At 48.6% G+C, this 72,089-nt stretch overlaps 1 protein-coding gene, 1 long non-coding RNA gene and 1 pseudogene across 2 annotated transcripts; 1 reads left to right on the top strand and 2 right to left on the bottom strand.

Annotated features, from left to right (window-relative positions):
- Window positions 1-16,774: 16,774 nt before the first annotated feature.
- On the bottom strand, window positions 16,775-20,143 carry LOC144109857 (uncharacterized; annotated as a pseudogene).
- A 305-nt stretch (window positions 20,144-20,448) lies between these two features.
- On the bottom strand, window positions 20,449-25,809 carry LOC144109856 (uncharacterized). The gene is made up of 4 exons (XM_077642633.1): window positions 24,952-25,809; window positions 24,523-24,613; window positions 22,616-22,699; window positions 20,449-20,510 (listed from the first exon to the last, which is right to left on the bottom strand). Exons 1-4 carry the CDS (start codon window positions 25,807-25,809, stop codon window positions 20,449-20,451), a joined length of 1,095 nt encoding a protein of 364 aa, XP_077498759.1.
- Window positions 25,810-60,819: 35,010 nt separating this feature from the next.
- LOC144110882 (uncharacterized) lies at window positions 60,820-61,429 on the top strand. The gene is made up of 3 exons (XR_013309942.1): window positions 60,820-60,899; window positions 60,981-61,043; window positions 61,214-61,429. It is a non-coding gene; the product is annotated as an uncharacterized LOC144110882 (long non-coding RNA).
- The last annotated feature ends 10,660 nt before the right edge of the window (window positions 61,430-72,089 follow it).

Here is a 72,089-nt window from a genome sequence, read left to right as displayed (position 1 = left end):
AGTATTCTATTCCCATGTAAAACAAAAGTGCACAACAAGACTCCTTATTTTTCTTATGTTGAGCGCCCGCGGCAAGTGAGAAGCGAGCAGCCCTTCCCCTACGATAACGAAACCTGCATGCCGCGGGAACGAGAATGGCGGCCGCCGTAGCAGACGACGCAGATGTCCTCACCCTGAACGGGGGCGCGCACATCGAGGCACCCTATGCGCGGGAGACTGCCAAAGCCCGCGCGCGGGAGAGGGGGCATGGGGGGCTTGGGCTGGGATCGTCGGCGCGGGCGGACGTGTCGCTCGCGGTTCCGCTCTTCCCCGGCGGGGCGAGTAAGCGACGGGGAGACAGGCTCCCGTACTCGTCCCGTCCGGCCTTCGGAGCATCCCTTGCCCTAGCGTGGGCGAACATTCGCTCGGAACCTTGCTGGTGAGTCGGACGACCTCGATTCATTAGCGTACCTTGTTGCTAGCTGGCGTTATTGTTTCTGTAGCAATAAATGCCTGTTTGTGTCCACCAATGTGTCGTTCTTTTGTTCCCTAAGAGCAAGGCCCGCCGTGGTTGCCGTGCGCTCGGTAGCGTACGCGATCACGGGGTGGGGTCCGGGCGGCTTTGAACCGTGTCAGCCGCGATTGAGTGGGGAGAACGTACTTATCTCCCCAAATAAAACCCCACAACTCTCACAAGCTGTTTACGGCACTCGCAGGGAACTGTCCATTTGAATTCAACTATGTTTCCTGCGATTTTCTTTATTAAAGTTTGTTTGGATTGTGTATGTTTGGATTGTAAAATTATGTTCGAATTCCACAAGCAGACATAAAATTTTGGCTTGTGGCTTTGTCTCCAGTGTCTTTTTATTTTTTGAGTATTGGAACATTGTAACAGATGGTGCGTAACTGTTCTGAAACAGAGAATGACTAGCCCCTTCTCATTTCTTCTTTGTGTTTTAGGTGCCACCTGTGTGCCATGCCGCTATCTAAGAAAAAGCCTACAGTCAAGAAAGTGCGGGCTCAAGGCTAGAAAGCCTCTGAAGAGGAATATTTCAAAGCACTTGAAGATTGCCCGGGAAAGGACAAAGCGTCTAGGCTCACATGTGAGCACCCTTCAACAGATGGTTTCCAAGATGAAAACTGAAAACTCAAAATCAGTGAAGAAGCCCTCGAGAACAAACTTTAAACGCTGTCATCAAAACTGAAAGAGGCTGCTATTCACATGTTTTCAGCAGCTAAACGTAAAGGCATGCAGGGAATGAGCTATACGAAGAGCTGGGTCTTAGAATGCATTATTATGAAAATGAAAGGCCCCAAACTTTATGAGCATATGCGGAAGCAAAATATTCTTGCTCTCCCAACAAGAACAACATTGTCCAATTACCTAAAATCTTATAGGACTGGATTTGGTTTTAATACCAAAATTTTCAGAATACTCAAGGAAAAAACAAGCACGATGGATCCTTTTAAAACGAATGGTGGATTGCTTGTTGATGAGATGAAACTTTCAGAAAACCTTGCAGTTACATCCGATGCTCTGATTGAAGGATTTGTTGATCTAGGCCATTTTACACCAAGAACTGACAAGCACGTTGTATGTGACCATGGGATGGCCATTCGTTTTGTGCCATTTGTTGGGAAGTGGACACAGATCCTGGCTGTATTTGCCACTCTTGGTAATGTAAAAGGCAGCTTGCTTGCAAAAATTATTACAGAAGCAGTTATCCTGGCAGAAAATGCAGGATTATTTGTCGACTTCATCACAAGTGATGCGGCGACCTGGAATAGAAAGATGTGGTCATTGATGGGCATTCGAGCATCTACTTCATCCACAAAGCGCAAAGTGCAGCATCCAGTTGACGCAAGCCACTCACTTCATTTTGTGTCTGACTTTCCACACCTCATCAAGTGTCTGAGGAATGGCCTCATGAAGAGTAGTTTCAACACACCAGCAGGCGAGGTAACATAGCTCAACTTCTTCATTGCTTTTCACCTTTTGCTAGCAGCTCATCTTTACATGCATAGGGTTGTATTAGTGTAAGGTAAAACCATTGACTATTTTGTCTGTATGTTTCTGCTACAGGTGTCCCTATGTACACTGTGTAAGGCACTAGAACTTGACAGCTCCAATGTCACTCTCCAAGCCATGCGGGAATAACAAGTCGCCATACCAACCCGAATAATTTCGAGAAAATGAGAGTAGCCTACGCATTCCAACTGTTCAGTGACAAGGTTCTGAGTGGCCTTCGACTCTATGAGACGGAGCTTGAAAGCTACTGTGGAAGCATTCATCCAGTGCTCGTCTTCATTGGGTAAGTTTAAGCTCGCAACTTTTTCTAAGTGCAACCATCTCATCGCTGTTTATTTGCCTATAAAGTGGATATAAGAAAGTAAATGCTTTCTTTGTGCTGTATTGTCGCCGGATGATCCGAGACGTCATCGAAATAATGACATCCAGATACCCCAGCCAAGCCCTGCGGCCAGATTCGTCTTCAGAAGAGAAGCTGCTCTCGTTTTTGACCTACATCACCGAATGGGAGCTCCATGTAGGGGGTCGAAGCAGCTTCCTATCTGCTTTTACTGCAGTTGGCCTCAGAGTAACGGTCGCAAGCACTCTCTCTTTGCTGACTTATCTGACAACGAATGTAAAGTTCAAGTACCTGATGACTTCAAAGCTGAGTCAGGACCCAATCGAAAATCTGTTTGGTATAGTGAGGCAGGCTGCAATACCCACCCAACATCGCAACAGTTCGTAATTACTGTATCCTGTCTAAGTTCTTACGGACTTGCCAGATCAGTTAGTAATGGAAATGCTGAGCCTGGTGTTCTCACAGCCCTTCATGAACCAGACATGACTGATAGCTTGAAGGGAGGCAAGACTGGTATGATCGAGAGCATTCTCAATGATCATGACATTCCCAGCACACATCAAGAGCAGGTACTACCTGTACTAGACCATACTTCATGTGTGTCTGCAAGAAGCGACGAGCGGCTCATTTTTCATATTTGTGGTTATGTGGCCAGAAAGTTTCTGCCGAAGTTAGAGTGTGATGAATGTCAAAGATTGCTTCTTACTCAGGAAGATGTAGGTCGTCTTGATGCAGCTCAATACACAGACTGCGTGATAATGGTGGTTTGCTGTACCCAACCGGATGGCTTTTCAGGTTTATTCGAAGGTTGGAAAACCTTTTCACCACCACATTCAGCACACAAGAGCTGCATCATGAGAGCGTGGTGGATATTCTTGCTCTCATTAAGAGAAATCAGCATGACAGAAAAGGGTGTGGCAGCCATGCACAATCATTTACAGACCAGGTTGTAGCATTTTATATTACCAGAAGGCTGCACTTCTTTGTTAGGTCCCTAAACCGGTCCAAAATTAATATTCGAGAAACTTCAAGATATTTGAAGTTGAGCCGCTGCACATAAGTGTGTATATGGTATTTTGTCGGAGGCGCGCCGGAGGCGCGGCGCCAAGGCTGATCACGTGGTTCGTTACGTGGTTGATCACGTGACCAAGTTCCACTCGGCCAGCTGTAGCTATCGCGTCACTCCAGCTTTAACCAGGGCTAAACCATCCATATGGGAGTGGTCGGTGCCTCCACTGATGCCGGGATTTCGGACAACGCGTACTGTCCCGCGAATTCGCTAAGTTCCTCTAAATACGCAACAGATGTTTTGCCAGGCAAACACTCAGGTTGGCAACCAAAACTGGACACCAAAAGTTCGGTTCACCGACTGTTCAATTCAGTAATTCCGCGAGCTACACAGACTTGCCGCCCAGGAGCAGCGACATGTTTGTTTCAGCGATGCCACGAGTCCTGTGGCTGTTATTGCACTCTACGGTAACAAACATGCTGGCTCTTGACGGGATCAAAACGTGGTCGTTACAGACGCATAACTTAGCCCTGCGTGGCTCGGTATCGTTGTCGACAGGGCCTTGGGTGGAGAACGATACGATTAGCTCCTGAGGTTTGATAGCGGCACGGTACTTCTGAAGGAAGTCCAAACCAAGTATGAGGTCCTTGAAGCACTCGGGTAACACAGCAAAGCAACCATGGAAAGTAACACCGCGTATCTGGATTTGCGAAGTGCAGACAGCGATCGGTGTTGCCATATGACCACCAACTGTCCGGATCTGCTGTCCAGACCAAGGTGTCAGAACCTTCCTCGGGGTCGTGGCTAACCGACTGCTCAATACAAAAAAACCGGCGTCGGTATCCTCGAGTGCGGTAACGCCGTGGTTGTCGTCAGTTACCGGAATTTCGGCGGAAACTAGTCGGTCGCAGCGCGTCGTCGAGGTCGTCGGGTCAGGTCGTCGTCGGTCGGAGCGTCGTGGCGAATCTTCGAGTGGAGGCTCTTGACTCGGTCCAGTAGCGGCAGCCCTACCCCCGCAGGACACCGTCTTCAGTTTTCCCGACGTGGGGAGGTACCTCTGAACTGACCAGAGGACGACGGGCGGCCGGGCGAAGAGAACCGCTTTGGGGATGGCGGTCGGGACTGACGTCGCTGCGAGGTCGAGGACTGCACGTTATAAGCCAGGTACTGCTCAATATGCCGTGGTCGTTCACCCCTTAAACCCTTTCTGCGGTAGGGGCAGTGGCGGAGGATGCGGCCGGGCTCCCCGCAGTGGTAACAGAGCGGCCGACTGTCTGGCGTGCGCCACACGTGCGCTTTGCTCATGGTAGGCCTGGATTCTTTTGGCACGGAGGGTACTGCTGCGATTGTGTACTGCAGAGATAGCATAGGAGCGACGGGGGAAAGGGCTCGAATCGTTGGTCCAGGACTTCGTAGTGAGTCGCTGTACGTCATAACGTAGGGCGCCGGGCGTGGACCTGGGGGTGGCTGCACAACTCGTCGGATTTCATCACGGACCTCGTCACGACGCTGGCCTGTGGAGCTTCAAAGCGAAGTTTCGCCAGTTCCTCGCGCACAAGGCTTCTTAAAAGCTCCCGAAGGTACTGGGAAGGCCTTCCTTGGGTTCTCTATAGATGTGAACGACCTTTATTATTCGATTCCTCACGATGATCTCATACGGTGTGTAAGTGATTGTATTGACCATCACGGTGATGTTGCTTTTCAAAATGCTTGCGGTTTTTCTGTCCGTGGATTTTTAGAACTCTTTTCTAAAGAGCTCAAATCCACCTACACCGATTGGAATGGGTCTTTGTTTATCCAAAGCCAAGGTATTTGCATAGGGTCCTGTATCGCCCCCATTCTGAGTGATGTGTACCTGCCTATGCAAGACAGTGTGTTAAATGAAAAACTCAAAAATTTGCCAGTTCTAAAAATGTTTAGTTATGCTGACGATTACCTCATATTCCTAGACTGTCAAAATGATGCCTTTCTGCCTGAAGTTCGCAAGATGTAGGCCTTTTTGTGAAACTGCGTCTTGCTTGGTTTTCACGCACAAGGTACCAGAAAATGGCTCCGTCCGCTTTCTCGAGTTACAGCTTCTTTTCTCGCCGCAACATGTCTGCTGAATTTTCCAGCCAGGAGCAATATGACTGTTCCGCCATACGACTCCTTCCATTCGAAATTCGTCAAGCGAAACATGGTCCAGTCTGCATTTGACAACGCGCTCACCAAATCCTGTGAGCACTGTCAGGAAACCAGGTTTTAAAACCAGGTGCAGAGATTGCGTAATCCAGATACCCGCCGTTGCCTCTTGTCTCGGTGGCTGAAAAAATGTTAAACAAAATGCAGTGTACAATCCCCCCCCCCTGTCCCATGCAAGGGAACGCAATAAGAAACTCGCCGTCATTCCTTACGTACAACAGGTTTATCACAAGCTTGAAAGGATGGGCAGAAAAGAAGGAGTAGAAGCTTTTTCAGCTCCCCACCGCCTCTCTAGACTCTGCAGGGGAGTGAACGGTAGAGGCGAAAAAGTGCACGAATGCACAGTTCGACATCGTGATCCTTTCCTAAGGTGCAACACAGGATCTTGGTTCTTGTAAACCAGCGCAACGGCTCGAAGCCAAACAGAAAGGGACAAAACACAGCGCTGAACTAACAACGGAATAGTCTTATTCAGAGCACCATGCAGTGGTTAAATACACGCTGGTATCGCAGAATAACGGAAAAACAGAGCAAAACAAGAAAAAATATCTTTCCACAGCTTAATCATTGTGATTGTGCGAAAGCTTTGCCGAAGCACGTAATCTATGACATTAGGTATCCGTGTTCTTTTTCCGAGATAGCAACGGAAGGGGTGCTTAAGCATTGCGTACCTATCCTCATGATTTTTGATGATTCCATTATCTCCCTGGTGAGCTGGTCTTTGCTTTTTGCTCCAATTTTACTGCTCTTGAACATTGGGCGGCATGAGAAATCACGACAGTGAATCCCGATATTGCGGACGGCATTCTTCACATTATTTTTGTGCTCCTTAACTCTTTCATTTAAACACCGACCAGTTTGGCCAACGTACGACCGACCACAAGACAGTGGAATTGAATATGCCAAGTTGGCTTGGCACTGAACATATTTCTTCTCATGCTTCTTCGTGCACACAGGAACATCCCGACGTCTTTTGTTTGGCCGATTTACACGCGCACATAAGGTCCTCAATTTTACAGGGGCTGAAAACACAACATCTACTCCAGCTCGTTTTCCTATTCTTTTCAAATTGTGCGATAAAACATGAATGTCAGGAATTACGGATACGTTTTTTCCTCGGCTGACTTGGTTGGCAGTAGCGCCAAGTTTCAACTTCTTCAGCATTCCCTCCGCCACCGAAGTTAACTTGTGAAGCGGGTATCCTGTAGCAACACGCCTTTCAACCTGGCATGAAAAACTGTGCGTGGTCTTATGCCTACAAGATTTTTTCATACTTTACTTAGTTTATTGGGGCCTGAGAAAAAAACATTAACTCCGTACTTAGCACCCACTTTTGAACCAGACCACGTGTGTTGGCAATATTCCCACCGAAGCGAGAAGCCCCTTCTGAACTATAAGTCGTTCCGTTCAAAACTGGTAAAAGCTGGAATTGTTACTAGTTGTTTAAGCATGGCAGTAAACAAATCAAATGAGCAGCAGTTTCCTACCCCAAGTGCGCAAGCGCAGGGAAGCAGGATACCCGGACTCGGTTACTGTGTCAAGTGCTGATAAAGTATTAAAAGCGGTGAAGTCCTCAGAGTGCACCTCTGATCTGCAGTCTTGTCAAAATGAAAGGAAGAGGGTGACCGTCATGCCATATGTTCACAAACTCTCGCACTGGATTAAAAGAGTGGGGGCTAAGTACGGAGTTAATGTTCTTTCTTCAGCCCCTAATAAACTAAGTAAAGAGGGGCCGCAGTACAAAGAAAAATCGAAGGACATAGAAAGAGGAAAGCGTGTATCATCAACCATGTCAATCAATATGTCCAGTGCAGGACTGGCATTGTCTACCAGATCCCATTGTCATGTGGTTCTACGTACATAGGTCAGTCCGGCCGATGTATTAATGTACGCCTCATGGAGCACGCCAATTCCTTGGGAAAAAAAGAGACTAACATAGCCAAGCATTGCTTCACGTGTAAATGCATACCGTATTTTGTCGACACGGAAGTGCTGTTTGTGCACAATGATCGGTGCACAAGAGAGATAGCAGAGGCCTTCCATATCATAAGAAAGACAAGCTGTTGAGACAGCACACCTTCAGTATCCCTAACCTCCAAGGAAATGAGCCTGTTGCACAGGGGATAGCATATCGGCGATAACTGCACGAGCCTTTGATGCGGTGTGTTTTTATTTGCATTTTTAAATGAGTACATCTGTGTTTGACCATGCGCATGTGCGTAGTTCTTGTGTACGTATAAATTGACCTGCTTACTTCAAATAAAGTTTAGTTGCAAGATCAGCGCCTGTGTGTGTGTTACCTTCTTTCTTCGTCCTTGTTGCTTAGCGCTGCTTTAATATTATGGAGCATTTCCAACTCGACCAATCTGCCGTTCTTCCATCGAACTGCCACCTAGTGGCCAAGTTTGGTTTATTTAGCTTATGAGGGTTTAATGTCCCAATGCGACTCAGGCTATGAGGGACGCGGGTTCGGCCGGGACCGAACTCGCGTATTTCGGGTCAGCAGCCGAGCACCATAACTACTGAGCCACTGCAGCGACTGCGCTATGCAGTGGTCTTGCATAAGGCGGGTGGTGTGGGTGACCCCATTTCGATCTTCAGTGGTTTGTTGACAAAAGGGTGCTTGTAAAGCACTGAATGCAGCAATATTTTTACAAAGCAAGCGTTAGGACCAACCGGGCACAAATACTCCTAAAATGTAATGGGTTCTTATGCAATGGGTTCTTATGCAACATGCGGACACCATACTTTAGGCACACGTTTATTCTGGAGTCGAAAGGGTGTCGTTATCCTACGACTAACTGCAAACACTGCAGAACGAAGGCCTGTTCTATATCCTTCCAATCAGCTCACCCGGTGTAAACTGCGGCCAGGTAACTTATCCCCCACACAAACTTTTTAATCTCATCCGCCGACATGACTTGTAATCCTATCATAGAATCTATACCGTTATCCTTAGCGATCATCCGCTATTTTGCTTTCTTATTAGATGCCCTGCCCATTCCCATTTCTTCTAGATTTCGACTGAAAATCTAACTATAAATTACGCCGGCACTACGCACTGGTGCCAAAGCAGTTCCATTTACTTTTTGTTTTCATTGTATGCTTATATTTTCTTACGAAGGTTTGTATACATGTTTCACCCCATGCTTTGCACATTTTTAAGTATATTTTTTTTTGCCCTAGAGGAACGCTTTTTGTAGCATAGCATTGTAAGAGGTGTAGGGCCTCAGTCATAGTACAGCCAAGACGTGCTGACTAGCGCGCTAGTTAACTAATATCGAATAGTTAAATTTGAACTATCACTGTTAGGCTCCATAATTATTGATAAGCGTTTAGCCAACCGTAGGTAATATCCGTAATCAGTTTTTACAATTTCTAAAACGCGGTTACCCTCGGTGGTAGGGTCCAATAAGTTCGGCTATTTCGACGAGTTACATGCACTGGAGAGGATGCTTTGCCTGCAAACTTCTCGAAAGGGTGTTCATTTTGGCACAATGTAGCCAAAATCTGTTGGGCCACAGCGTCGAAGGTTGCCGCGTTTTCGAAATTCTAAAAACTGATATGTATATTGGGCCCACCTCTCAATAATTAAGGAGGTTAAGAGTAACGTTATAAAGTTAACTATTCAATATTAGCCTGAAAGTTAGCACGTCTTTGCCGTATTTTGATTTAATACACCGCCGCTGGCAATGCTATGCAGAAAAAAGACTCTTCTAACTCAAAACGCCGATTTTTAAATATTATTGAGTCATAGGTGGAACACCCTGTATATAAATTACTTGACCGTCGGATTTAGTTTTACTTGTATAGGTAAAGCGTACACGTAATTTGTACATGTAAACTGTATAACTGCCATATTGAACAGATAATATATTTCTACTCAAGTTAGTTTGTACCTATACCCACTCCTTACGTAATACCCTGAAACTAGGGGTCTTTAAGGCAATAAAGTGTGACGTGTGACATAGTTGCCCTAGTTCCACTCATAGTCGATATATTCAATCTCTGTCTATCGTCTGGTATTTTACCTTCCTAGATGCAAATAGCGAAAGTAATTCAGGTATTTAAAAATGATGACAGGACACATATATAGCAATTTACAGACCGATTTCTCTGTTGCCTTTATTTTCCAAGGGCCTTAAAAATTTGATTCGTACGCGCCTGTCTGCCTTTTCAGAGAGAGACAGTATTATTGCAGGTTCACTGACAGCTTTAGGAGGAACGTCTCAACAGAAACTGCCCTTCTACCCAAAAAGGAATTTATTCTGCATAATTTCGAAGACCGCGCTTTAGTAGTGGCTGTTTTTGTTGACTTCACCCCAGCATTTGATTCTATAAATCACAACGTTCTTCTAGCTGAAATCTCGCAGTATGTAGTTCAAGAAACTGCTCTAGCACTCATACGTTCTTATTTGTCACATCGTCCCAGTATGCAAAAGTTAATGAATTTTCTTCAACCATTCTTTCTACCACATGCAGAGTACCGCAAAAGATTGTCTGAGGACCCTGCTTATTCAATTTGTATATTAATGACATTGTTGACACAGCAAAGAGTCCTTATTTTATTATAGCGCTCCTGACAGTGCAGCGCTAAGTTTGTGGAGATGACCCTGGCAAAATGATCATTAAGGTGAATAATACACCATTACTGCTTGCCTGCTGGAGTCATTGTAATGCACTAAATGTAAATGTGAACAACACAAAAGCTATGCTTTTTCACCAGAAGGTGTTTAACAAATATGATTCGTACAATTTGCTTCAGTTCTGACCGTGTTGGAGTTGTGAGTAGGTTTGGTTTGATTTGTGCGGGTTCAACGTCCGAAAGCGACTCAGGCAATGAGGGACGCCGCAGTGAAGATCTCAGGAAATTTCGACCGCCTGGGTTCTTTAACGTGCACTGACATCGCACATTACATGGGCCTCTTGAATATCGCCTTCATCGAAATTCGACCTCTGCGGTCGTAGTCGAAACCGCGTCTTTCGGGTCAGCAGCCGAGCGCCATAACCACTGCGCCACCGCGGCGGCGGAGCTTATTTGGGACCCATATCAGGTATGTTTGATTGAAGTAGTAGAAAAACTCCAAAATCATGCTGCACGCTTCGTATTCAATAATTATAACCCCTTCCAAAGTATCACTGAGATAAATTTTTTGCTGGGCTGGGAACCGTTAAACATCAGGAGAAGAAATTTGCGACTTAATTTATTCCACCACATATTCTATAATCAAACAGGAATTGACAGCCGTAACTACCTTTTGGAGCCAACTTACGTCTCGACTCGGCACGACCACTCCAAAAAGGTGCGCGAACACAAATCTAATACAAACAGTTTTTCTAAATCATTCTTTCCACAAACTGTGAAAGACTTGAACGTATTGCCGGAAGAGTGTGTTTCAGTGTTTGTTAATCGCGTTTTTTATTGTCGTCTGTAATCCTGAGAATCTACTCCTGTCTTACTATTGTTCAAGCTTTCTGTTTTTAATAACGTTCACTGATTGTTTTTTTTATTTCGATGTTAACTTCGCTTAATGTTCTTGTTGCTTTTGCTTTTTTCTGTGAAAAGAACACGTTGTTTTCAAACTGTCTCCCCTGCGATAATCCCTTCGAGGTGACGCAGGTATTCTGTAAATAAATAAATATGTGTCTGCTTGAAGCCACTTTTGTGGATGGCTGCTCACCTGCCCTCCCGGTGGTGGGTAACCTGCCCACCGTGTCAGGTGGCAGCCCATTTAATGGTCAGAGGCTGCTCGAGAAGGGCAACCTGGGTCGCAACTCAACCCAAGCAACCCAAGTACCGCCGATGACAGCACCTGCCAAAGCACCTGCCTTGTGCCACTGCTCACCTGTCTGCTTACCATCCAAGGTGTAGCTGGTGGTAAGCAGGCGAGAAGCTGGGTTTGCCCATTATATATTTTGCTGCAGGACAATGGGATGAAGTAAACCACCCCCACTATATTGGGAAAAGTGAAGCTGCCTAAATGAACGTTTAAGGCAGCTCACAACAACTCTGGGCTTGAGCACGGGAAACAATTTATCCTTGCATGTCAGGGACTGCCACTGTTCCCCTCGGTTTCACCTGGTCAGCGTTATCGGTCGGGGGAAATCAAGACGTTAGCGCTTGCTGCTGGAAGCGTTTTTAATCAGGAAAAATAAACAGATATGCGTAAGCTACATTTTAATAGTAATCACTGAAAAGGAGTTTCAATTCTTATCGTAAAGTTTACCTCACCCTTGTGCGCTTGCGCAGAAAGTAGATATAAATGGGGCTCAATTCCTCGCAATAACTCAGTTGTAAATGCAGCGGTGTTGTGTGTGTGCCTCCTTGTTCTTGTCCTGCGTCCATTTCGCTGGTTCCACCATTGCGCATTATGAACCAACCAGCCCCAGCAATTTGCTGTATTGAACTATGCCAGCATGCTTCTTCTGTCTTTAAGTGATGGTTCGTTAGTTTTAATATAAAGACTGTGTATGGGCGACGTCCTGTACGCACAAGTTGAAAGACGTATACCTAAATTTTGGACTGGATCGAGTGGCTTCAAGTGCGATGGCGTTGCTGAAACGTACACTATGCAACCATGGTCTACTACACAGCGATACATCTGCGGAAAGCATACTCGATCGGAACCCCAGTGTTTGCGTGAAAGGACCTTCAGCATGGTCAAAGACTGCGGTGCTTTCTTTGTAAAGCGTATTTATGTGAGGCAGGAAAGTAAGTTTTTGCCGAAAGTTATGCCTAGGAATAAGTGTTCAATTTTCAAAGGCAGCGCAGTTTCGTTTAGGTACAATGTAAGATATGTTTGTAAGCCCCGTTTCAGTGAAAAAAGTAAGGCCAGTGATTTCTGCGGGGAAAAACGGAAAAAATTTCTGTCTGCCCATGTTGCCAATGTTGTAGAATGTGCCAATGTTGTATGATGTGCATGATGTGTATGATGTGCATGATGTGCCAATGTTGTAGAATGTGCAAGCTATATGAATATCGTCGACATAGACCGGATATATTATTATGGAATTATTTTGCCCGTAGAATTCATTTTTACAACAAACCGTGTTCTGCTTTAAATACTACCTTGAGGTACTCCAGTCTCCTGAATAAAATTCCTCGAAAGGGTTGAGCCTATAGGTGGACATGGAACGAACGGTTAAACAAGAAGTGTTTTAGGCAATTCAACATTATGCCGCAGGTGCCAAGCTCAGCTAAGTCCTGAATAATCCCGAACTTCAAGGTTATGCCGTACGCCTTCTCTAAATAGAAAAATACAGCAAGACAGTGTTGTTTTTGTGCAAAAGCTTCTCTGACTGTATTTTCGAAGCGGACTAGGTGATATGTAGTGGGGTATCCCTTTTAAAAACTGCAATGATGGCTGTCAAGAAGTTCGTCGGATTGAAGAACGAAAGTTAATATTATATTCAGGACACTTTCAAAGGATCTGCCAAGAAGTTCACCCGATTGAAGAACAGATTCAGTATACTTTCAAGGGATTTGGCAAGGCAACTGGTAAGGGCTATGGGTCTATAATTGCTAGGAGAGGTTGGTGGCTTTTCGGGTTTAAGAAACGTACAATAATAGCTTTTTTTCAGGATTCCGGAATTTTCTCTGATACCCAAACTTTGTTAAAGGATCTTAATAGTGCCTCTACGGCAGGTTCGGAGGGATGGATTTGATAATGTATTTAATCTGTGCCAGGTGGTGAGTTAACGAGCGGAAAGCACAGTATGGATTTCTTGAAGTGTAATTAAGTTATAATAAAGTTCATTAGTGCTGCCACTTGTCGGAGCGGAAGTCTTTGCTTCTATGCTGTGTTTTACAAATGAGTCTGTATAGTGTGATGAACTGGAAACTGCAGAAAAATATTCACCCAAATTGTCTGCCTGTTCTTCTATATTTGTCTTTGTGCAGGGAGCTGTCAAAAGTAGAACTGTGAGTGGAGAGTAGCAGCCATTTAACTTTCTAACTTTTCCTACATTTGTTTTGATGTGTTTCAGCTGTTTATCGACAAGTAATTTTTGCACGAAGATTTTTCGGCACTACGGCGAATATATCTAGCTTCCGCTCTGGCCTTTTTAAAATTTACAAAATACTCTGCCATTAGATATCTAGAAAACATTCTCCAGTATCTGTATTGTTTTTTTTTGCTTCTTGACATTTTTGTGTACCAATGCATGTGATATCTTTGTACCACTACAGAGGACTGAGGAATAGCTTGGCGCGCAGCGGTAATAGTACAGTTTGTGACAAGTTCGTTACGTTCGTCTACACTGAGGTTGTCCAAAATTATTATATTTAGGCTGGCCTTTTCTCAGAACAGTGCCCAGTCGGCTATGCTCAGCTTCCGACGCCGTAGTTTAGTTGGGATTACTTCGGGTGAAGATGTTAGGCTGATTATTACGGGCAGATGATCACTTCCATGTGGGTTGTTTATGACATCCCATTTGAAATCTGTAAATATATACGGTGAACTAAAAGATGAATCTATGCAGCACACTTTTCTCGAGCTAGGCGAACAATGTTGGTTTCCCGGTGTTTAAAAGACAAAGATTATTACACATTGTAGTATCCTCAATAACATGACCTAACATGATTCCTAACAGCGCAGGAAACACGGACCAAAAACTAATAAAACCTAAGTCAGCGAATACGTGCTCGTTACAAAAGCTTAATATTATGGTTATTCAGACAGTTAAATTCAATTACTTCTAAAACGGCCAAAGGCGCACTGAGACATTAGTCATCTGGCGCAATCTTCAGGGCAAAAGCTTGGACTATTTCTCATTCTTTTCTGCTCCAGACCAGAAAGCTATCTCTTTGCCTCTGAAGTTTTATCGTTTTTTCTCACAATCAGGGAGGCGTCACTCCCTCTTCCTGACGGCGATGGAAGTGGAGGACGTCAGGCCTCCTCTGGAACCTGGTGGGTCGGCGACAGCCGCCCAGAGGAAACGCTTCTACCAATCGAGCGAGGCAAGCAGCCAGGCCACCGTGCTGTACTCAGCTAACAAGCGAGGACTCTTCGGCGGACGACGGGTTCGTGCCAGTGATGAGCAAGAAAGCCAAGAGAAGACTGCGTAAGAGTGAGGACTCGTCCTCATCAAGTACATCTACCGTCATCATAACGCGTGGTGCATTGGCAGATACAGTCCTGTTTGCGCCTGAAATGCCCACCGACAACTTCAACCTGCTGGACAGACAAGCTACGTCGGTGTTCCTCGAGGCTCGCGTACTGGGGGTGATCAAGGACGTCATGGATCAACAGCCGAAGGAAACTCCTTGCCATCGATGTAACCGAGCGGAGCGCCCTGGAAAGTCTAGCCACCATCAAGAAGATCGGAGACATGCCCGTCCGCTCTCTTGTTCTTGAAAACAATGGCACAACCACTGGTGTCATTTACGACATCGATGCAAACATCTCTGACTCCGACCTGCCGATACTCATTAAACCAGCGACGAACAGGATCGAAATTAATCAACAAGGTTCAGCGCCTCGACAAGCAAAGGTGCGTCAAGCTCACTTTAAAGGGCGATTGTATTCCATCGCACGTGAAGGTTGGCCACTTTCAACATCAAGTTCGCCCATTCGTCCCGAAGCCGCTTCAATGTAGGAAGAGCATGAAAATTGGGCATGTAAGTGGTGTTTGTAATAACACCATAGCGTGCCAACGCTGCTCTGAACCACATAGCGGTGACAGTTGCCGCGCTACTGTCTTGAAGTGCGCCAACTGCCCTGGCCCTCATGACGCTTCTTCGAAAGTCTGTCTCCGCCTGAAGAAAGAACGGGCGGTGTTGAAGCAAATGGTGCGAGACCATTCAACGCACAGAGAGGCTACAGCTACAGTGCGTCGGCGTCGTTCTCGTCGCCGACGATCTACTAGACAAAAGGATGACAGCGGCAGGGAAGTCCCCAACACTCCTGCTACTTGTCTTTTCCCACCACCGAGTAATGTAAGCCCGGCGACTGGTGAAGCCGGAACGACATGGCCACCATTGCCGCAGCCACGCTCGACATTGGTGTCTGAGCAGGCACCACGCGCCCACTGTCCCACGCCTACTGCTGAAGGAGCCCAAGGTAGAGATCCAGCCCTAGGTGAGGAAGTGCAGGTGTTCGCCATCTTGAGGTCTGTTATAAACGCCATTTGTGTGATGCTGTCTAGCTTTCACTCGCCAGCAGCACGGAATGCATTTTGAAAAATGTGTACAGGTTTGAATAGGTAGACAAATAGGATTATGACACATTTCGTTTAACATTATAGGATGAAGCTTCCAAAACGATTCAGCCTTTGAGAGACTCCTTAGTGGAGGGCTCCGTATAACTTCGATTACCCGTGGTTAATTACCGTGCACTTAAAACACACAGTGCATGCAAGTCGTGGGTTCGAACCCGCTCGCTACGGTAGCACTTCGATGGAGGAAAAATATGAAAGATCCGTATACTGTGCGTTGTTAGTGCTCGTTAAGAACCCCAGGTGGTCGAAATTATCCGGAGCCCACCACTACGGCGTCCCTCATAGACTGAGCCGCTTTGGGACGTCCATCCTATAAAGCCAAACCAAATGTGCAATAATCCTATTTGCTGACCCATTCAAACCTATATACATTTTTCAGTAGGGGGGGGGGGGGGGTACTGGACGCGCTAAATCCAGTCCTTGCAGCTGTCCAATAGCAGGCACAATGGCTCTCCCAGCATTACCATTTGAAAGCCAAGTCAGAGAAGCATCCATTTTATAGCGGAATGCCCGTAGACTCAATTTCCGCATTTCGGACATTGGCGAATACGTCTATAAACACAGATTTCCAAGTCTTGTGATTTTTGAGCTCAATTTACAAAATCCCGTCCGAATTTCTGGCTAAGGAACGTTCGCATCCTCCACGCACCGGAGAAATAGCAAGGTGATCCACTATATTCGAAGGCAGCTTACTTAAGTGCACCATACAGTTTGTCCTCACAACCATAACCAGTACGTCTGTGGGTGGATGGATGGATGGATGGATGGATGGATGGATGGATGGATGGATGGATGGATGGATGGATGGATGGATGGATGGATGGATGGATGGATGGATGGATGGATGGACGGACGGACGGACGGACGGACGGACGGACGGACGGACGGACGGACGGACGGACGGACGGACGGACGGACGGACGGACGGACGGGTGGGTGGATGGGTGGATGGATGGCTGAGGCTGAGCCCTTTAAATCGGGTAATGGTTCAAGCCACCTAGCCATGACTTGTGAAATTTTACTCCTGTCTTGATTTTAGCCACCAATCAGATAACCTTCGCTTGCCTACTTCTACCCGCTTAAAATCTATTTTCCCTTCACTGTCCTTAAACCACAATGCCTTGGATAAATCAGCCCCGCTGCTTCCCACTGTAGTGTGAAGCCCTTTACGGAAAAGTATCAAGTGTTCAGCCGTTTCCTCCTCCTCTCCGCACGCAACGCAAAAGTTGTCTATCTCGTGGTAGCTGACACTATATGTCTTAATCCGCAAAACTCTCATCCTGGCCTCAAACAACAAAGGGCTTCCCCTACAATTATCATAGATATTTTCTTAGGCAATTTCCTGCTTAATGATCCCGTATGTTCCCAGTGCCGATTCCGTCATCATCCCTGTTTTCCACAGAGCTCTCTCTGTTTCTTTAATCTTTTTGTTAACCGATAATTGCTGATTTGCCCCCCTTCTGCTGTCCAGATATTTGCTTGCCAGTTTTCTATTTCACTTTCTTCATTTCGTGTCAACATTCCGTATGTGCAGGTATCTGAAAACTTTTCTAGCCCACTGCCTTTCTCCCGTTTTTCTGAATCTCTCCTTAAATGCTATTTTACTGCTAGCTTCTCAGCTCTCGAACGACGCCCATTCCATATCACCCTGTACCCCCTGATTTAGTGTAGTGCCATGTGCCCCCGAAGCTAGCCTGCCTACGCCGCGTCGTTTGATTTCTAACCTTGCTTGAACATCTGGTCTCATGCACAGGACCGCCTTACCGAAGGTCAGGCTAGGAACCATTATCTCTTTCAAGATCACTCGTACCACTTCATACCTATTGTAATTCCACAGTGTCCTATTTTTCATGACAGCTGCATTTCTACTAGGTTTATTGATTACATATTTTTCATTCTCTGTCAGATACTCACCACCGTTATTTATCTACGCCCCAAGATACTTGTGCTCGTCCACTACTTCTAGCGTGAACTACTGTATTTTATGCTCGCCGTCCTCGTGATTAAATATCACGACTGCAGATTTTTCCTTTCTTAACTTGAAACCTAATCTAACTCCATCCGTACCACAAATGTCAATCAACTACTGCAAATCTTCCTTGTTGTCAGCCATTAGCACTATAGCATCCGCGTAGATTAGTCCCGGTAATGACTATTTAATCCATTCCTCTTGCTTGAAAAAAAAAGGTTTAAACCTAGTCTGCTCCTCTCTATAGATTGGTCTCCAACACTTGCAGATACAACATGAACAAAAAAGGAGACAGAAGACATCCTTGCCTAATCCACCGCTGTATGTCTAAAGGCTCTGATACATTTTTTCCCATTTTATGAGCACTCTGGTACCTTTAAATATATATATTGTCACGGGTGGTACAGCTCGGTTGAATACGTCAAAGTAGGTGACTGCAGCGGACGTCAGTAGCAGTCCCAAAAGCGGAGCATTCGCAGCCAGACACTTCGGCTTCTTTTCCTAAGGCCAGCTCGCGCGCGCATTCCGCGCTATCGTGGTTCTAGTAGAACGACGACGATGAATGGGCGGTGTCATTACTCCCCGGCAAAAAGAAGCATCGTCCCGATGCTGGGAGTGAGTGGAGAGGTCGGAAGGACTGAACGGGGTTAGTGGGCGAGGCTACCGATCGTGATAAGGCTTCAGGCGGACCACGTGAACCACTTCAGGGCACGGGGACCGTCGGGACTTCTGAAATCCATCGGGAATGACCTCGTAGTTGAGGTCGCCCAATGACCTGACCACGCGGTATGGTCCGAAGTAGCGATGGAGGAGTTTTTCGCTCAGTCCTAGTCGCCGAATGGGGAACCACACCCACACACGGTCGCCAGGCACATAATGGACGTCGTGACGGCGCTGATTGTAGCGATCTGCATCTCGAAGTTGTTGGTCCTGAATTCGAACTTTGGCCAGTTGGCGAGCAGCTTCGGCGCGTTCCAGGAACGTGTAGGTGAAGGCTAGAGTCGTCCAGATGTGGTAACATTGCGTCGAGCATCGTCGTCACTGCACGGCCGTAGACGAGTTGGAATGGGGACATCTGCGTTGTTTCTTGCATGGCCGTATTGTAGGCGAAGGTGACATAAGGAAGCACTTCGTCCCACGTTTTGTGTTCAATATCGACGTACATGGAAATAATGTCAGAAAGGGTTCGGTTCAGTCTTTCAGTCAACCCGTTCGTTTGAGGGTGGTACGACGTTGTTCGGCGGTGGTCGGTATGACTGTAAACCAAGATCTCCTGCAGCAGCTCAGCCATGAACGCAGGGCCTCTGTCAGTGATCAGCACTTCAGGTGCCCCATGGCGGAGTGCGATCTGATGCACGAAGAACTTAACGACTTCTAAAGCGGTGCCGCTGGGTAGAGCTGACGTTTCTGCATAACGGGTAAGGTAGTCCGTCGCGACAATTATCCATTTGTTGCCAGAGTTCGAACGTGGGAACGGACCCAGAATGTCCATTCCTATTCGTTAGAAGGGCCTTGTGGGTGGTCTAATGGGCATCAAGAACCCAGCACCTCCACCAGATGTCACGGGTGGTACAGCTCGGTTGGATACGTCAAAGTAGGTGACTGCAGCGGATGTCAGTAGCAGTCCCAAAAGCGGAGCATTCGCAGCCAGACACTTCGGCTTCTTTTCCTAAGGCCAGCTCGCGCGCGCATTCCGCGCTCTCGTGGTTCTAGTAGAACGACGACGATGAATGGGCGATGTCAATATATATATATATATATATATATATATATATATATATATATATATATATTGTTATGTACTCAGCAGGCACTGAGTGAGTCTGATCTCCTCTCCTTCGTCGTCTACGCAAAGCCCGTTACACTTCCCCCTCCGCAGACTAAGCCTCCCACGGCGAGCTAAGCAGTGTCCCGAGGGCTGAAGCGTTTGAGCCGAGCAATATGCACATGGGTCTTTCGTGAGCAACGGCCGCTGTCAGTAAGGCGTGAGACGACGTAGTTCAAATCACTGATGCGCTCAAGCACAACAAAAGGGCCAGTGTAGTGGGACAGGAGCTTCTGACACAAACCGCGCTTCCGGAGCGGCGTCCACAACCACACTCGTTCGCCAGGGTCATAGGAGATAGGCTGGTGGCGAATGTCGTAGCGGTGTTTACAGCGCTGCTGAGAGTCCAAAATGCGGAGGCGGGCAATTCGACGTGCTTCTTCAGCTCGGCAGAGTGTAGTGGCGATGGAAAGCTCATCGTAGATAGAGAAAGGAAGGATGGTGTCGATGCAGCGGCGGGGAACGCGAGCATACAGGAGGTAAAAGGGGCTGTAGCCAGTTGTTTCATGCCGTGCAGTGTTGTAGGCATACCTAATAAAAGGAAGGACATCATCCCAGTTCTTATGGTCAGAATCGACGTACATGGCTAGCATAGTGGTGAGCGTGCGGTTTGTGCGTTCGACGAGGCCGTTCGTTTGTGGGTGATACGGTGTCGAGTGACGAAAATTGCATTCACAGCGACGAAGAAGTGCTTCGACAACATCCGCAGTAAAATGGCGTCCACGATCACTGATGTGAACGCGAGGAGGTCCATGACGGAGAATGAGAAAGTGCAGGAGAAAATTAGACACATCGGAAGCAGTGGCAGACGGTATAGCTGCTGTTTCACAGTATCGGGTTAGGTGATCAACACACACGATCGCCCAGCGGTTGCCATTCGCAGACCGGGGAAAAGGGCCTAACAGGTCGATGCCCACTTGCCCAAAGGAGTGGTCGGAGGTGTGACAGGGTGCAGCTGGCCTGGCGAACACGATGCAGGGATCTTGAAACGCTGGCACTGGACACAGCTGGCTACGTATTGTTGAATCGTTTGACGCATTTTGGGCCAGTAGAAACGTTCTTGTGTGCGGTGAAGGGTCCGGACATGAAGGGTCCAAGTAGCCTGACATTGCATCGTCGTGCATCAGTTGAAGAACAGGGATGCGAAGGCTTTCCGGCACTACGAGAAGGAACCGTGCACCGCCGGGCGTGAAATTCTTCTTGTAAAGTAAACCAGCGAGAATACAGAAACGGGCAGCAGGGAAATGGCCGGCGGCGTCGAAGAGTGCTGTTAACGTCGTGTCCTTGCGCTGTTCAGTCTTGAACTGGTTAGCATCAGGAAACGTGGGTGAGGCAGAAGCGAGGTAGTCGTCGAAGTTGTCGCCATCGCAAGCAGTCGTAGGAAGCGGCAAGCGCGACAGACATATATATAGTATGGTGGAGCTGCCATAAAAAGAATGTAAACCAATAAGCTCCTGCCTGCACCACTGACGTATAACAGGCTTGACGCAATCGTAAAATAAATGAAAAGGCCCGAAGGCAATCCATCGTTTTGCTACCCGTAGGTGGAAAAATAAAAGAAAGGGGGGAAATGCTACAAGCGACCCATCGCCGGGGGAACGGGCCCGGGGAGACTCCCCTGATCTCCTCTAGGACGTAGCGGAGGGGGTGGGATGTAGGGTATGGGAAATTGGAATTGAGAAAGGGTTATGGGAATTGGGGTGGGAATGGGGACAGCGAGATTTTGCTCTGATCCTTCGTTTGACATCGACTCCATTTCTGGCCCGCCTGGCCAGGACAGGTAGGGCATCGAGCTTTTCCAATGGTGCGGCTCCCCCACGGGATGCACGACAACCCACTGGCTCCGACCGTCGGAGACAGGAAAGAAAGAAAAAAAATTCCTAACTTGGGGTCCGCAGCCACCTGCTTCTCCACAATTTTAAGGGTTGGATCGGACCGGCCGGTTACTAGCCGTCGACTGTGTTTCGCGGTTTTTCAGACTCCGGAAGTGTGTGTGGTGCGGTCCGGCCAACAGAGGCCCAGGTCGTCAGCCTATCGGCGCTTGGCCCTCGGCACCATAACCCGGTAACCCTGGGGGACCCACCTGTGCTACCTTCCAACCACCATGCACTTATTTCCTCCCCTTGCTTGCTCCACACCTACTGAGGAGGGAGTATTCAAGGCCGGGCGCCCGGGCCACGAACCAAGAATCGGGCATAGGGTGAGATAAGCCGGGCCTACTCCACCGGTACTCCACACATCGACGGTTTTCGCACTGGTCCTACTGCACAACCTCTACCTCGGCGTCCCCAGTGGTCCCCAAGACCGGGTCAGCCTCAGCGTCCGCAATATGCCACCCATCATAAGCGATCCGCAATGAGACTGCTTCCCCGAGGACATCGATTCCGAGGAGCTCGGGCTGTCGGAACCCCCGCGCGGACCTGGCCTCTATGTAGCCAGAAACCGTGAGTCGGCACGCTACCGCGCGGACCTGACCTCTTCGTAGCCAGAAACCGAGCATTAGTAGCCGTGCACGTTCCCGTGAGCGGAGGTTTTTGACTTTTGACATTCCTTTCTACCGGATTTCGTGGGTCCAACCTGGTATGCCTCCAGGCCTGCCTCCGCACAGACAACGGACCTCACGATTCGGCTGGCCCTCACAGCTGTGGGAGTCGCTGCAGCTCCCAAGAGGATGGGCCCCGGACAACCCATCCCCACCGCTGGCGTTGCACCGGAACAAAGCCTAGTAGCCGAAACTACACCGGCCCGTATCCGGTGGCAGGGGGGGCCACGGGCAGGCCGCACAGTCGGATTTCCCCCCCAAGCGCGACAGACAGCGTCGGCGTGTTGACGACCGCTTTTGTACACGACGGTGAAGTTGAACTCTTGTAGCCGCAAAGCCCAGTGGGCAAGTCGGCCACATGAGTCACGGAGATTCACGAGCCAACAGAGCGAATGATGGTCGGTGACGATGGTAAAAGCATTGCCGCACAGGTGGGAACGAAAGCGTTGCACAGCAAAAACTACCGCGAGACACTCTTGTTCGGTAACTGTGTAGTTTCGTTCCGACTTGCTCAACGACCTACTGGCATAAGCTATCACATGCTGATCTCCGCCGTGGCACTGGATGAGCACACCGCCAAGTCCGACACCACTGGCGTCGGTGTGAACTTCGATGGGAGCAGACGGGCAAAAATGGCGCAGAATGGGTCCCGACGTCAGGAGAAATTTCAAATGGCGGAATGCAGACTCACAGTCAGGGGTCCACTGGAATGGCACGTCTTTTTGAAGGAGGCACGTGAGTGGGAAGGCGACGTCGGCAAACCGTGGAACAAAACGGCGAAAATACGAGCACAGCCCTCAAAAAACTGCGAAGTTCCTTGACTGATTGCGGCGCTGTGACGTTGGTGACAGCCTCAACTTTCTGGGGATGCGGCCGGACACCATTCTTATCAACCAAGTGACCGAGGACAATTATTTGACGTTCACCAAAGTGACACTTCTTAGAGTTAAGGACCAGGCCCGCTCTTTCAATGCAGTCGAGGACGATAGCGAGGCGGCTGTTATTTTCGCTAAATGTCTTCCCAAAGATCACGACATCATCCAAATAACACAAACAAATCTGCCACTTCTGACCACGCAAAATAGTGTCCATAAATCTTTCAAATGTGGCAGGTGCATTGCATAGTCCAAAATGCATGACATTAAATTCATACAGTCCGTCAGGTGTGATAAATGCAGTCTTTTCTTTGTCGTTCGGGTGCATTGGTATTTGCCAGTACCCTGACCTTAAATCAACCGAGGAAAAATATGAAGCAGAGTGTAGACAATCGATGGCATCGTCTATGCGTGGGAGCGGATACACATTTTTGTGATGGCATTTAGGCGACCATAGTCTACGCAGAACCGCCACGTATTATCTTTCTTTCTCACGAGGATCACTGGGGCCGCCCAAGGGCTTGAAGATTCCTGGATAACTCCTCGGTTTATCATGTCATGAATTTGTTGGTCTATTATCTCACGTTCGGTTGGTGATACGCGGTAAGGCCTTTGTCGTATTGGAGGTGCGGATCCAGTATCGATCACATGATGAATGCGAGAATGGGGAATGGGTACTGGAGGGTCTCTGGAAAAATCGAACACTGTGACATGCTTCGAAAGCAGTCCCACCAAAATGCGATGCTCGGTCGTGGAAAGGGACTTATTAATCATGGCCTGAACTTTGGACTCTTCACAGGGGTGTCCCGGTTCTTCAAAAGCGTGATCACTGAGCGCCGCAACGGAAACCGACAAGCCTTCCTCGAAATGGGCAAGTTTAATGCCACGAGGTAACACGGCGGGCTCTTCCGAATAGTTCACTGTCCACAGCGTGGTGTGGCCGCCACTAGTTACGCGGACTACGCAACGGGGCACGAGGACACTCTTCTTAGCACACGTCAGTGCAATGGGTTCCACCACGGCATCGAAGGCATTGCACAAAATTTTCTATGAAACAACCGGCACAAATCCGGCAGACATCGCCGGTACAACTGTGTCCTCTGACAAAGAGAACGCTCCGAAATCAAGAGAGGAGCTTTCCACAAGAGCCGACATCAGAGTTGCGTCCAATGAAATCCCTCCAGTACGACAGTCTAATGTGGCACCGCACTGCTGCAAAAAGTCAATTCCAAGTATAACGTAACGTCATGTGTAGAACGTGACAGCACAGCAAATTCAGTCCTGAACACTTGAGCACCGATAATAACGTTCGCAGAACAGACACCAAGGGGAACTAATGTTTGACCCCCAACACCCCGAAACACCACAGCCTGATCCCAACCAAACATCACTTTTCGACCCAAACTATTCTTGAAGTTCAAACTCATTGTAGATACAGTCGCACCGGTATCTAATAACGCCATAGTTCGAATTCCGTCGATAAGCACTTCAAGTTTGTTCTTTAACATAAACACGGGAAGAGGGATTGATGATATCGACTCGCCGGCGGCCTCACCTCCATCGGCCGCGCCGTCTATTTTCCCGGAGGAGGCGAGCGGCGTCGAGGAGATGGTGAGCGTCGTTGACGTGAAAGTGGTGGTGTCAGGCTGCGGTCGGAGGCAGGCGAGGTGTTTCGCAGCAATGCCTCACGGTAGCTACCCCAAGAGGATGTTGGCGCTGGGTGCTGAACGTCCGCATCGGGGTTGAGGGAAGTGTTCGGCCACAGGCGATGGTCTGGTTGCATCGGGCCTCGTCGGCGGCAGTATCGGTATATATGTCCGGTCATGCCACTGCGGTAACACAAAGGTGGTGGGCGCCCGCGATCAACGTATGATGTTTGCCAAGCGTGGTCAGAACGTTGGTTGTAATCATCTCGAGGCTGTTGTCGTGCCAAGTCGCCTGTGTAGGCCCGCCGTCTTCCCACAGACTGGTAGGCAGACTGTACCTCGCGGGGTCTCCGATCGGCGAAGTTCTGCGAAACGCCAGCTGGAACCCAAGAAGTAGATGGTGTTGCGGGCTCTGCCTGCAATGCGCAACCATCTTGCTGGGCGTCATCCCGGCGCACAGGGTCTTGATACCGGAGGAGTTCCTCGCGCACAATTTGGCGAATCATGTCAGCCATTGACACTGGAGCAGCGACGTCAACGCTGGCGATGGAGGTGACAATCGCCAGGCGCCCAAGTTTCGGCACAATACGATGAAGCTTCAAAGCCTCGAACGCTCTGCAATGCTTGATGACGTCGGCCGTCGACTTCAAGCTGTCTTTGCTAATAAGGAAGTTGTATACATCTTCAGCAATCCCTTTAAGTAAATGTCCGACCTTATCTTCTTCAGACATCCGCGGGTTCACTAGCCTGCACAACTTTACGATTTCTTCAATGTACATGGTGCAAGTCTCACCAGGTAATTGGGCCCGTTGAAGCAACGTCTGTTCGGCGCGTTTCTTTTTGGCAGAGCCGTCACCAAAACATTTCTTTATCTCTTCTGTAAAACGTTCCCACGTGGTAAGAGAGTCTTCATGGTTATCAAACCAAATCAGCGCTGTCGCTTCCAAAAAGAATACGACGTTGGCTAGCCTCACTGTGGCATCCCAGCCGTTATAGCGACTCATCCGCTCGTAATTAGTCAACCACTCGTCGACGTCTTCATCGGACCTTCCAGCAAAGGTGCGCGGTTCGCGGTGATGCTGCCAGTGGCCCGCCGCGGGTGCTGCTTGCTCGGCGCCGCCGTCCTGAGGCATATCCAGTGGAAGTGGTGGCAATCCGACAACTCTGCGGCTGCGTCGAGGAACAGGGGAATCCATGGTGATACCCAGCAACGTCCACCACACCTGTTACGCACTCAGCAGGCACTGAGTGAGTCTGGGGTGTTTATTTAAGAGATCTAGCGATGGGGCGCAGAGCTCAAACCGATCAGACCGACCAGCTTCCTTTTCCTCTACGCTTCTGATCTCCTCTCCTTCGTCGTCTACGCAAAGCACGTTACAATATATATATATATATATATATATATATATATATATATATATATATATATATATATATATATATATATATATATATATATATTCATATTTGAACAGCGCAATAAAACAACGGGACACAACGAAGAAAGGACTGTTCAAATATGATTCAATACCAACTCGTCCAGTTCGCAGCTTTAATATATATATATACATACATATATATATATATATATATATATATATATATATATATATATATATATATATATATATATATATATATATATATATATATATATAAAAATAATAATTACTCCGTTCCACATCCAATGCGCCCAGCATGTCCCACAGATGCTCTTGATTAACGTAGGCTCCCTTAATATCCAGAAATGCTAGCCATAGGGGCCTGTGTTCCTTTTCAGCAATCTCTATACACTGCGACAATGAAAACAGATTCTCCTCCAACCTCCTTTGTTTCCGGAACCCATTTGGTAGCTCCCCTAGCACCCCTCGTTCTCCACCCAAGCCTGCAGTCTGTCCTTTATAACCTGCATCACCACCTTTTAAACCATAGATGTCACTGTTATGGGACGGTAGTTACTTACGTCATCTTTGTCCCCCTTTCCCTTATATATCATGTCCATTCTACTTAATCGCCATTCATCAGGGACATTGCTCTACACTATCATTTCATTCACTACCTGTGTTAATGTTTGCTTGGATTTCGGTCCTAGCTTCTTTATTAACATAATCGGAATGCCATCTGGTCCTGCTGACGTGCCACTAGGAAACTTCTCTGCCCTTTCCCACTCCCTTTGCTCAAGTGAAGCAATTGCTCTAACCGGTCTACCATCCCTCGCTAAATTATGTGCAACATTCCTTTCTGTAAATTTTTCTGTCATCATTGTTCCTATGTGTTGCATTGCTTCATCCCCTTCTAGTCTAATACCCTGACCTGTAATAATAAGCCTTGCTCTCGCCTAGTCTTATTACGCATTGCATTAAGATGTTTCCAGAATTTCTGAGCTGTTTTTCTACTCTTTTTATTTACTTTTTACATACATTGTACACCGCTACTTCTAATTTTCTCATTAAACAAATAGGGTGCATCCTTTCTACACTTTATGAAGGTATCCCATTTTCTTTCTTCTTCAGCTTCTGGTTTCCCCCTCTTCTTTTAACATCTGTGTTCTTTGGACGCTTCCTGACGTTTCTCTATCGCCTTCTTGACCTCCTCATCCCGCCAACTCTTGCGTTTGCGTCTTGTCCCTTTTGGCTCGAGTCGCACTTTAGCTAGCTGTAGCTCAAGTAATCGAGTTAATTTTGTATAAGTCCATTCTGTTTCATTATCCTTAAAAATTACTTTCTCAATTTGTTTGGCTGCTGCTTCCAATTGCTTTTCTGAGTAAAAATTCCCCTCTGATTGTTCATCTCGCTTCAGTCCTACATTGGTTTCTCTTCTGATACTCAACTTGATACGTTTGTGGTCACTACCTGGATTTCTGGAACCATGTTAATCTATGCTGATTACCCCTAATCTATTATACATCCTCTGCGACATTAATGCATAATCTTTCCTCGGCTGCAGACTCCGTGCTTCCCATGTTGTGAGCCTTGTGGAGATGTTCTCGCATTGTGGGTTCCCCAGGGAAATTTTGAGTGACCGGAGCTCGAACTTCACGTCAGAACTAATGAAGGAGGTTAGCCGACTTTTGTCAGTAAGACAGTTACTAACGACACCATGCCATTCTATGTAATCGTCTTGTAGAGCGGTTAAACGGCACCCTCAAAAATGTGATCAAGAAAATGTGCTAGGAGAGACCTACTGATTTCGATAAATATCTCCCAGCTCTTTTGTTCGCTTACCGCAATGTACCCCGAACGGGTCATGGTTTCTCGCCTTTCGATAATTATATGGGAGAACCGTTAGAAGTCCACTTGCAATACTCAAGGAGCTGTGGGCTAAATAAAGAGATTGCATCAGATCTCAAGACAACATACACTTGCGTTCTTGAGTTTCGGGACAGGTTGAAGGAAACATGCAGGCTTGCACATCAAGGCCTGGAAAAGGCGCGCGAACGCTATAAGAGATATAACAAGAAAGTCATTCACAGAAATCTGAATCCGGGCTACATGGTTCTTTTGCTGCTATCCACGGATCATAATAAGTTACTGATGCAATGGAAGGGCCCGTACCTTGTGACGCGGAAGAAAAAGGACATGGATTATGAGTTATTGATAGATGACACGAAGAAAGATTTTCATGTAAATATGTTGAAGAAATACGAAGAAAGGAGTCCCGTACGGTACGCCCCCAGGATAGCTTTTTCCATAGTAGCTGAGGAGACAGGTGATGTTGTGGAGATGCCCACGCGCAATGGAAAGAAAAATGCAGGAGGTGAAGACGCACTATCAATCCATCAATCAATTTTATTTCTGCCTCAAAAAAGTGACAGAGGAGCTGCAGAAAAAGCTGTCATAGACAGCTTGACTGAGCCGCAGCCCCCATTATACCGGGCAGCAGTGACAGGCAACGAGAAAAAATAACAAAACAAACAAAAGAAAACAATTCAGAGAAAAACACATTAACACCAAAAAAAAAAAATCTACCACTAGATTGTACATGTGGGCAATTTACATGTTCATCCAAACATCATTGCATAAGTATCTTTCAGCAGTACAACAAAAGCACAATGAATCAAACAATACAAATTAAACAAAACAAAAACACCTCTTAGTGCAGTTTAAAGAAAAAAAAATCATTTTGTAACACAGTCTATGTATAAGCAACGCAGCTCACGATTAGTACAGGTAGACAAGTTGAAATTGGCAGATTTGTATGTGTTTAGAAGAGAAGGAAGTCTATATTGCAGGCGCTGTTTACCGGTATTTATGCGTGGTGTAGGCACCAACCAGGTTTCAGGCTCTCTAAAAGGGTAACTCGCTTCTTTTTCTTTCAAATTTGCCAGACGTCGAATATAATTTATGTTATTTTTGGTTTCAAGTTTAAAACGCACACTCAGTCGATTTTGATATAAATCAAAGATTTTGATTATGCCCGTTTCACGAAAGAACGCTTTGCTGGGTGCTCCATAGTCCGCATTAAAGACGTAGCGAAGAAACTTTTTTTGCAGAACATAAATTTTTTGTAATGAAGAATACGTTGCAGTGCCCCATACAAGCTGGCAGTAGTTAATGTGGGCACAGAACAGTGTGTTATAGAGAAGTAGTTTAATTGATTTAGGAAGAATGTATCTAATGCAGCCAATCGTGCCTGTTACCCTGGCTAACTGCCGGACAACATGATTTGTGTGATCTTCCCAAGACATGTGCGAAGAAAATACTGCACCTAGGCATTTGAAGTGATCAACTATTTCTATTTCTCTCGAGTTAAAGGTAATACTATCGTGTGGGGTGATCGGTTTGTTTCTTGGTCGAAATATTACAGCTTTAGTCTTTTTTTCATTCACGCGCATATAGTTTGATTGTGACCATCTTTCCAGTGTGATCATTGTTGTGTTGCACATTTGTATCAGGTCATGAATGTTGCTTCCGGAGAAAAAAATGCTAGTATCATCGGCATATATGATAAACCTGACATTTGGGTTAATGTTCACAATATCATTAAGGTAAATGTTGAAAAGTAGGGGCCCAAGTATGCTTCCCTGTGGGACACCAGAATAAATTTCTTTTATTTCTGAATATGTATTATCTATGTTGACAGTTTGTTTCCTTTTTGACAGGTAAGATTTTATTAGTTCTGCAGCCTGGCCCCGAATTCCGTAGTGCCATAGCTTCTCTAGAAGTAACTTATGATTAACCAAGTCAAATGCCTTTGAGAAGTCTATGAATATTCCTATTACGAGCTCTTTGTGTTCAAACTGTGTCAGAATATATTCTTTTTGCTCTAAGAGTGCTAGTTCAGTAGACTTGTTTTTCCGGAATCCGAACTGATATGGTGTGAGCAAGTTGTATTTATCTAAAAATTTATTCAGTCTAGAGTGTAGAATTTTCTCCAATGCTTTAGAGAAAACAGGCAATACAGAGATGGGTCTATAATTACCCAAGTCATTTCGGTCTCCTTTTTTAAATAAAACAGTTATTTTAGCAATCTGCATTTTTTCTGGGAATACTGATGTAGCTAAACAAACATTAGAAGTCCAAAAAGAAGTCCAATTTGAATGAAGACAAACGATCACAGCTCTACTCCAAATCAAGGGGGAGATGTTTTCGGGTGGGCCATGCGAAGCGGAGGTCATATGATACAAATTAGACCTGCATACAGATAGAGCCAACTAAAGAGCTCTAGGTATCTCTACGATGTACCTTGTTGCTGTTGGTGTTGTAGGTGTTATGTGATTATACAAGGGAGTGTTGTGGACATCAATATGTTTTATTAAGGACTCTGTACGGACAACGGCAGTGGTGTGTTAATGTTCCGAAAATGCAGTTTGGTGTGCTGTGTTAGTGGTGTGCTTTTGGTGTGTGCAGAACATCTGCGGTGTGTTGTGTTCTGGGTCCGGAATCACCACAGAAGATATTCGGTTGGCTGGATGGCTTGAAGGTGAGGATGACGCAAGCAGTTTTTCATGGAAAAACTCTTGAGAGAGGGGGCCCACGTCGCATATAATAGGGAGTCTAAAATAAAAATATGAAGGGAAGAGGTGTGAAGAAGACGACGTGGATTAACCGAAGACTAAAGAAGATGAAGAAGAAGCATTCGGTGAGGTGGAGAGAGATGTTTGGTGGAGAAGGATTCGGTGTGGCGAATAGAGATGATTGGTGGAGAAGAGAAGAAGGAGAAGACGACGACGAGGCTTACGTGGACTAAAGCGAAGGCTATAAAAGGGCGAGGGAGAGCGAGGCACTGGGGGAGGAACAGAGAAGCGGAGGCTCCGGCGGGTAAGGGACGGTTCGGCGGGAAGACAGCGACGCCGGCTACTGCTTCGGTTAGCTCGCGTTCTACGGCTTCGCATCATGAACTTCCTGCCGTTCCTGAGCCCGTTCCGGGGTTTTAACTGAGGACGCTACCACCTGCTACGGCCAGGGGGGTCTTCAGCGCTGTTGCCACCCGTCTGGGTGGTGCCCCCAAGACCGGCATCACCTCCAGAGGCGCTTGCACCATGAGCTTGTGCGACGCATCCAGCGACGCCGCCAGCGACGCCAGCCGCAGCACGTCGAACGCCATCTCGACGCCGGCTACTGGACCCATACAACGCAGCAGCCGCACAGAACCAAGCGTGAGCACGAACGCCGACCGCTAACAGTAGAACGCTAGTAGTATTAATATGGACACTGCCTGTTGCTGTAAACCTACTGCCTTGTAGAAGGGGTCATGGGCCTAGTGAAGCTGTCGAGACAGCTTTTAGCTCTTGACCTTTTCCAGGATCCTTTATGTCTGGAAAAATAAAAGAATTGAATTGAATTGAATAGACGCTGGTAGCAGTGTTTTCGGGTCGTGTGTATTTATAGTGTTTGGGTTTTGTGTTTGTTAGTTTTGTGTACTAGTGCGTGTGTCACGTAGGGTGTGCGTCTGTGTGGGTGCACCTGTGCGTCTGTGTGGGTGCACCTGTCGCCTAGTTTGTTGTTTCGGTCCGAGTGGTCTCCGTGGAGATCCGTGACACATGGACATGCCCCTTCAACAACGCCAAGGTCCATGGATTTCATCCTTGCTCGACGTGCTTCGTGCGCACTCTACGGCCTCCTTCCCTCGGTCCCCTCGTTGCCAAACTTCCCATTTTGCTCTCCGCGACAATCTTCTGTACCGCCGTAACTATCGTCCAGACGGCCGAACGTGGCTTCTTGTGATTCCCCGACATCTCCGATCTCAGATTTGAGAACACCACCATGCCGACCCTCAGAGCGCTCACACTGGCTCGCGGAAAACGTACGAGCGACTACGCCAGAGATACTATTGGCGGGGCATGTATTTATATTTATTTATTTATTTATTTATGCACAGTACCTACAGCGCCCTTATTGGGGCATTATTGTAGGGGGAAAACATCATAAATAAGAACAAACATCTAGTACATAATAAATTAGGCAAATGATGCGGTCTACACAGAAAATACAATAAACCCATGCACACGGAAACAAAAACAAACAAACAAACAAACAAAATAAAAACCATTGTAGAAAGGCAAACATACCCTAAACACACACATACACACACAAAAAAGGATACATTTTAAAATACAGCACTGCTTAAAACATAATACACTCGGACAAGAATTATTGCACTTATATTGACAGGTGGCTTTGCAAATCGGTCAGAAACGATGTAGGAGGAGCGGTAGCGACCCGCGAAGGGAGACAGTTCCAATCATGCACTGTTCGTGGGAAAAAACTATATTTGAATACGTTTATACGGCAATTGTACTCGCGCACCTTAAGTGGGTGGTCAGTGCGGGCGGAAATGTAGCTGGGTTCATTAATGTATTTCTCTTTTGGAATTCCAGTTTTATTATTAAGCACATTATAAAAGAAAGAGAGTCTTAAATATTTGCGCCTGTTTTCAAGTAACGGCCATCCCAACTTCTCGCGCAAATCAGAACTTTTTTGGAAATTATAATCGGCGGACACAAACCTAGCAGCCCGTTTCTGGACGCGCTCCAGGTCCTCAATATTCAGTTTTGTATGCGGGTCCCAAACCGCGCAAGCATACTCAAGTATCGGACGTACAGTAGACATGTATAATGTCTCCTTCAGCTTAAGGGGAGCGTCCTTAAAGTTACGTCTGAGAAAGTTTAATGTGCGGCTGGCTTTAGCAGATATGTAATTTACGTGTGTATTCCATGATAGGTCAGTAGAAAAAAAGACTCTCAAGTACTTATAAGCTGAAACTGCGGATAATTCAGTGCTACCAAGAAAATAGTCTGTTTGGAGGAATTGTTTCTTTTTTGTAAACCGGACCAGATTACATTTGGAGATGTTTAGCGCCATATTCCAGTTGTTGCACCAAGAGAATACAGAGTTGAGGTCATGCTGTAGTGAAATTGCATCTGCTTCAGAAGAAATATTGCGGTAGATACAACAGTCATCAGCATAAAGTCTGATTATACTTGAAATGTTACTAGTGAGGTCATTTATAAAAATGAGAAAAAGAAGAGGGCCCAAAACCGACCCCTGCGGAACACCTGAAGTTACACCCACACTTTCCGAGCTGACACCGTCGATAACCACGCACTGTCTCCTTTCCGCAAGATACGCCTCAATCCAGGATAAGAGTGAGGTAGGAATATTTAATTCTGAAAGCTTCTGTAACTATAGGTTGTGAGCAACTAAATCGAACGCTTTTCGAAAATCTAAAAATATACAATCTACCTGACCGGCGGAGTTTAAGGAAACAGAAATGTCATGTGTGAATTCCACGAGCTGTGTTTCACATGAGAAGCCGGACCTAAATCCATGTTGTGTCGAACAGAAAAAACTATTGTTTTGTAGATGGCTAATTAACTGAGTATAAATGACATGTTCCAGTGTTTTGCACGACACGCTCGTCAGCGATATGGGTCTATAGTTACATGTTTTAGTTTTATCACCACTCTTATGAATCGGAACGACATTGGCACTTCTCCAGTCAAGGGGCAAAGAAGAATTCTCTAACGATTTCTGAAATAATGCAACGAGATACGGGGCAACTGAAGCTGCACAACTTTTCAAAACGTAATTGGAAATGTTGTCAGGCCCTGGTGCTGATGTAACTTTAATTTTCTGTAATAAAAGCATGATCCCCCGTTCAGAAATTTCTACGTCATTCATTCTGGTCAGGGTGCTGGAAGATTGAAAGTGAGTATGTGTATTAATGGGATCGGAAAACACCGATTGGAAATAAAGATTGAAACTTCTCGCTTTACCTTTTGAATCCCTTCCAAAATCAGTTGCGTCTAGTATATCAGGCGCAGAGACCCTGCTGTTTCTCTTATTTTTAACATATTTCCAGACTGCCTTTGGGTTTGTATTTAGTTGTTGGCCTAGTGTGCTGAAGTATGCCCTTTTCGCTTTACGGATTTCTTTCGATAAGTTCTTAGTTTGCTTTTTCATCTCGGAGTACAAAGTTAGTGCGGGCGTATCACAATATCTGCGAAAGAGCCGTTTCCGCCGGTTGATCATTGCCCGCAACAGTCTATTCATCCAATGCATATCGTCACGACGCTTGGCTGAAATCAAGCGGGATGGGATGAAAGTCTGCGTCAGTGACAAAATTTTAGTTTTAAACAAGTTCCAGAAGGAATCAATATTCAGGGATGGCTGATGTGAAAGAAACTCAGGAAAAAATGCGTCGAGTTCCTGTGATAGCGACGCATAATTCCCTTTTTCATAAAAAGACACTTTGCGTGGTTGGGTGTGGTGGGTCTTCATAGCATTACAGGATACTTTTGCTAAAACTACATCATGGTCGCTTATGCCTGGCAGCGTTATGACAGACGAGACTAGGCTAGGGTCATTGCAGAAAAACAAGTCTAGCACATTAGCACTGGTAAGGCCGAGTCTGGTAAGGGTTTGAACAAACTGAAATAATGAGTGAGCGCCAATTACTTCACGGAAAGCGGTATACAAGAGGGATGCAGTGCGAATTACTGGTTTAAAACAAGACCACTCTACGCTGGGCGTATTAACATCACCGGCAAGGATAATATGTGTTGCGTCTAAGGCTAATAATTTGTTGCTAAGTTCAAAAAATGGCTGTGCGCAGGTTGAACCGGGCGTCCTATAAAAAGAGCCAATTGCCAAAGAAGTACCATCGCCCAGCCGTACCCTGCACCAGACAGCTTCACAGGAATCGTTGTCTAAGTTAGCAGACACGCTTCTCAAACTGCTATGAACGAGGATGAACACACCACCACCGCGTACATTGCGATCCTTCCTATACGTGGTATAGGATGGAGGAAATATTTCACCATCACTTATGTTGCTGTCCAGCCATGACTCGGTTCCAATTACCACATGTGCGTTCGTCATTTGTAAGAGAGAGAGGAATTGGTCAGTTTTGTTTTTTAGACTGCGGCAATTAACAACAATACAGACAAGTTCATTTTTAATAGCAGTTTGTGGGCTAGCTAAAAGCCTCGGTGATGGCTATTGGTTTACACAAGTGATATCGTCTGTTTCAATGTTGTACATATAGGTTTTGTTGTCCAGGTTTAGCTTATTAAACCGCAGTTTCAACTTTCCGCCGCGTGCCTTAGCAAACTGCATGAGCTTTTTTCTTTGTTGCCGTACTTTGGCCGAATAGTCCTCGCTTATCGCCCAGTCAGTATCTTTTAGTTTGGTAGCATTTGAAAGAACACGATTCCTTTCTTTAAAGGACAAAAATTTAACGATCAGGGGTCTGTGCTTGTCGGGCGCATATCTTCCTAGTCTGTGCGCTCTTTCAATGGCAGCGGCGTCAACGGAAAGTTTTAACTTTTCAGCGCAAAAAGAGATAATTTTAGTCTCAGACTGTTCCCACGATTCGGTTTCTTTGTCATGGATGCCGTAAAATATTAAGTTGTTTCTTCGTGATTGGTTCTCCAGGTCATCGTGCGATGACTCGAGGGCCGTGCACGCGACAGCAAGTTTCTGGGAACTTTGAGATAATCTTTCTACTTCAGGCTTTAGCGGGAGCACCAGTGACACATTATCTTCAACGCTCTTGACTTTTTCTGCGAGTTTTGTTAGTTTTTCTTCGAGATTCTTTTGCTCAAGCCGAATGGAACGTAGTTCGTCCAATATTTCGGTATGTTGCTGTTGTATCACAGGTATTGTCATGATAGTATCGAACATCTGCTTTTCCTGCTCAGCGGACAGAGGCCCAGGGTTTTGCTCTACGTCTCCCGCAAGCAAAAGCTTTCTTTGAAACAAACCTATGTATCCTGAACAGCTCGCGGACACGTCGTACAGAAGGCGTAAAAACATGCACACAGCAAAGTTGGGATCTGGCGTCGACTTCCTAAACGGTTTGCCATTAACAGAAAGGTAAGAGTAACAAACCTGAAGAAGAACAAGATGTAAGCGTCTGGCTGCCATGTCGGCGCCAGATCCCGGTGTGGCTGGGTACAATAGCTGCTTATGTAGGTCATGCTTGTGCAGAAGGTTCCAGGGTTGCCAGTCGATGAAGCGTTCGAGCGCCGGTAGCGCTGTGAGGTCCAACGGCGAAGCGTCACCCAAAAAAGCCAGGTCAGCAGAACAGACTTGCTCGGTAGAAGCGGCTCCGTTCATTGGCAGGCACGTCGACATCGCGGCAGCATCGAAAATCGCCATCATTTGCAGCACCTGAAGAAGAACAAGATGTAAGCGTCTGGCTGCCATGTCGGCGCCAGATCCCGGCGTGGCTGGGTACAACAGCTGCTTATGTAGGTCATGCTTGTGCGGAAGGTTCCAGGGTTGCCAGTCGATGAACCGTTCGAGCGCCGGTAGCGCTGTGAGGTCCAACGGCGAAGCGTCACCCAAAAAAGCCAGGTCAGCACAACAGACTTGCTCGGTAGAAGCCGCTCCGTTCATTGGCAGGCACGTCGACATCGCGGCAGCATCGAAAATCGCCATGATTTGCAGCACCTGAAGAAGAACAAGATGTAAGCGTCTGGCTGCCATGTCGGCGCCAGATCCCCTCTAAAAATATACAATCTACCTGACCGTTCATCGCTACGTTCGCTCCTGCACTGCTTGTCAGCAGCGTAAGTCGACACCTAGCCTTTCGACTGCCCCGTTACAGCCAATACCGTGTCCGGCTCGCCCTTTCGATCGTGTTGGCATCGACCTATTTGATTCTAAGAAGAGCTTAAAATGGGCCTAGTTGGTTTGTAATCATCGACATTGTTATTGCGCTGCTCATGGTTTACACAGACAAAAACAACACATACAGATAGGGCGCCGTGCCTGTATGTGTAGTTCTCTTCTGTTTAAACCACGAGCAGCGCAATAACAATGTCGAAGACCTATATGGGCCACTGCCCTTCACATACCGCTGGGAATCGCTGGATTATAGTCGCGGTGGACCACCTCACTCGGTATGCTGAGACCGCTGCCCTACCTGCGGCTATTGCTCGCGATGTAGTCTTCTTCCTTCTTCATCACTTTATCCTGCGTCACCGCGCTTCTCGAGAACTTCTCACTGACTGCGGCCGCGTTTTCTTGTCTGAAGTTCTTCGCGAGCTTCTCGCCGCGTGCCACACAGTCCACCGCACGACTACTGCTTACCTCCCTCAAAACAACAGCCTCACCAAACGCTTCAACCGGACTCTTGGGGACATGATCGCCATGTACATTCGCTCGTTCACCTATGCATATAACACCGCCTCTCAAGCAACCACCGGCTTTTCCCCTTTCTTTTATTCGGGCGCGAACATTCTTGTATGTTGGATACAATCCTTCCCTACAACCCCGACACCTCGGAATATACTTCCCTTTCTGACATTACCCGTCATGCTAAGAAGTGCCGCCAGTTGGCTCGCTCCTTCACCGCCGAACGTCAAGGCCTCCGCCTCCATGATTCCGTTCAAGACACGCCCGCTGTTCATTTCTCCACTGGGTCACTAGTCTGGCTCTCTGTTCCGGCTACGTCCAAATTTTCGGCCAAGCACCTTGGCCCTTACCGCTTCCTAGAACGTACGTCACCTGTCAAGTACATTATCGAAGCGGTGACACCTTCTTCGGACCATCGCCGCCATGGCTGCGACGTCGTTCATGTCAGTCGTTTGAAGCCTTATTACAGCCCCCACGTCGTCTCCTCGCCTTGAGTCGCCAGGATGGCTCTCTTTCCGCCGGGGCAGTTGGAACGAAGAAGATGGTCCAGCACCGACGCCTACGACGACGAAACGCTTGTGCTCCCGTTTACTGAGGTAAAGAAGAAGAAGAAGCCCGTCGGATGCTCATGCCGGAACGCTAACGCTTGTGTCCCAGCCTCTTGCCTAGCTGGCTCGTAGATTGCTTTTCCTAAGGTCTTCTTCGCCGGCGTTTCTGACGTGCCAATAAGCCGACATACAATATATATATATATATATATATATATATATATATATATATATATATATATATATATATATATATATTTTATGAAGGGAGCCAACAGTCACCGAAACCAAGGTGCATAGGGGAACGTTAATTTTTTTTTTCTAATGTTTTATGCTTATAAGTGGGATAATAATACTTAGATTAATAAATCGCTTAAAGAAAATTACTTATAAAGCAGCAGAAAAAACAACCATGCCGCCGGTGGGAGCCGAACCCACGACCTCCGAATATCGCGTCCGGTGCTCTTACCAACTGAGCTACGGCGACGGCTGTCCAATCTGCTGCTCTCGTGGGTATTTATGTTTACTGGGTGTAAGCGAGCCTTGAGAGTGTTCACCAGCGCCACCCTCGACCATAGCGGCGGACGTAGCACGTCCTGTAATACCGCGAGCGTGACGTAGAACGTCATCTAACGGCGAGGGCGGAAACTGTGCGAGAGCCCTCTTATGCTACCTATGGCATCAAGACTGCCAGAACCGAGACCCTCGTTAAGCTATTAGCAGACAAGTTAAAGGAAATGAGGGGCCCGTTTGACAAATTTTATGAAGGGAGCCAACAGTCACCGAAACCAAGGTGCATAGGGGAACGTTAATTTTTTTTTTTCTAATGTTTTATGCTTATAAGTGGGATAATAATACTTAGATTAATAAATCGCTTAAAGAAAATTACTTATAAAGCAGCAGAAAAAACAACCATGCCGCCGGTATATATATATATATCGGTGTGTGTGTGTGTGTGTGTGCGTGCGTGTGCGTGTGCGTGTGCGTGTGTGTGTGTGTGTGTGTGTGTGTGTGTGTGTGTGTGTGTGTGTGTGTGTGTGTGTGTGTGTGTGTGTGTGTGTGTGTGTGTGTGTGTGTGTGTGTGTGTGTGTGTGTGTGTGTGTGTGTGTGTGTGTGTGTGTGTGTTCGCAATTCGCGCTTGTCAGATCTAAGTTTCACTTCTCGCTCTCGGAAGCGTTGTAGGGCGTTTCTTAACCGCCTCGCCGTTATCATTCCTTCTTTCGGAAACCAGCACGTCGTCTATATAAGCTTGTACGCCCGGCAGCCCTTCCAGCACCTCATCCATCTTTATCTAGAAAATCCGGTGCAGATGCTATTCCGAACGATAGCCTATTAAAATAGAAAATGCCTTTATGCGTGTTAATCACGCAGACCTTCTTGGCAGCTTCGTCGAGTGGTATCTGATTGTATGCATCTCGCAGGTCCAGCGTACTAAAACAGTCAGCATCGCTTAAGCGGGCAAACATGCCCTCAATCCTAGGTAATGGATATTGCTCAGTGGCACAGGCTGGGTTCAAGGTGACTTTAAAATCACCGCAGATTCTAACTGTGCCGTCCTTCTTTATCACAACCGCAACTGGTGTTGCCCAGTCGGTATGCTTCACTGGCGACAATACACCTATAGAAACTAGCCTGTCCACCTCCTGCGTCACTCCATCGCGTGGAGCGTAGGAGAGATGTGGTGGTGGTGGTAGTGGTTTATTTAAATACCATTAAAGGAAGGTAAAAGATTTTGCTAGCCCCGGCATCTGCCATCACGTGCGGCGGCACCTGAGCTGGGGCAGCGGAAAGAAGGATAGCAGGCAGGTGGGAGAAATGAAATAAAAGAGGTGAGGAGACAGAAGAAAGACATGGGGGGAGGTAAATAGTACACTACATAAAATAGATATACACTGCATAAAAACATTAAAAGTGAACACTATAAATGCAAAATAAATATACTATATACATTATTTACACAGACAGTCAAAAAGTCAGTTGTCTTCGCGGCGCGCGTGTGCTGTTGACGAGAAACTCGGCAGTCATTGGTCACACGCGCGCCGCACTTTGCACACAACAGCTGGTGTGGGGCGCCCAGCTGTTAGAGCGTCCGAGGTAGCACACACGAAGCGTTCAGTCACAGCACTGTACTACCTGGCGCAGAACAGGCGGGACGTCAAGCCCGCCTGTTCGAGAAATACACACAGGCTCACCAAGGTTCGCTCGCGGGTGCGCGCACTGCCTTGCGGCCACAGGAGCGTCTCGAGCGAGTCCGGGAAGATGCCCAGCGCTCTGTAGGCCGCGAGCATACCGCGACGAGCGTCAGCGAACGCGGTGCAGCGTAGGAGTAGGTGCTCCATTGTCTCCACTGCACCGCATCCATCACACACATCACTCGTCGCGATTCCGTGTCGCACCCGTCGTACCCCGGGCCACACGCAACCAACGCGCGCGCGGAGGATCATTGCGCGTTGCTGCCGCGAAAGGGCACGGCAGCCGTTGAGGCTGGGTATGCGCTCACCTCCGGCGATGCGCGGGTCCGGGTGCTGCTGTCGGAGATGTAGAGATGTCGCGCCTTACAGAATTTTGGGATGGCACCTTCCTTTAGGTGCAGACGGGTGCTGGCTGGTTTCCCCTCGATGAGGCCCAGGCCGACAGAAAAGACATCCTGGTAATCCTCGAAAATGCTGTTGATGCGGTAGCTGTTTTGCGGTCTTCGGTCGTGGCGTCCTTTGCTACTACCTGCAAGATTGGAGCGCCTGCGATGTTGAGCAAGCTATGCATGTCACGCCCACACAGGCTTGGTCCCGCACAATCTAGCACAGTCAGGGCACAAACCACGGACGCGCCTTGGTAGCGGACGGTTAACTGACGTTCTCTCAGGACAGGGAGGCGGCCTACGTAGAAGGACAACTTGAGGTTGGATGTTTTCAGATTTGGCCACTGCTTGCGGTACTTGTCATAGAGTTCCCGAGGGATGACGCAAATTGGTGACACGGTATCTGCCTCCATTCCCAATTCCAACCCCCCCCCCCCCCCTTCCAAGTGAATACTCTGCATACAGGTGGCTCCAGAAAGTTTTGTTCTCTGAGACATTAGTGTCCAGATATGCGCCGCTTCCGTTTCATAGTTCGACGAATCTTCCCTGACAGCCAGAGCGTTGGTTCGCGCCGCTCGGGTTGTCTCGTCTGCGTTCGGCGCACGGCTTCGGCACTTCCGCGCAAGGTTACCTTTCCGCCCACAGCGGTAGCACCGAGACTGGGCCCACGAACACTCGTTATCATCGTGTTTTCCGCTACCGCATCTGCCACACCTTTCGCTTTGGTAACGCTTGCGTTCATTTTGCAGCGCTCTTTTCGCGCGTGCCTCAACTTTTAGTAGAGGCGTGTCCTCCGTGTTCATTTTTGTCACGCCGGTTTCTGCGGCCTCGGTTGCCATTGCTGTTGCCTCCGCTTCTTCCAACGTTAAATCCTTTTTTGACAAGAGTTGTTTCTGCAGTGCGCTCGACCGTACATCACAAACAATGCGGTCCCGTATCATGCGGTCCAGAGCGCTTCCGAAGTTGCAGTTAATCGCTATCCGGCGAATCTCCACCAAAAATGCATGATTTGGTTCCCCTTCTGCGTGGCAGCGATTGAAAAATTTGTACCTTTCGGTGATTTCTTTCCTTTTGGGGTCAAAATACTCGTTCAGGGTTTCTACTGCTTCCTCATAAATTAATGAATTTGGCTTGCGCGGGGCCACTTTTCCTGCGAATATCTCGACCGTGTGCGTGCTTAATGCTGCCACAAGCAATGCTCTCTACTTTGCTGAATCCTCAACGGCGTTTGCTTCGAAACAAGCTTCGACCTCGAGAAGGTATGGTTTCCACTTATGTGTACTTTCGTCGAAGTCCGGTAGCTTTAGATAGGCCATGGCGTCTAACGGCGTAATGCGGTCCTTGGGTTCTTCTTTCACTACTGCTGCGTCAATACTCGTCGCCCTGTTGCATCGCCACGGTCGCGCTGAGGAGCGCCAAGTGCAGAAGCCGCGCTGGTCAGCAAGGAGAGAAGAAACTCGAATTATTTCAAAAGCTAGGTGCCTTTTATCAGCATGCTTAACGAGAGGGGAAGGGGAAATAGGGGAAGAGAGAGTGGCGATAGCGGCTGTCGCAAAGAAACAAAAGGGTGCGCGCGCAACTCAATTTACTGAATAGCATATGCCGCACGCAGATGCTCATCAGAGTAATCAAAAATACTTGCGTGAGGCAGCACTATGTTGCTGCTTACACATGACAGTAATCTTTCGCAAGAAGCTCTCAATGTCACATTAAATCTCCAGGCATCACGAATAGCAAGCCCACTTCCCTTGAGAACCATTTGACTAGACAGCCTACCGAAGAAAATTCATAAACAATGTAAATGCAAGTGCAGGGTGAATAATAGGCCCTCTAAATTGCAATAAAGGTTTTCGATTGTTTTTTTATTTTACTCAAAGCTATACCATAGCATGACAAGACGGCTACGCTGTTCCAACTTGATCTCAGAGATTGATGACAAAGACTGCTGTTGAGAAGCGTCGGATACGGCTGGCAGGTGTGCTTCGTGCCCTCTAGGATAATGTTATAACGCTGAATGTGCTACCATTAGATGGTATGCTCTAGACACTGCCCTTAGTTAAATGCAGTGGGAGTAAATAATAAGCAGTTTTCTATTTCTAATACCAAAACATCCACTAAGAAAAATGATTTCCTTTTTAACTGCCGTTCATTCATAGAACGAAATCAAATGGCTTTCTAGGGAGCACTTGCATAGTTTTCAGTTTCCTTTTAAATACATCTGCTGAGCTCATTCATGAACCAGAATTGCACTACTTTCGCCCACAAGTTTTTGGCACACTACATTGCAAGCAATAGAAGAGGCAGGCGCAGTTGAGAATCATACCAACATGTCGGCATTTACATTTGTGACGAAAGATGCAAATAAATTATTTTCGTGACAAATCTGCATAGTTGCCTAGGTAAGGAAGCAATGATATACACGCTGGAAACTCAAGCGGTCGAGTCATACCTAGCGGAGCCGCAATAGCGCGTGTCTGAAGCATGTAAGGGAATTTTTCCTTCTAAGCCCATGCAGCGTGGTGGTAAGAAAGAATTGTAGCGCTGGTTTTCTTTCCGCAATCATGTACCGACTCGTCCAGCTCTCCATCTACGGAGCCTGTTCTACACAGTGAGCAACCAACTCGTGCCGGTTTAAGCTTGCATAAGACGGCACGGTTTCCGTGAAATGCACTAGGGAAAGAGTTAGAAAGGGACCTTTTTATAAGCCTATCATCATCACCATCATCATCATCATCATCATCATAATCATCATCATTATCAACATGATGCAGTGCCTTCAGTCAGCTAGATTTGGCACGCCGCAAACGCATCGGGTTTAACGGCGCATAGACAGCGATAACAAAGTGTATGGCTTAGTAAGGCTAGTTGCTGGGTTAGTTGGTACAGTACTGGGCTAGTTGGTATAGTACCTGTCCGTTGTCTCCTTGTGGTTTTTCTCTGTGTGAATTTATTTGCGCCAAGGTGGACTTTTTCCAAGCTTCAAAAAACAAACTGTATGCCTTAAGCGTTTCTGGGCGACCGCCCCACATAAACGTAGCCTTAATTCAATACTCGCTAATTCAGAAAGTGATGAAGTGCCACCCATGTTTTAAATCATGGCGCAGTGAAAGTTACGCAAAAGTAGCTATTCACACTCAGATGTGATAAGCCGAAAGTGGAAGCGAAAGCACTGGAAATCGCCAGCACAGGAACCCCCAAGCTTAGCACCAAAGCAGCGTGTGCACATTGCCTCGCATCTCATCTTCGGCGTCCAGCTCGGACTCTGTGAAAACAGCTCCTCAGCGATGGCCTCACTCCATCCTGTTTGTGGCACAGAACGCTAACGACAACCTGCGCGTCCTCAACAGGCAAGCACTCTCCGTGTATCTAGAAAACACCGTGCCAAATGAGATCAAGGATGTTAGGATAAACACTAGGCGAAACATCCTGGCAATCGATGTGATGAACCCGAGCACACTGACCATACTACAACATGTAACGCAGCTGGGAAACATCAAGGTCCAATCCATCGTGCCAATGAATGGTGCCACAATAACAGGAGTCATCTATGACATTGACAATGAAATATCTAATGCAGACCTACCAATTCTCATAAAACCAGCAAGCGAACACAACGTGATTGTGCATGTTGGTCGCCTCGGCAACTCACGTTGTGTGAGGATAACCTTCAAAGGCGACTGCCTTCCACCCTACGTGAAGGTCGGCCACTTTCGCCACCAGGTTCGACCATTTATTCTAAGACCTATGCAATGCTTCAATTGTCAGAAGATTGGACATGTGAAGGGTGTTTGCAGAAATTCGGCCGTGTGCCCTCGATGTGCCGAACCCCACCCAGAAGACAACTGCAACGCAACCACGTTGCAGTGTCCTAACTGTCAAGGTGATCACTGCGCCTCTTCCAAAGACTGTCCCCAGATCAAGAAAGAGATCACCATTCTTAAACAAATGGTGAGAGACAACTCTACCAACAAAGAGGCCGCTGTGAAAGTACGGCGAAGACGACGTCACCGACGAAGGTCTTCACGGCGGAAAACATCAAGCTTTCAGGAAAAGTCACCTCGTCAAGCATCATCATCAGTGGACGTTTCCAGCACTCCGAACACCGATGTTGGAAGGGAGAAAACTGCCAGATCTCTTTCGACAAAGGAATGGCCGCCACTTCCGCGTACACGACCGCCAGAAGAGCCGCAGAAGAAGCCGCCCCCAGTACAGCAAGGTGCTGTATCCGAGGAGTCGCGGAATACAGATGAGCAAGTGATAGCACTTATTAGGCCTTTAATGAATGCCATTCGCGTGCTGCTAAGCAACATGCACACACCATCTGCCAGAAGTGCGCTTCAAGTACTGGACGCTCTGAGTCCGGTGCTTGCAACCCTTGAGTAGATCATGGCTCCACAGCCTTGGTCTTTTAGGGAAGAGGTCCCACAAGCAGCTATTTTTCAGTGGAATGCCCGCGAACTCAAAGCGCGCCTTTCGGATTTCCGTCGCTTCGTGTACGCCAATGTTTCCCATTATCGTTATTTGCGAGCCGAACTTATCGAACAAAATCAGGCTTTCTGGATATGAATCATTTATGTCGTCAGCTGTTTATGAAAACAGTAAGGTTTTGGTGTTTATTCGCCGTGACCTCACCTACACTCTTCAGCCTGTACCACCTAATGACAGTAATCAATATATATGCCTAAACGTAAGGAAAAAGAATCTGGCCTTTACTTTTGTAGGCGCCTACCTATCTCCGTCAAGTCGATTTGATTACAAAAGACTACGAGACATCCTTTCCTCAACTTCCAATCCCTGGGTCATCATTGGAGATTTCAACGCCCATCATACACTCTGGGGAAGTCGGATCATCAACGCAAGAGGCAGAACTCTGGTATCTTTCGCCTCCAGTAATGAACTTTGGCTGCTGAATGATGGAAGTCCTACGCTCTTACGTGGCTCCACGTACAGCAGCTGCCTTGACTTGGCTTTCGTCTCACGAAGCCTAGACAGACGTGCAGGGTGGTTTGCGGACATAGAGACGCACGGAAGCGACCATATCCCCACGTACATCGAGATCAGAGGATTGACCGCTTCCAAAACACAGGATACGATCCAAAGAGTGGACTGGCCTAAATTTCAGTCTATTATGGAAGAACACTGCGACGCCAATTCATCTTTCGACTTGGAAGAGGAAATAAAGAGCGTGGTGCAAGACACTATGTGTACTCTAACATGCTCCTCGAAACTTAATGATTTTGATGTGGAACTAGAACGACTGCGAGCAATCCGACGACGTGCTGAACGAAGGTACCGACGTACGAAAACAATGGACGATCTACGGACCGCCAAGCGCACGCAAAAGAAGATGCAGCGCCTGTTAGACAAGCTCGAATCGCAACGTTGGGCTGCCTTCTGTGAGTCGCTAGATGCACGCAAGCCTTTATCGCAACTATGGAGAACGGTGCGCGGGCTGCGGACACTTCCCGTACAGCGATTCCCATTCAAGGCGCTTGCCCTTTCTCAAAAGAGATCGGAGATCGACGTGGCAGAGGATTTCTGCGCCAGATTATCCGGCCAACTCACAGCTACCAACATTCCATCGCCTTCGAGCAGCTACCCGCCACTACGTGATTTCCGGTTGGATCTACCATTCTCGATCCACGAACTTAAGGCAGCATTAGCTTTGTGTAGCCGCACATCAGCGCCAGGACCTGACGGAATTTCCTACCGAGCTCTGTGTCACCTGGGGGAGCGAGCGAGAGGAGTGCTTCTTGAGGTGTACAATGAATCTTGGAGAAATGGCACGCTACCAACAACCTGGAAGACAAGTCGCCTTGTTCCACTGCTGAAGCCTGGCAAGTCGCCGTTGGAGCTCTCATCATATCGCCCGATCGCTTTGGCGAGCTGTGTGGACAAAGTAATGAAGAGGATGGTCCTAGGACGCCTGGAGTGGTACTTGGAGTACCACAACACCTACCCAGATGCCATGGCGGGCTTCCGACGCGGTCGATCATCGATCGATAACGTCGTCGACCTGGTGACCTACATTCAACATGAGAAATGCCGTAAGCGTCTCTGCGCATCCTTATTCCTCGACGTTAAAGGGGCGTATGACAACGTTACGCATAAAGCCAACCTCTCTGCTCTCGCAGAGGTAGGAGTGGGTGGTCGGATGTTTCAATGGATACGGAGCTATCTATCCATGCGATCCTTCTTTGTAAGCACCGAGGAAGGCCATACTTCTCTTCACTATAGCTACCGCGGCGTCCCCAGGGCGGTGTACTTAGCCCCGTGTTATTTAATCTAACACTAATTGCTCTCCTTGAGCACTTGCCAACCACAGTCAGGCTATAAATGTACGCGGGTGACATTGCATATGGACATCTGCAGTAACACGCCTACAGTTGCGAGCGAGAATTCAGAGAGCCGCCACACAAACTGTTATCTACCTCCGTAATGGAGGCCTGGAAATTTCCTCCGAGAAACGCGCACTGTGCCATTTACGCGCAAACCCATGGCAAACTACAGTGTAATGATAAATGGCCAAATAATACGACGGGTCCGATCGTACAAGTTTCTAGGTGTCATAATCGACAGGGACTTGTCATGGAGCCCACACATATCATACGTGAAAAAACGGTTGACAGGCATCTGCCACCTGTTCAAGTTTTTCGCTGGCAAGACCTGGGGAATGTCGCCTAGTGCCATGTTACAACTGTACAGGGTGTTTTTTCTAGGATTTCTGCGATACAGCTTGCCAGCCATAATCAACAAAGGCAAAACGAATCTACGCACAATATAAAGTCTCCAGGGTCAAGTGCTCCGGATCTGTCTAGGCCTGCCTCAGAGTGCTTCAACAGTGGCTACGATAGCAATCGCTAGAGACCACCTTGTCAAGACCCACATTGAAATTGAAGTACTCAGGACCCATATAAGGCTTGATGAGGTTCACTGGTCACTGACCAAGGTCAACAAAAAATGACGTTTCGGGAGCGCTACGGCTCCCTTGTTTGTGAGCAAGGGAGCCGTAGCGGTCCCGAAACGTCATTTTTTGTTGACCTTGGTCAGTGACCAGTGAACCTCATCAAGCCATGATTCCTGACCAGACGGTATGCCGTCGAACCCTCGACTACACCATATAAGGCATCTAGCCAGGAATCCTCGTCACCATTTAGCCTCTCTGCCAGCGGACAGGCCAAACACATCTTTCAGCCTAACGATAACTGCATATGATGATACCAGTTGTTGGGCGAGTTGGTGCTGGGTGTTGTGTCTCCTCTTTTTTTGTCCCGTCTGTCGCGCTGTTATGGATCATCGTTGCATATGATGAATCATTGCCAGCTTGTTTCACTCCGGCTGCGAGACCTTCGATCCCTCCATGGTGCCTCGCTCAGCCAAAAATCAACCTCGCAATACCTGTTAACTCGAAAAAAGCTGAGCTGTCATCACCAGCCCTTAGACAGCTCACGCTACTGCATTTGTACGAGAACTACCGTGACTCAACGCATATTTAAGCCTGGACTCCATGTACGCGAAAACTCACGCGAACGCGAAGGCGACGGCGGCAAGCGACGAGCGACGCCGTCGCGCGAAGCAAAATGCATGTGTCGCTTGCCGTGTCGCTCGGATCTGCACCCACAGAAAATTTTGCTCGTCGCCCGGAAGTCCCCCACGCGACTGGCCAACCAGAGCCCCCCAAAGCAGTTTCCGGTTTGTCCACGGTTTCTCACGGGTACATCTCACGAAACCCGCCCGTCGTCTTGGTCATCGCCACCGTCGAGAAAATATTTGGTTTTGTAGCTGAGAGGCAGACCCGCACGATTTAAATAATTAAAACAATCTACTTGTTGGGTGCGGAGGGCTAACAGCATTTGGAGCGGGCTACGCGAGCGGGCGTACTGCAGGGAGAGATGCGTGTCGAGCCGCGGGTACCGGCGCTCGATCCACCGTGCCGCTGCGCTCCAACTGTGCAGAAACACTCGCGGCGCGCATTCTCAGTGGTATATTACAGTTTGCTCACTTACAGTCAGGTTGCGGTGACAGTTTATGGGAGTGTTTTTACTAAGCCGGAGTGCACAGGCACCGAACGAAAGCACACCTCCCCCGTGAACCCGTGATGTGACTTCGTCTCCGCAAGCACGCCTTTGGCTATCTCCACTGCCGCTACACCGCTGCTGTAGAGGAAATATTCCTTTGGCCCTGACTGTGAGGGACACTCACAAAATTTTAAGAGAGAGAACAGGTTACGGGCGTGTTTCTAAGCTTGAGTGCGCAAAGCACGGAGTCCGCTGCGCACGTCGCGGGTTCGCGTCGCCTGCCGCCTTCGCTTGCATGGAGGTTGCCCACAAGCGACAAAGCGAACGCCAGCCGTCGCCGCCGCCGTCGCCTTCGCGTTCGCGTTAGTTTTCGCGTACATGGAGTCCAGGCTTTACACTGATGGATCTGTCCTTCCAAGCTGCTCCGCGGCGGCAATCGTCATTCCAGCGAAAGCTACAACAATCAAATTTAAGACGACCCACGCGACAACATCGACGGCAGCAGAGCTCGCAGCGCTCTTAACTGCCCTTCATCACATTGGTGATGAACCGCCACACAAATGGACAATATTCTGCGATTCGAAGGCGGCACTGCAGTCTCTACTGTCACCTCTACGACGCGGACCGCACGAACAACTAATCTTCCATATTACAGAGACATTACACCATATAAGTGATGCCGGCCATGAAATAACGTTCCAGTGGCTTCCAATTCACTGCGGGATTATCGGCAATGAACGGGCGGATCACGCTGCCCGCTCAGCCCATACTGAGGAGCGCCACGTCCCAATTCCTCTTTCTAGAACTGACGCGGCACGGAAGCTCCGCCTACTTGCTCGGCAGTGCACCGAGTCGCAATGGAATGAGCCACATTTAAGAAATACGCGACCGTACTCACTTGATCCAACATTAAGTCTTCGAGCGCCATCACAGCTTCGCCGTAGAGACGCCACGCTTTTATATCGACTTTGGTTGGGTGTTGCCTTTACTAAAGCCTATGCCTTCCGCATAGGGATGGCCGACACCCCAACCTGTGACCACTGCGGCCATGAAGAATCAATTGGCCATATATTGTGCTCCTGCCCGCAGTACAGTCCACAGAGGGCACGCTTTAGCCACGAACTTGAGCAACTGGACGACCATCCGCTATCCGAAAAAAGAATTCTACAACATCGAAAGGACCTACTGTCGCAGAAAAAGGCCGTGCGAGCGCTTTAGCGCTTCTTACAATCTACCGGCCTGTGTGAAAGACTTTAAATGGAACGCCTTGTGTGTGTGTGTGTCTCCATGTGTGCACGATTCTTTTTTTCTTTTTTTTTGCGTTTTCCTCTCTGTCATCTTTCTAACCCCTATCCCCCATCCCCTGTGTAGGGTAGCAAACCGGAGACTCACGTCTGGTTAACCTCCCTGCGTTTCCTTTTCATTCTCTCTCTCTCTTGCCTCGCAACTGCAGAACAATAGTACAAACTACTGAACGACGACTGCTGTCCACTGCACCTACGCACTGAAGATCGCATCCATGATTTCGAGTGCAACGCTGCATCGTCTAATGCCACAGAAGGGGCTGGCGCCGTCATAAAAAAAAAAAAAAACACCAGCTCTGCGCTCAAACAGGTATCATCGGATGCTGGCATGCTGGCGCGGCTTAGTCTGAGTACACAACCGCCACCGCCTTAAAGCGGTGACATGTAACATGAAACCGCTGCTCCCGTTCGAAAAGTTATTGCACCTGAATAAAGCAAGCACGCTTCAAAAAAGTGAGAGACGCTCAGGCGCGCACGGGCGATCGTCCGTTCTTGCATCATACAAGAGCGGGGATAAAACCATAAAGGGACACTGAGGAGAACCCTATCAAATTTTTTTCGTTAGCAAAATCTGATAGTTCGGCATTTCATGGGTTTGTTGCCGCTTGTCCGGCAGCGAAAGATAAATTTATTTCAAAGCAATTTGGATCCGAAGTTGAAAACGTTTTTCCCGCCGCTCCGATTGAAACTCGAGAACTCTTATGACGACACGGAGAACTCTTATGACGTCACAGGACGGAGTGACGTGAAACGTGACGTAAACGGAGACTCCGTGATTTCTGGCAGCTAGCGGTGCGGTCTAGCAGCTGCCAAAATCAAAGCTACCGCCGCCGCACGTTGAAGGCATCTATCGCGGGTCGCTACCGTCGCTCTGTTTACGTTTGCACCGGCGTCTTGTCAGCGTTGCGATGGATCCCGTTTCCAAACCCGACAACGTAGTTGTCGCAAAATCTCCGCCCTGCATTTCAGCGACCTCAGCCCCACAGAGCGTGCGATGCTTTTGAGGGAGCACGGTTAGGTTAGGCGCCGGCGGGTAGTTTCCCCTTCCTCAGTGAGCAGCCGTTGCAGACTAAATATCATAATCCCAGTACGGGGAGTCGCGAGGCGCCAGGACAAGATCGGCGCGTTGCGCCCATCGGAGGCTGGCCGGTGCTTTGGGACCAACGGATTGGGATTCCTTGAACAGCCCGGTTGCACGGGGCAGCAGGCGGCGTCGAGGTCTCCCACGGTTGCAAGGGCCAAGTTATTTATTTATTTTATTGCCACAAAAAACGGATGGGTGCTCAAAGGCGGTCGCGTTTAAAGTGGGCGCCTTGAAACTAAAGCCGACGCACGAAGCTTCAACGGCTTCCGCTAGATCCAACGGGTCCACTGGATCGGGCTCTCTCGCCCACTTGCATGTACCTTCAGATGTGTACCGTGAATGGATCAAATTAGCCGGAAGCTCGAAAAGAACAGCTCCGCCCAACTGCCGAAGTTATTGAATAACGTCTCAACGCGCACCTCGCCGCGGAGCCGAATCAGTCTGGCCGGGCCGGCGGCGGCTGGCGCACTCGGCGCTTAATAGATACATGCTCCAATCTCCCCGCCAGTGCGGTCAGAGTGCGCCGAAGCCGCCGAACGCGTCGGCGGTCAAGCGCAGTATAGAGGGTCTCGCTTTGGCCGACGTGACGTCGCCGTGCAGCGCGCGCGCGCGTGTTACGCGGGAGCATAAACGCGTCTTAACAGAGCCTGCACTTAACCGCTAACCAACGTATTAGGTAGCGGCATCTATGGGAGCTACTGAAACCCCCCGCCCACTCACTGAATAAAAAAAAAACCCTGTACCGAGGTGCGGAATCGAACCAGGGCCAGTGGCGGTTGAGGCGGAGACGCTACCGCTCCGCCACGACGGCTCAAGCAGCAATTATCAATAAAGGCGCATCTGGTGAATGCACTCTTCCGATGCAGAAAACTCCACGCTTTCGCCACGTATATCTTGGCCTAACAGAGCTAGGCCATCAGCAATTTTTCTGAACTGCCTTGTACCTTGTCTCCCGACCCTAATAAATAATTGTTTTTTTGGGGAAAGGAAATGGCGCAGTATCTGTCTAATATATCGTTGGACACCTGAACCGCGCCGTAAGGGAAGGGATGAGGGAGGGAGTTAAAGAGGAAAAGAAGAAGAAGGTGCAGTAGTGGAGGGCTCCGGAATAATTTCGACCACCTGGGGATCTTTAACGTGCACTGACATCGCACAGCACATGGGCGCCTTAGCGTTTTTCCTCCATAAAAACGCAGCCGCCGCGGTCGGGTTCGAATTCGGGAACTCTGGATCAGTAGTTGAGCGCCCTAACCACTGAGCCACCGCGGATAAACGATTTCCGTTACTTAGTTTGAAGTTAACCGGCACAGCCGGGAATGTTACGCCGGGCGAGCGTGCGAAGACACAGGTGCTGCCTTTTACGATTACCGACCATCGTGCCATCATAGTTTTTCATCGACCGTGGCGATCATCTGGCAAACCTTAACAGGCTCCTTCAAAGGTTAACTAGCACATGAAGCGGCACTTGGAGTTCCTCTGCTGTTCGGCGCTTGTAAATCGAGGCGCGTCAAAAACAAAACCGCGGGGCACGCAAAGCTCATAGACGCGAAGCGCGTTAAAAAATCGAAACTCTCCTGGCCGCCTGTGGTGCCGCCAAGCATCGGTTTTCTTTGCTTCCAACATTCAGGTTACCTTTTGTCTGCCTTCTTTGTGTGATAAAAGTGCACTATCGGTTTTAAAACAAAACTTACTTCAATAATGAACCGTGCAATCTTCCTTGGGCAGCCTCAGAGATTCGCGAAAATGTAGGAAAAAAAATTCCTCCAAGGTGGCGTCTCTTGTCCTACGACGTCACCACGCTTGTACTGTGGCGGCGATACCTGTATTTTGGTTCTTGCTATTTTCTACCTTACAAGAGCTTTGTTATCAGTAAGAGCGGCGTTTCTGTGATCACGAGCTGGTATTCTATCGATACAAGCCAACTTCAATTTCTCCTCAGTGTCCCTTTAAAGAACAAACAAAATAAGCATCCCTAATGTATTTGACAAGCTCATTTACTGCTCAGGCACACAAACAGGGACTCCGGAACAGGGGGGGCAGGGGGGGCGGTCGCCCCCCCAACATTTATCCAGGGGGGTCGCCCCCCCCCTCCTCACTTTCCGACCGCTTACGCTGAAATCGAATTTTCGATAAGTGCTGAAGTTCTAGTTCTTTATAATTTTAAAGAATATTGACATAGTACAGAGGTGGCCAACAAACAAACAAATATCATTCAGCACACACAAATGCCAAATTCCCATCATAGGAAACAAATGTAACCTCCCCCCCCCCCCCGAAAAAAAACAATATATCCTCGATATATTGAAAAAGTTAAATATACTAAACTCTCCTTTCCTATCTCACAACGAATCCAAGAAAAAATCTCAACACTAACAATTAACCTCAGCCGATTCACAGGAGACACTTGAGGTATGCCACCAAAACACCTAAAGGACGTTTACACCAGGGCGACTGAACGCTTCATTCTGTACTCCAAGTCTGGTACAAACAAACATCACAAGTGCGCAGGAAACTACAAACTATCCAACGCTTCCCTCAGAATCACCAAAGCCTTCAGAATAACACCTAACATAGCCCTCCCAATACTTGCAAACGTACCCACCATTCACAATATTCGAAAGATAAAACGCACTTTTCTACGCCCTTAATAACAACCCTTCCTTTACAAACGACACCCTCACTATCCCCCCTTCAGTCATCACCACGAAAACGGACCTCCACCTCACCCACCCAACGCAACGCATCAAAATCAACTACTCTTCCGGGCCCCTTACACCATCAGACCTGCATATTTACACCGACGGATCGAAAACAGAGGCATGCTGTGGCCTAGCATATAACGTTCTCACAAAAAGAGAATCGAATCACACAGTATAAACTATTTAAACTTTCTGAATACAGCTCTAACTTTGAGGCCGAGGCTGTGGCCATCATCAAAGCCATTGAATACACAAAAGCCACCACTTCACTTCCCAATCAAAACACCATCCTCGCCGACAGCCGCTCAACACTAAAAGGGGCATTTGAAAAGGGGCAATCGTGCCAGGGGCTTCTGAACTCGGGGCTTTTGAAAACGGGGCAAATGCAGCGGGGCATTCGGCGCGGGGCATTTGACACGGGGCTTCTGACATCGGGTGCTTTCGTGCACCACCCGGTGGAAATATCAAGTGCAGAGATACGTTTACTGCAGCAGCAGCAGCAGCACTGCGGGCAATGTTTAAAGGAAAGATACATGTATCAATTTAAAATAGAAACCAAGGCATTTATTAAAAGGAAAATTTTTCTTGAATAATGCAAAAAATAACAAAGAACCATAGTGCCAGGTATACCAAACATAATGCATCGAGCAAATAGGAATTATTAAAACAAATGTCAAGTACAAACAGTTGAAAGAATGTGAAGTCTAATAATACTTTTAAAGGAACGAATAGTTTTAAAATCCTGAGATAAGGTGTAATGAACGGGAGTTTGATTAAAAACTGAGGGAGTATGAGTCTGAGTATGAGTATGAGGGCGTGTGAGTCTGAGGGAGTATGCGTCATGTTTAATGAATTTTGTATTGAAATAATTCAAGTTTGACTTTATTTCTTTGGAAACAAACACAGCAGTTCGAAGTAAAATTATGTCTTCTAAACGAAGTATTTTGGAATCTACTAAGTAATGCAACGTGTGACCTTCAGTTCTTAAACACTAAATGGCACGAATCGCCCTTTTTTTTTTTTACAAAGAGGAATGAAGTAGTATTCTGTTTTGTCGTGGTGCACCAAACTAACAAACAATACTGGAGTCGAGATTCTAGAAGCAAATAGTACAGGAATGTTTTAAGCCAGACAGGTAAAAGATTTATATATTTGTTGATGATACCGAAGGACCTTGAGAGGCTATTTTAAGTTCGCTACGTGGGCATTGGAATGCACGTGGCGCCAGTTTTTGCGGGCGCCAGGCGACGCGCTTTAGACGGAGCGGCGAGCGCCGCTGTTCCGTCGGCTAACCAGAGAGACCCATTCTTGGGGACAAAACAGGTTGTTGACCCTACGGTGGTGGCGGGACGTGCTCTTCTGGGAACAGGGGGACGGAAAGGACGTAAGGGAGAAGATGAGGTTGTAGAGACAAGGTCCGATGTCATTCATCACACCCGACCGCAATGCCTCCACCAGACGAGCGAGTAACAACGAAGAGTGTACGAAGAGATCAGCTCGCGAGGGTCAGGGGCGCCGCACATCTGCACTTTGACCAAGTGGGGATGCAATTACCGTGGAGCGTAGTTGACAGGGGTGGGGTCGACTGGCTTTGCGCCCCCCCCCCCCCCCCCCCTCCTCTTTCCGTTGACTCGAACGTGGGAAGCGCACGTGCGTGTAGGCGCAGAGACGCGCCCCGGGCGTAGAAAAGGAATTTTGTTCTTCTATTTTTCTTTTACCTTGAGAAAGGGTTGAAAACACGTAGTAACCAACAATTTTGGTTGTTCATTCTGATTGAATGCTGGTTGGAATGTAGCCTGGACACAGAGGCCAGCAGTGCCAGCACGCTACGCTTCCACGCGGTTGCGCTTTCTGTTTGTGGTTGTTTGTTCCTTTACGCTCACGTGTGCGCGCGCACAGTGTAGAACGCCCGCACTGGAGAGGAGGCGCGGGACTAAAGAGAAAAATAAATTACGCTAGCCTAGGGGGCTTACCAGTGGCGCGTTTCATTTTTATTGCACCTTTTTTTTTTCTACAGCGGCGCGCGGGCAGCGGCGGGCTGCTGTGCGCGTAGCTCCGCTTCTTTTTCGTTTGTTTGTGTACAGCGTGCGCCCAAGTGGAAGCATTTTTTTTTATCGTGCGCCTGCCTGCTGAGAGGCCCAGAAACGGCCACTCCTGCTAAAGTAGTGTGTAGACTCAAATCTTACACACGTTATCACATGGGCAGGATAACAGGATAACGTAGGCTTTCTTTCCATGCTGTCGTGAGAGGCTGTGCCTTTCAGGCTTGGTTGTTGGCATGTTCCAAGATCCTCAATTCTTAGAGGTTCCAGCGAATACTGCAAATGAATTGGTTCGGACACACCACTGTGTGCCTTTTAATTTGGAACATGGCTTTGAAGCTCCAGGATTGATAAAGGTGATTATAGATTGTAGAGTGTAGATTATAGTTGCAGTGAATTGGGAATCAGGATAGAGGGCATTCTGCATGCATGCTAGTAAGGCTTCAGAGATGTTAAATGTGAGCTAGAGCATGGCTTGTATGTGACAAAGTTTCGTTCAAGCAAGAAATGCGCACAAAATTCCCGCCTGTTTTTTAAGTTCGAGTTTATTTTTGTTTTGCATAGCATAACTGCCTTCAGAGGACGATTGCATGACAAAAATAAACTTCATCACATACAACAAACATCATATGCTGTAACACTGCTACTGTGTCTTGTGTTCCATGTTTCTTTTCTGTTGTCCTCTGTCGTGTCATGCACTATGAATAGCTCGCAGTTCTCGACCATGTCTTTAAGGAGTGCCCTTTAACGTGTAATCTGGCATATTTCTGGCTCCAGGTATTGTTTCTTTATCATTTACCCATTATGTTTCAAAGAGCCACTTTTATGGTATGGTATACCAGGTGTTTCACCTAAGACTGCCCTTAATTAAAATAAAAATAGGGTAATTGAGTTAGAAGAGCGCTTTCTGCGGCATACCATTGTCAGCGGTACTGTGCATCAGAATACAGCTCAGAAGTGCTAACTGTTTGCCTATATTGAATAGCTAACTTTTTAAATTTAATATTAGTGTCCTTATTTATTGAGAGGCGTGTCGACCACCGTAAGTAACATCCATATCAGTTTTTAGAATTTCGAAAACACGGTTACCCTAGGCGCTGTGGCTCAACAAATTTTGCCTTCATCGCGCGAAAACACATGGGCTTTCGTAAAGCTTACAGGCAAAGCGACCCCTCCAGTGCCCGTAATGCGTCGAAATAGCCAAAATTTGTCCCATTGACTGGGGTAAGCGTTTAAGTGGACAGTGCTTTCTCACCGCCGCTTGTTCCGAGGCTGACTCTCCGAGACCAGGTCGTCGAACCGAGGCTGGGGGGTCGGGTGGTGCACGAAATCACCCGACGTCAGAAGCCCCGTGTCAAATGCCCTGCGCCGAATGCCCCGCGGCATTTGCCCCGTTTTCAAAAGCCCCGAGTTCAGAAGCCCCTGGCACGACTGCCCCTTTTCAAATTCCTCGCGCCAAATGCCCAGATGCGTTTTGCCCGCGGCGTTTGCCACATTTTCAAAATCTCCGAGTTCGAAAGCCCCAACATGATTTCCCCAGTCTACAGTTTACGATTTACCACGGTGATTTACTACGATTACAATTCACGCGGCATATTTTAAAAATATGAGCAGCACACAAAAAACGAATAAATGACCACTACACTGTGAAAGTAGGCAGAGTAATAATTGAAGCCGTGTTAACTCGTAAAAATGATTTAGATGCCCAGAAATACATCCAAACAAATAAATTATTACTGTTAGAAAGCAGAATAAAAGGATCAGCACACCATGATACAAATGAGCATAGGCTTTCTTCATATATACATATTTAAAAAAAAAAACCAACTGTCAATGAAACCCCATCATTGTATGCTCTCTCTCTTTCTGTCTCTATTGTGGGTGGGTGTAAAATAACGCCAATTGATTATATATATATGCACACAGAGCTTTTTGAGGTTGCAGGACTATCGGTTGAAGAAACTGAGAACGGGACTAGCTTGCGGGGCTTTTGCCACGGGGTTTCTGGTGCGGGGCTTTTGGCACGCGGGGATTATGGCATGGGGCAAACGCCACAGGGGCTTTTGCGACGTTGGGCTAACGACACGGGGCTTTTGCGACGGGCCTTTTGCACTCGGGGCTATCGTGCCACAATCGATATTTCTTGCTTGGTGCCAAGGGCCCCATCAGGCAGACTTATCTTCCCTTATCTTCCTTTAGCTCTGGGCTCCAGGATTCTTGATAATTCGAAAAATAAAATTCCGATTCCAAGCAGTTGAGGGTAGCGAAGATGTCTTGGATACATTTATTAAAATTGAAGTATATACAGTAAAAGGGTCCATGTACGTCGAACGGGAGTTGACGTGACGGCATCCGAGCGCGTCAACGTGCATGTTTTCTTCCCCCAGGAAAACAAGGGAGAGGGCAGTTCGCGCGGCGTCCCTTTGTAATGCCTCCCCCTCTTGAGAGGGGTCCGCGCTGAGCCGCCGCAGGCCGCGGGGTGTTTGCACGTACGGTAGCGTTTCACTTAGCCGACGCGACAGCCCGGCGCCCAGCCTGATGGCATAGGTGATTTCCTGCTCTGGGCGCAGGTCGTCGCTTGGCATCCGCGGTACCTGGAAGCGTTGGTGATTGAGGGCTGCTAGGGGACTGCGGAGCTCACTCATTCGGATCTTCAGCTTAACTTGACGATCGCTCCTCGCTCGGCTTCTCTGCGGTCTCTGCGAACAACCTTTCTTGTGTTTTCATCGGCTGCTTGCTGCTGGCCCGTACACGTAGACATACGTCGCACACACACAAGCACACTTAGACCCCGGCTGCCCGACAGTCTCGAGGGTTTACTGACACTATAACGAGACGTCGAGCCCGGCAGTGTGCTTCTTCTTGGACGGGGATTGAAGTGACACACACACATGCACGCACAAATGCACGCATGTGCTATTCACTCAGAGCATAGGCGGTGTTGTCCACACTATGCATGCACCACTGGTGGTTCATGCTCACCCCCTCCTCCTCTTCCACCGGAACAATGAAGGGCTAGGGTATAAAAACTGATGCCCAGAGGTAGGGATCACACCGAGTGTAAGACGACGCTTCAGCATCAATTTTTCCATGCGAAATTACTATAGTTCTATCGCTTCAGTGTTTGCCTTTAAAACTCATCTTTTGGTTTTACTTACCATTTAAAAGTGCCGTTCCTTCAACGAGAGCATCGGTGAAACAACCAGGAACTCCCGCCACACACCAAGTTACCCATCATCCCACAAAGAATCTTAAGGCAAGTACCCAACTTCTTGAACCGTTGAACTGAACTTTCAGCATGTTTGCCACCGCCACCGCTACCACGAGCCATCATTGCGCATGCCAGATAGTTCCGACGCGGCAGGTGCCGGCCTGTCGGAGCAATCTGCACATACGAATTAGCGGAGCGCGCTACGCGGAAACTGGTAGCGATCGCGGTGTACGCTTTGCTAAAGGTATGCTAATAACAGAATACAGTGGCGCAATATCTGAATGCGGCCGCATTTCGTCCAGAAAGCGCCACTCTAACTGCAGCTTTTCGCGATGCAACGCTAATTTTCTCGCGATCATTTTCTCTCAATTTAAGAGCCATGATGTTGAGAACCCCGCAATAACCATGGCATTCTATTTTGTTTTCTTCAAGAAAATCTTGTGTACTTCGACGCTCTCATTGCAGTTGTATTAAAGTAAAACGCCAGTTGGAAACGGTGTTGAGTCACTAGAGATTTATCATACCGGGGACGTGTACCGGTTTCAGATACGCGTGTTCCGCGCGCGCAGTGGTCCTGCCCGGCCGCGCTTGGCACTGTGCATACGCAGCTCACGAACGTGAAACCTGTATACGTCTCCGCTAGTACGTCTCCTGTATGCTAAATCTCTCTACTATCATCGTGGCATGTGGAAAAGGCAGTGTTTCCGATCAAAACGCTTTTGTTTTGTAGGTCAGTCCACCTGTAACAGCTGCTGGCAGGATTTTTGCATATATGCGGCGCAGGTACTCATGCCTAAATAAGGACAGATGATTACGCAGCACTATACAGCAACAAGTTACTGCTATACGGTGCAATATTTTGCCCTGCGAGCCAAATTTTCACTTCTGTTGTCATCCAATGCAGTCTGTCGCTGTTTCGTATTCAAACACTGTAAATTGCCATCGTAAATGCATATGCAGCAGTTGCTTATTTAAAGCTTATGCCGTAAATAAGGACCTTCAAGTGTAACGCATTTCGTTCGCGTATTTCATTGGCACCAGCGAGCCAAGTTGACTCATACCTCTTTGCACACGCATTAGGCGAGCGACGGCCTGCCAAGAGAATAGATGACTTTTCCTCTAAATTATTGTTAGAACAATCTGCTCTCATGATTTACATATACACTGCGACGGGTGATTACTTTCCATGACCGCTCACCTATTTAGTGTATTTTTTTTAATAACTGCAGATTTACAATGCTGTGATGACCCCCATAATGTGCAGGTCCACACGGGACGGAGAGGCAAAGAGACACCGTATGGCTCAGTTTAAACAAACAGATATATTCAATAACTATACATGATTAAGATTCAGAGGCTGGGGCGTCCGAGCTTACGTGCCGACGACTTCATGGGGGCGATGGAGTGGCTCCGGAGTTGGGCTCGAGCGATTGCTGGCAGAAGCTGCACGCCGTCGGGCTTCGGCGCTGAAGGCCCTCTTGGCGAACGATGTCGTCCTGAGCGTCCCCCTTCCGTACTGCTTGTCGATTTTTATATCCTCTTCTCCACACTCCCTAGGGTGAGGACGCCCACGCCGGAGGGGAAGGAGGGGGGCTAGGGCTTTCACTTGGGCGCACAAACATACCACCGCACATATGGTCTCGACCCCCTCACGTGTTGAGTCCGAGGGAAAGAAGGTTGTCTTCGAGGTATCGCATAGCGTCGGCTGTGATAAGGCGCGCTCTGGCCCGCTGACAGTTCCCGCGGGTCACCGGCCTCCGCTATCCATCCATCAACTGACACTCGCTCCTCAAGGTAAGGCGCGCTCTGGATCGCTGACAGTTCCCGCGGGTCACCGGCCGGGAAAGTGGTCCCTTGTCCTGGGTTGTGCTCGGGAGGCCTCTCCTGGAACCGCCACGGCAATTGGGGAGGATAAAGCCCGTTTCCCCGCGGCGGCGGCGGCGGGTCCGGTTGGGTCCGGTTGGGCTTAAACCCCTTCGTTCTGGTCGTCACTCTCAACGAGCATGGCTGGGTAATTGATGATGCCGCTGTCATCTGGGTCTCCGTCTACGCCGCGCCGTCGAACGCGGAACCTCGTAGCACACACAAGGAAAGTCACACTCCACAAGGAACGTCACAATGCCGTTGCCTCGGAAGATGCCGGGGTCTCAAAAGAAGATCGACAACTTCTTCGTGCCGGCACAGAAGCGTTTATGCCTTGGAATTGAGGGTTCACAAGGTATATTGCGCCACATTTTGTCGCCATTTTGTTTATTGATATGTTTCTAATGCCCCTTTGTATTTGTCTTCGGGCTGGCAGCGGGAAACGATTCTCACGAAAGTCAGCCAGCTGACCGTGAGATAGGAGCAACAAGTATTAACGGTACGTCTTTGCAATATTTTGTTTATACCATGCTCTTCATGAGCAGTTCATGAACATTTAGCGCTTGATGCATTTTTTTAACTTCTCTTACTATTTCTTTGAAGGGATAATAAAAACAAAAGATCCATACAGTGGTCGGCTAAGAATTCCTTTTATCTCACTTATTGCAGAGAACCCAGCAGAGGTTGTACTAGATGGAGAGCCCTCCTTCACAACAGACTTGGACCGGACTACATCGAATTCCGGCGCCTGCGCTCCGGTGGAAACCGCAAGACGCGACGACTCGCCCCAGGATGTCCCATCACTGCCTCCCAAGGGCTACAAATTTCCAAGCAACCAAACCGGAAGGTCCTGTAAATATGCATGGTTCCAGAAATTCACATGGTTGTCGTACGACTATGGACGCGACGTCGTCTTTTGCACTGTGTGCCTCATAGCCTTCAAAGAAAGAGGAGGAAACGTTGCAGGAGTGGAACCATGTTTTATTCGCGCTGGTTTCAATAACTGGAAAAAGGCTATCGAAAAGTTTCAGTGCCACGAGAAGAGCCAATTTCACTGCGTCTCCGCAAGTCGCCAACTGTCGAGAGAAAAAGGAATGCAGCTATTATCTCAACACAGCAGCAGACAGCAAGAGGAAGCCAGGCAGGCACTGCGCGCTATAGTAAGCTCAGTCCGCTACTTATGCCGCACAGGCCAAGCTTTGCAAGGGCAAACAAAGGATGACGGAAACCTTCTTGATCTGCTAGATGAACGATCACAAGACGTGCCTGCTTTGAAGAGATGGATGGAGCAGCGAGATAGATGGCTGAGCAGCGACATACAGAACGAGCTCATAGAAATTATGGCTCATAGCGTTCAGCGGGGCATCATAAGAGACGTCAGATGTATTCCCTTCTATGGGATAATCGCTGACGGCACTACCGATGTAACAGGGAATGAGCAATTCACATTTTGTGTGCGGTGGGTAGATGGGATTACGCTGGAAGTTCGTGAGGAATTTCTTGGCATGTACAATGCACCAGACAGTAGAGCTGAGACCTTGTATAGAGCCGTGAAGGACATGATTTTGCGTTTAGGTCTGGACTTCCATAACCTAAGGGGGCACTGTTTTGATGGGGCCGCGAATATGGCAGGCAGATTTACCGGCGTGCAGAAAAGGATCACGGACTTTGAACCGCGGTCAATATTTGTACACTGCAGTAACCACTGTCTAGACTTGGCACTCCAGGAGGTCGCAAGGAACTGCGAGGTTGTCGGCGATGCTCTGAACATTGTAAAGGATGTTTCCCATGCAATACTCGAATCTAAAAACAGGAAGACTGTTTATTCGAACGTTGTCCTTCCTCCGGGTAATGATGCCAATGAGCAGGATTCTTCCAGGCCGAACACTTTGCTACTATTGTGTCCAACGAGGTGGACAGTAAGAGTGAAATCAATGGAAAGGTTTATCGAGAACTATGAAAGGATGCAGGTGACATTGCAGGAACTGGTACAAGTTCAAAGCTCTCTCATTGGCACCAGCAAGACAGCACTGAAAGGATATGAGAAAGTATTGGAGAAGTTCGAAACTTTATTGGGCATCAACCATTCTATAGCCCTATTTGGCCCATGCGAGGAGCTAGCGAGGATGCTTCAACGCCCAGTTTATCGCGCTGCAGGAGCAAAAGAGGCAGCAGAGGCTCTTTGTGACAGCTTGTACAGGCTACGGTCTGACGCCGCATTTGGCGTCCTATGGCAGCGGACGCACTCAAGAGCAACACAGTTAGGGCTAAAGGAGCCTCGAGTGCCCCGAGTCTCGCAGCCGCCGAGAAGGATTCAATTCACAGACAACCCTCAGGAGCCTGCAGCGCTTGACTGCAAGTCATTACATAGAAAAGAGTTTTTTGCCGCTATCGATCGAATTACCAGCGAGATCCGAAGGCGATTCGAACAGCCTGGCATGGAGCAGCTGATTAGTCTGGAGCGCATTCTGACTGACGCTGCTGGAGGTCGAAACTTCGCGGCACACGACTTAAATGAGCTTTTAGGACCACACGCTGCAGATTTTGACACCACTAGACTTTCAGCGCAACTCGTGCTTCTCCCAACGCTCCTGCGTGACCAGGGCCCGGCCGCAAGCGAACGCATTTTGCAAATTCTACAGGGGAAGTCTGCAGACGTGCGTGAAATGATGGATCAAGTTGTACGGTACCTGCAACTCGTGTTCTCTGTACCTGCGTCAGCTGCTTCAGGAGAGCGCTCTTTCAGTGCCCTGAGGCGAGTAAAAACATTTTTGCGCAATCGAATGACGCAGAGGAGGCTGACGCACCTTCTCCTGCTGCACGTGCACAAGAGGAGAGCTGCGGACCTGCAACTGGATGTCATTATGAAAGAGTTCGTGTCCAGAACGGCAGAACGAACAGCAACTTTTGGCCTTCTTTGATATCCTCTCCTGCCCGACACCCCCTTGTCATACCAGCCACGAGGCTCATCAATGAGTGGGAATATTCTTGTACTTAGTGCCTAAGCTTTACCTTACTGTGGGAACGAATGCAGAAACAAATGAAAGACTTTTTTCAGCTTTCGCACCCGTTCGTTTTTCGTTTCGAACGCGTCATTTGCTTAGTCTGCGCATGGTTTGGGAACTTCAGAAATTTCAAACCATTTTTAAAGTGCATGATAATGCAGAATAAGCAAGAATGCAAATATTTAAAATTTAATACTGTTGAAACTACTCATTAAATTAATAATAATATTAATTAATGATAATATTAGCATTATCATTAATGAAATGTAACATAAATAAATAACACTAGAATATTATAATTATAAAATATTGACACAAAAATTAGACACACCACCAGGCTTGCCCCCCCCCCCCCCACTCCCAAGAAAGTTCCGGAGTCCCTTGCAGCACGGTGGCGCCGAATTCTCAAAGGAAATCGTAAAAGCAGCACATCTTGAAGCGACCGCGCTTCTCCGGCGGGAGGGCGCATGGTTGTCTCTGCATCGAAACTTCAGCCATAACCAGAAAATTCGGCGACTGTCGCTTCAATCCACAAGCGCTTGATAATAACGCTGGCAAAATACGTTTTTTTTTTTAACTCTGATATTAAGCCTCTTAAAAGAAACTTAATGTGTCGCCAACAGTGATCAATAATACCAAATCGCAGTGTTTAGGTTCCGTGTTAAAGGGTCCCTGAAAAGTGTGTTTGTGGTTGGCTATAAAATGGTTGCATTATGTAGAGTACAGGCCAACGAGCGTTCATGCCGCGTACAAGACCTGAAAAGCGAGCCGATCATTTACAGTGCAGTTTTTAAAACGCTCGCTTCCGTGCCTAGCGGCGACCGGCGGTGGTGGTGGTGAAAACATTTATTACGGATGAATAGGAGGTATGTTTGGATCAGCCCGTAAGGGACCGATCCGTACAAGCACTAGGTGGAGGTCCCTAGTATGGGACCCCAGTGGCGGTTGCCGCCGCCCGGGCGCGCCCGACTAAGGCTTGTTGGGCCTGTAAGTCGTGGCAGCTGAGTAGGGTCGCCTCCCAGTCCTCCCGGGTTGGGTTGGGGATGGGGGGAATAGCGGGGTTGGAGGGGCAGGCCCAAACCATGTGATAGGTGTCAGAGGACATGCACTACAGTGTGGGCAGCTGCCACTAAAGGAGGGGTCAAAATGTTTTAGCGCTGCCGGGCACAGCAATGTATTGGTGAGAAGGCGGAGAAGGAGCCGCTCATCCGCCTTCTTCAGGCCTTTACATGGACTAGGGTAAAGGCGATGACAATTTTGATAATATGTTGTAATATCTTTGAATGTATAGACCGGATTAAAATCGGGTTCCTGAACGGATGGGGAGGAGAAAACAGCCCGGTGAGAGAGCGCGCGGGCGGCTGCGTCTGCTGCCTCGTTCCCTGCCAACCCCTGATGAGCAGGGGCCCATATGAGGTAACGGTGTGCGGGGTCCGTATCTCGTATGCAATTTTGGTATATTCGATAGGCTAGGAAGGGAGTGCAGCCTTGTTCGACGTTCCGACAGGCCCCTCGCGAGTCGGTGATTATGTATTTTGAATTGGAATGTGAGGCCGCGAGAGCAATCGCGACCTCTTCTGCTTGTGTTACACTGCGGGCTCTGAAACTTAGGCCGTTAACTGTGTTGCTGTTGTGAACTACCGCGGCCGTGTACCATCCCGAGGGCCGGAGGCGTCCACGTAGTAGACACCTGTTTTGTTGCCATAATATCGGGCTAGCGCTTCCGCTCGTGCCAGGCGCCGACCATTATGGTCTTCGTGTGACATGTTTGCTGGAAGAGGCCGCACGTGGAGGGCACGTCTCCACAGTTCCGGGATGCGAAACCTGGAAGGGTGTGTTGGATATGGAGTCGAGCAAGAAGGCGGCGACCCGACTCCGTTAGCGACAGGCGCGTGTACTGGTTTGTAAGGTGCGCCTCCCGGAGCTCCCGGAAAGTGTTCACCACCCCAAGAGCCATAAGCCGGCTGTTTGAAGTAGTGATGGGGAGGTCAAGGGCACGTTTAACAATTTTGCGAAGGATGCCCTCAAGGGCGTCCTCCTCTTGTTTCCGTAGGTGGAGATAAGGAGTCGAATAGAGAATTCGACTAGTTACGAAGGCGTTTGCCAGCCGCAAGGCATCCTTACTTCGTAACCCTCCGCGTTTGTTGGAAACCCGGCGGACCATGCGGCCCACCTGGTCCCCCACCTTACGGAGTTTGGCCAATGTAGTGTCTGGCCGCCTGTGTTTGTGGATGTAGAGTCCGAGTACCCGTATCTCATCACTTTCGCGTATGGGACCGCTCTCAAGAGAGAGAGATATTTTAGTTGTGCACTTCTGTGAGGGGCGGAGGTGCACAAATTCCGATTTTTGAGGGGAACATTGAAGACCGCAGCGGCGGGCGTAGCGGTCTACTATCGTCGCCGCTGTTTGCAGGCCGGTTTCAATGTCTCCTGTGCTGCCCTGTGTGGCCCACAGAGTGATGTCATTGGCGTACAGGGCGTGCTGCACGCCGGCGACACCACTCAGCTGGGCCGGCAGGTGCATCATGGCCAGATTAAAGAGCAGCGGGGAAAGTACCGCGCCTTGAGGGGTTCCCCGCGTGCCGAGTAGGTAAGGACCATGGTCTCTATCTTGAATTCGAATGTAGGATTGACGATCCATTAAAAATTGGCTTATGTATTGGAATGTGTTGAGGCCACAGTCGGTGTGACTTAGGTTAGTGAGTATGATCTCATGTGTTACATTGTCAAATGCCCCTTTAAGATCCAGGGCGAGTACTACCCGGTCATTATGGGGGCATTCGAGGGGGTCAAGGACTTCCCGATTGAGTTGCAGGAGGACATCCTGTGCGGGTCTGTGTGGGCGGAATCCGAACATGGTGCTCGCAAAGACTTGTTTGTGTTCAAGATATGTAGATAACCGATCCCGCACCATCGTCTCCATTAGTTTGCCCACACATGAGGTGAGAGAGATGGGGCGGAGGTTATCTGTGTCAATTGGTTTGCCAGCTTTAGGAATAAAAGTCACCAAAGCCGTTTTCCATTCGATTGGCAGGGGGGTGTCCCCGCGCCAAATCGCATTGACGTATTCCAGGAGGGACTGGTATGCCAAGTCGGGCAGGTTCGTCAAAAGCTTGACGGTGACCTTATCCCGTCCTGGCGCAGTGCCCCGTTTCATTTTGGCGAGAGCCGCCCGCAGATCATGGAGCTGGAAAGGTTGATCCAGCTCCGTGTTCTCTCTGCCTGCATAAGAGTACGCAGATCCACGGGGGTCTTGGGCTGTACACAGATACTGGTCCCGAAGTTTCTGTGCCAGTTGAGTCGTGTTGCCAGGAAAATGGTGCATGGCTCGCTGCAAATGTTTTTGTGTTTCGGTTCGTGTTTGGGTTGGGTCGAGTAGGGCTCGAAAGAGACGCCAAGTGTTTCGGCTGGACATTTGTCGCGCGGCCGTGTTGCATCTATCTACCCAGTTGGAGTCGGCGAGTTGGGCCGCGTACTCAGCCGCTTTCTGGGTAAGCTCGGCAATTCGAGCTTTAAGCTTTCTGTTGTGTTTCTGGCGTCGCCAATGGCGGACGAGGCTGCGACGGGCTTCCCAGAGGTGTAGAAGGTGGTTATCCACGTCCGTGACCGCCTCTGAGAGCTGGATGTGTGTTTCATGCGAGGAAAGGTGTGCCAGCAGCTGTTGGGACCATGCTGTGTAGCCTTGCGCGGAAATGGGTGTATTATCAAGTGAGCTAAAATTTTGCCTGAATTTCGTCCAATCTGGGATATGGGCTTGTAATCTGGGACGCTTGAGGGGGCGTGTGCGTAGTGTAGTGTTAATGATGCAGTGGTCGCTACCGAGGGTCTCCTCGGTGTTGAGCCAGTCTGCGTGTTGTATGTTTCGAGTGAAGGTTAAGTCCGGACACGTATCCCGTGTCACGGAATTTCCTAGCCGGGTTGGGTGGACAGGGTCCGTGTGGAGGGTGAGGCCCAACGTGGACGCAAGCTCCGCCAGCTTACGCCCGCGTGACTCCTCCTTGCGATACCCCCATTGCTGACTGGGAGCGTTAAAGTCGCCCACAATAAGCAGGGGATCGCGGCCCGCTACTCTTAGCGCGCGGCTAAAGAGGTCCGCAAAAGTCACTCGCTTTAGTTTGGGAGAGCAGTACACGTTGAGTATATGCAACGGTGGGTCCCTGCGGCGGACTGGTAGGAGGGTCACCATTACATAAGAGTACTCTAGTGGGAGGTCGAGATCCACTAGATTTGCTGTGTAGTCTTTGTGGACAAGAAGACAAGACGCGGGATCCTGTTGGAACGTCGTGTAATTTGAAATTGTGGCGCCCAGGCCTGGCTCTTGGAGGGCAACCACGGCTGGTAAGGACTCGAAATTTTCAAGGTAGAGGCGGAAATTGGCCCGCTTAGTGCGGTCCTTAAAGCCTCTACAGTTCTACTGTGTTATTGAAGTTGACATGGCCGAATTGGAGATGGCGGAATTCCTTTGATTAAGGTGTCTCGCCATGATTTAAAATTCTTGGGGGGGAGGAGGAGGGATTGGCTGCCTCAGAGCCAGCTACTTGCGCCATCAAGGGGGTGATGACGGAAGGAGCGGGGCAGTTGTCCTCATTGTCCGAATAAATAATCAGACGGGTGAATTTTGAAGGGCGGGATACGTCCCTAATGGGTCCCGTCCGACGGAGGAGGCGGGGGTTGTCCGAGATGTGTTTTGAGACCACCGCGGGGACGGCAGATTTGACCTTTGTCAAGATCTGGTCCATGGCGGTCTCGATCATATATCGCAATTTAGAGGTTAAGCGCTCCTCCATCGCAGAGATGGCTGTCACGAGGGCAGGCGAGATCTCCGCGTCGCTCTCCATTGCGTCCGAGTTCTGCGGGCTCGGTGCGGCGGACGCCAATTTTGATTCTAAATTTTGAATTTTGTTGAGCAAAAGCTCATTCTGTGCCCGGAGCACGTCTATCTGTTTTTTGTATTCCGCGTCGAGTGCGGAGACGGTTACGGGGGAGGGTGAGGGATGGGAGGAAGAGGAGGCGATCTCAGCCCAGCTGCTCACCTGTTTGTGGTGTTGAGGCGCTGATGCCCGGGCGTCGGCAGCGCCAATTGTCTTGAGGGCCGGGAAGTGGCCAGTGTCTCTGCCGCTGGGCGGTGGAGGCGCCGTCTTCTTCCCGGGCGCTGGTTTCACCGACGGTGAAGAAGGTGACGATGTCTTGTGGTCGGTGCCGTGAGCACCACGCGGCGTTCCGCCACCGGCACCTGGTTTTGAATGACTTGGCTGCTTGCCAGGTCGCTGGTTTTTTGGCACCTCTGGGCGCTTAGCCTTGGGGCCATGCACCTTGAGCTGCCGGAATTTTCCCGTGCAGTCGCGGGAGTTGGTAGCGTGGGCTTGCCCACAGACTGCACAGGACAGACTGCATTCATGCTGCGCCTTGACTCCGTCGACGGTCGGCGCCGTTTGGCCACACAGGCCGCACTTTTCATCCGGGCAGGGGCAGGTGTCTGCTCGGTGGCCCACAGTGCCGCACCGCACGCAGGCCGGAATGGTTCTCTTGTACGGACGCACAAGGGTCACCTCAGAGTTGTAATGCACATATCGCGGCACCACTTTTCCCACGAAGGTGAGCGACGCGACGTCGGATTTGCCAAGCTTGCGGATATCGGCAAGCTCTCCAGCACGCCACTGGATCTTGTTTTGGAGGGACTCACTGGTCTCGTGCTTGGCCACGGTGATGACGCCGCGGCACACGTCTCCAGTGAGTTTCAACTGGCCGTACATGGAGAGCTGGCCCTTCGGTGATGTTAGTTGAAAATCCCGCAGAAGCTTGTCCGCGACGTGCGGCTCTCTGGTGCCTGCGACGATCAGGTTTTGCTCCCATGTGGGGAGCAGGCTGAGGGATGCTGCGGCCTTGGCGCCCAGGTAGTCCGCGAACGCTGCTCCCAGCTCGCCATGTTGGTAGCGACCGGCGGTGCTGATCTTTCGCCCGAATCCGCGCTCGTTACGCCAGCATCCGCGCTCGTTACGTCATGTAGCGCTTGTTACATCAGCAGCGGTCTGCTAGCATTGGTTCGCGCGCGTAGGCCCTCGGCGGAGGAGTGGCATATCAGCGTGCAAAAAGTGACGAGAGGAGACGGAAAGGCGCGAAGACGCGGAAAATCAATTTTGGTTACAGGTTACTCAGCTTCTACGAAGCGCATCTAAAAAGTCTTGCTGGAGGATATTTGTGGAACGACGTCCTTTCGCATCCTAGGTACATTGCATCCTTGTTGAGACCCCCTTTCATAGCCTCTTTAAATGTAGCCCGGCGGTGCAGGTAGGCTCCACATAATAATAATAATAATAATAATAATAATAATAATAATAATAATAATAATAATATTAATAATAATAATAATAATAATAATATAATAATAATTGGTTTTTGGGGAAAGGAAATGGCGTAGTATCTGTCTCATACATCCTTCGACACCTGAACCGCGCCGTAAGGGAAGAGATAAAGGAGAGAGTGAAAGAAGAAAGGAAGAAAGAGGTGCCGTAGTGGAGGGCTCCGGAATAATTTCGACTACCTGGGTATCTTTAGCGTGCACTGAAATCGCACAGTACAATGGCGCCTTAGCGTTTTGCCTAAATAAAAACGCAGCCGCCGCGGTCGGGTTCGAACACGGGAACTCCGGATCAGTAGCCGAGCTCCATACCGGGCCATCTGCTTTTTGAGGGACTGCTGGCTTTACGTCAGGGCTCAAGGCTGGCCCGACCTTTGATTCCAGCCTTAAGCCAAGCAGCCTGGCGTGTGCTCACGTCCCGATCAGCTGCCGAGCTTGTTTTGTCAATGCGGTCTGCTGCCGACCACGAGCCACTGAACTGCCGATGGTCGGCAGTTGGCCTGCGCCGCTTGGGAATCTCTCAAGAACAAGCCTTTGCTGAACTTTGTCATAAGGCTTACCACTGCACCGGTCTTGGCCCATTTTGACGAAACCGCGCACCTACTGAAGTCCGTACTGATGTAAGTGGCCATGACATTGGTGCAATCTTTTCACAGCGTCAATCCGGAACCAATCGTGCGGTCGCCTCTATCAGCCACCTTTTCTCCCATTCTGAGAAAAATGACTCTATTACAGAACGAGAGTGCTTAGCCCTAGTATGGGCTATTGCAAAGTTTAGACCTTGCATACACAGAGGGAGTTCACGCTAATCACCGATTATCATCCACTTTGTTGGCTCTCTTCTCTGAAGGATGTTACTTGTCGCGCCTCGGTCGTTAGCCGTACACCATAAAGAATACGAACACAGTGGTCAACAAATAAGGGCGGCTACACAAGAATGTTCACCGCCTCTCTCATTACCCTGTTAACCAGACAGATATTGCTGACAGTAAACATGCGTCCTCGCTGTTCTCGCTCTCCTCTTTCGCCACTATTGCCGAAGAACAGCGCCGGGACCCTCAGCTCCTCTCCATCATACATCGCCGTATTGCTGCCCCTGCCAGCCCCTCACTGGGCCGCTTGGCACTGGTTGATGGCGCTTTTATACCGTCGAAACTTTCACCCCGCCGGACCTGACCTCCTCCTCGTTGTTCCGACGCACCTCCGCAATGTTGTCCTCCACGAACTGCATGATCTGCCTACTGCCGGTAGTCTGGGCGCTTCACGCACGAACGACCGCGTCCGTCACCGGTCCTTCTGGCCTGGCCTCTATCGATCTGTCCGCCGTTGTGTTGGTGCTTGCGATCGGTGCCAACGTCGGAAGCAGCCTACAGCTCCTCCAGCTGGCATTCTTCAGCACATCGACATCTCTCCGGAGCCGTTCTACCCTGTTGGATTAGACTTTTTCGGACCCTTTCCTGAGTCCCCTTCTGTAAACAGATGGGTTGTTAGCCACAGATTATGCCACCCGATACGCTATGACGCGCACGCACCCCACCAGTACTGCCGCTAATGTCGCTGACTTCCTTCTTCAAGACCTCATTCTCCATCATGGTGCTCCCATCATGGCGCTCAAGACCATGACCGCGCATTTCTTTCAAATGTTGCAGAAAAGATTCTTCGTGCGTGCTCATGAATACACAGGCTAACCACCGCTTGCCATCTGCAAACTAACGGCCTCATTGAACGCCTTAACCGTACTTTCACTGACATGCTCGTCACGAACGTCTCATCTGTCGACCACCACGACTGGGACGTAGACCTCTCATACGTTACATTTGACTGCAATTCCTCCCGCCACGGCACTGCCGTCTACTCCCCGTTTTACTTCTTTTACGGCCGTGAGTCTCAGTTGCCTCTTGACACAGTGCTTCATACATCTGGTCCTCAGCCCTTTGCATATGCCCTCGATGCCACTGCAAGCTCGTCAAGCCTCTCAGCAAGAGGGCTACAACAGCCGCCACCTCGTCACCTCCTTGTTTTGTGCTACTCTGGGCCTCTTCTCGCTGTGCTGGAGAGAAGGGGCCCGTGTCGTGCCCGTAATACTTTGCCCGTATCGTGCCTGCGCAAAGTTACGGCCGTCATCTACGAGATCGCTCCTGCCTTCCCTATAAATCCACTTCCTGTCCCGCGCAGCCCAATA

This window comes from Amblyomma americanum, chromosome 11 (assembly GCF_052857255.1).
Source record: "Amblyomma americanum isolate KBUSLIRL-KWMA chromosome 11, ASM5285725v1, whole genome shotgun sequence".
Lineage (NCBI taxonomy): Eukaryota > Metazoa > Arthropoda > Arachnida > Ixodida > Ixodidae > Amblyomma > Amblyomma americanum.
The sequence above is the reverse complement of the archived record's forward strand: the minus strand, read 5'-3'. Positions and strand labels throughout refer to the sequence as shown.

Excerpts from the sequence above, each read along its gene's own strand:
- LOC144109856 (XM_077642633.1), bottom strand. The coding sequence starts at position 25,809 with ATGGATTCCCCTGTTCCTCGACGCAGCCGCAGAGTTGTCGGATTGCCA. Across the intron at positions 22,700-24,522 it reads AGACGGCGCGGCCGATGGAG|TTCACACCGACGCCAGTGGT; the intron begins GTGAGGCCGCCG and ends CTCCCATCGAAG. Across the intron at positions 20,511-22,615 it reads GCATGTGATAGCTTATGCCA|GCCAGCTGCACCCTGTCACA; the intron begins GTAGGTCGTTGA and ends CGTGTTCGCCAG.